Source organism: Nicotiana tabacum, chromosome 2, assembly GCF_000715075.1.
Source record: "Nicotiana tabacum cultivar K326 chromosome 2, ASM71507v2, whole genome shotgun sequence".
NCBI lineage: Eukaryota > Viridiplantae > Streptophyta > Magnoliopsida > Solanales > Solanaceae > Nicotiana > Nicotiana tabacum.
The window spans coordinates 13,779,041-13,851,129 of record NC_134081.1 but is presented as its reverse complement, the minus strand read 5'-3'; the positions used below and the strand labels follow the sequence as shown (position 1 = coordinate 13,851,129).

The following is a 72,089-nucleotide window of genomic DNA, read 5'->3' as shown; positions in this document are numbered from 1 at the left end:
TATGTTAAGGTTATTCCTTCTTTATTTTGGCATGATCTAAACGACACGAACGAAACGAGCAAATGCACAATTTCCATAAATGACTCTATTCATAGAAATATTAGGGGTGTCTATATTCTTGATTCCCAATATGAATTATTATTATATTTTCTGTTCATTTGTCTCAGAAAAATATGTATTTGATAAAATGTATCCGGCTGGCATATTATTTTTATGACATTTTGAGAAAATCTTATTAACGTATTTCTTATGCATTTATACATGTGCATTGACTCATGACCAGATGCCGTTATATACACGTATATTATATGTATATTGGATATGGAAAAGGTTATGGTGTTATATATGCACCACCACCTGATCAGTTGGTATATGTTGATGATTTTGTCCATAGTGGCCGAGATGATATGATGGGATACCCTCAGAGGCTTGATGATATTATGTACACCTATACCTATGCATGTCACGACATTTATACGCCTGTGCATGACATTATAAATATTTCAGGATTTACAAAGTTATTTAGACTTACAGGTGGAATTCTTTATTCCCTGTTTCATCTATGTCTTTTATGTATTGATTTGTATGCCTTACATACTCAGTACATTATTCGTACTGACGCCCCCTTTCTCGGGGCCTACGTTTCATGCCCGCAGGTGCAGGTAGACAAGCCGACGGTCCTCCTTCTTAGGATCCTTGATCAGCGAGAGTTGGCATGCTCAATTTAATTCGGGGCTGCTTTTGATTTTGGAATGATATGCTCGTATACATGTATGGGTATGACGTGGCCCAATCCTGTCCTTATACAGTTATATATTCTATTAGAGGTCTGTAGACAGTATGTATAGTTGGATAGTATGTGGCCTCACCGGCTTCCAGTTTTGGATATATAGTTGTCTATAGCAGCCTTGCCGGCTCGCCCCACTGTATTCCGCATGTTTATGTATATATGTATTAGGTTTATGTATATATGTCGTTTGGACAGGTTTCCCTCACGTACACTAATCATGTTTATATCTTAGACGCATGCTTAAAGGTGTTCGACAGGTAGGACTCGGACATCTGTCGCGGCCCATCGGTTTGGGTCGTGACAAAAGTGGTATCAGAGCAGTTCTGTCCTAGGGTTGTCTACAGACCGTGTCTAGTAGAGTCTTGTTTATGAGTGTGTTGTGCACCACACTTATAAACAGGAGGCTACATGACATATAAGTTGTTATCCTCTCTTCGTATCTTAGATCGTGCGATATAAGAATTCATGTTCTTAACGATATGTTATATTTTCAGCGATGCCTCCAAAGACTACAGCCGCCCAGAAGGGAAAGTCCGTGTCTGGTGAGATTACTAGTCGAGCGCCACGAGTTACCAGGGCTCGGAGAGAGTCTCATAGTAAGATTCCATCTCTAACTTCACATACCCTGCCCTCTCCAGGAGAGCTCCAAGGGGCACCAGCTCCAGTGCCTGCCCCTGTACGTTTAGCCCCTCAGCCAGATGCACCGGGTCAGGAGATGAGAGATGCTATTCAGCTATTAACTCGATTAGTAGCCGCACAGGCTCGGCGTCAGGAAGTAGGTATTGGTGATGCAGATAGGTCCGTCAGTGCGAGGGTTCATGATTTCATTAATTTAGACCCTCCGGTATTTACGGGGACAGATCCAAATGAGGACCCTCAGGTATTTATTGATAGAATGTAGAGGACGCTGAGGGTAATGAAGGCCACTGCGACTGAGTCAGTTGAGCTAGCTTCCTATAGACTCCAAGATGTTGCAGTTAATTGGTATGAGTCTTGGGAATTGTCCAGAGGTGAGGATGCCCCTCCAGCAGTATGGCAGGAGTTTACAGAGGCTTTTCTTCATCATTATCTGCCACCAGAACATAGACGGGCCAGAGTTGATAGGTTATTGACCCATCGACAGGGTAACATGAGTGTTCGGGAGTACAATCTTCAGTTTGATTCATTGGCTAGGTATGCTCCCACTATTGTATCTAAGATGGATGATCGAGTTCACCGGTTCGTGACGGGGTTAGATCCGCACTTGCTTAACGATTATATGTCGGTTTCACTTCAGGCAGACATGGATATTTCTCGTATTCAGGCATACGCTCAGCGTGTAGAGGAGCGTAAGCAGAAGCAGAGGGCCGATCGTGAGCATGATAGGGCCCAGAATAAGAGAGCGAGGTCTTCGGGTCCTTCTGGTGAGTTTCGAGGTGGTTAGAGACAACAATACTTGAGGTATCCAGCCCATCCATCGGCTAGCGCACCCCCTCAGATTGGCGGTAAGAGATTTGATCGTTCCATATATTCACGGCCTGGTCAGAATTTTAGGGCCTCAGGTTCTTAGTATAGGGTGAGTCAAGTCAGATCAGGCCGCCCTTGCCACGGTGTGCTTAGTGTGGTAAGCAACGTGCCGGGCAATGCCGTATGGGGTTGGGTGTTTGTTATACTTGTGGTTATCTGGGCCACGTTATGAGGGATTGTCCGATGAGAGGTGATGCAAGTATAGCTCAGCCAGCGGGATCTGTAGTTAGTTCGTCATTATCAGTACGCCCCCCTGGGCAAGGTTCACAAGCACCAATGAGTCGTGGTAGAGGTAGAGGCGGAGTATCTACCTCGAGCGGTCCTCAGAACCGCATTTATGCATTAGCAGGACGACAGGATCAAGAATCATCACCCGATGTTGTTACAGGTATATTATCAGTCTTCTCATATGATGTATATGCACTGATTGACCCAGGTTCCACCTTATCATATGTTACTCTGTTGGTTGCTAGTAAGTTTGGAATAAAACCTGAATTGGTTAAACCTTTTAAGGTGTCTACACCTATTGGGGACTCAGTGATAGCTAAGCGAGTATATAGAGGTTGCATAATAGTAGTTCATAGTCGATCTACCGTAGCGGACATAATCGAGTTAGATATGGTAGAATTTGATGTTATAATGGGTATGGATTGGTTGGCTTCTTGTCATGCCAACGTTGATTGTAGATCGAAGATAGTCCGATTTTAATTTTCAGGGGAGCCTATTTTGGAATGGAAAGGTAATACGACATCGCCGAGAGGTAAATTTATTTCCTATCTCAAGGCAAGGAAGATGATCAGAAATGGCTATATTTATCACTTAGTTCGGGTTCGGGATGTGGAAGTAGAGTCACCAACCATTCAGTCCATCCCCGTGGTTAATGAGTTTCCCGATGTTTTCCTGATGAGCTTCCAGGTCTTCCGCCAGAGCGAGAAATTGAGTTTGCTATTGACCTACTACCAGGTACTCATCCAATATCTATTCCTCCCTATAGAATGCCCCCCGCAGAGCTGAAAGAGTTGAAGCAACAACTAAAGGACTTGCTTTAAAAAGGCTTTATCAGACCTAGTACATCACCGTGGGGAGCACCGGTGAGGAAGAAAGATGGTTCCTTACGAATGTGTATTGATTATAGACAATTGAATAAGTTGACGATCAAGAATAAGTACCCGCTCCCGAGGATTGGTGATTTATTTGATCAGTTGCAGGTGGCAAATGTTTTTCAAAGATAGACTTGAGGTTCGGGTACCATCAGGTAAGGGTTAAGGAGAAAGATATTCTGAATACATCATTCAGGACCAGATACGGGCACTTTGAGTTTCGTGTTATGTCGTTCGGTTTAACCAATGCCCTAGCAGTATTCATGGATTTGATGAACCTTGTGTTCAGACCCTTTTTAGACATGTTCGTAATTGTATTTATTAACGATATATTGATGTATTCTCGTTCAGAGGCTGAGCATGCAGATCATTTATGTACTGTGCTCAGAGTTCTACAAAAAGGGAAGTTGTATGCAAAATTCTCTAAATGTGAATTCTGGTTGAACTCTGTAAGTTTCCTTGGGAATATCATTTAGGGTGAAGGTATCCGGGTTGATACACAAAAGATTGAAGCAGTAAAGACTTGGCCTAGACCCACGACACCGACGGAGGTTCGTAGCTTTCTCGGTTTGACAGGTTATTACAGGAGATTTGTAGAGGGATTTTCTTCCCTTTCGGCACCTTTGACAAAGTTGACTCAGAAGGGAGCAAAGTTTCAATGGACTGATGCTTGCGAACGGAGTTTTCAAGCATTGAAGGACAAATTAACTTCACCACTAGTTCTAATGCTCCCAGAAGGGACCAATGGTTATGTTATCTACTGTGACGCCTCGTGCATTAGATTGGGTTGTGTACTGATGCAGCATGGTAATGTTATAGCTTATGCTTCTAGACAACTAAGAAAACACGAGAAGAATTACCCAACCCATGATTTAGAGTTAGCCGCAGTGATTCATGCACTAAAGATGTGGAGGCACTACTTGTATGGCATTCATGTTGATATCTATACGGATCATAGGAGCCTCCAATATATCTTCAAGCAAAAAGAATTGAATTTACGACAAAGGAGGTGGTTGGAGCTACTTAAAAATTATGACGTTGATATTTTATACCTTCCGGGGAAGGCGAACGTGGTAGCCGATGCCCTCAGCCGTAGATCTATGGGTAGCATGTCATATTTACAGCCAGAGAAGAAGGGAATAGACCTTGAGCTTCATCATCTAGCTAGTCTTGGAGTTCGGTTACTGGACTTAGGTGATATTGGAATTACTATTCATGATATGATAACATCCTCTTTAGTAACTGAAGTAAAGGAACGCCAGTGCGAGGATCCCGTGTTAGTTCATTATAGGGATACAACCCCACAGAAGGAGAAGACACCATTTGAGGTTACAGAAGATGGGGTCCTCATATATCGAGGACGATTATGTATCCCTAATGTTGCAGGGCTGCGTCGGCAGGTCATGAAAGAAACTCACTATTCTCGTTATTCTATCCATCCAGGAGCAACAAAGATATATCATGATATCAGGAAAGTATATTGGTTGGAAAAAATAAAAAAGGATATAGCGGAGTTTGTTGCTCAGTGCCCTAACTGTCAGCAGGTTAAGATTGAGCATCAAAAACCCGGTGGATTATTGTAGGCTATGGAGATTCCAGCTTGGAAATGGGAAGTAGTTAATATGGATTTCATCGTAGGCTTACCTCGTACCTAGCGTAAGTTCGATTCGATATGGGTGATTGTTGATAGGCTTACAAAGTCAGCCCATTTTCTGCCCATTAGGACTACATATTCTGCAGAGGATTATGCAAGGCTTTATATTAAGGAGATAGTACGACTGCATGGTGTCCCTGTATCTATTATCTCGGATAGAGGAGCTCAGTTTGTAGCTAATTTACGGAGGTCCTTCCAAAAAATATTGGGGACTCAGGTAAGTCTTAGTACAACATTTCATCCCCAGACAGACGGACAGGCTGAGCGTACTATTCAGACACTTGAGGATATGTTACGAGCTTGTGTGATAGACTTCAAAGGTAGCTGGGATGATCATCTGCCGCTTATTGAGCTCGCATATAATAATAGCTACCATTCTAGTATTCAGATGTCTCCATATGAAGCTCTTTACGGACGAAAGTGTAGGTCGCCTATAAGGTGGTTCGATGTTGGGGAAACTACGTTAGTAGGACCAGAATTGGTACAACAGGCAATCGAGAAAATTAAGCTTATACAGGAAAGGCTATTAGCAGCACAAAGTCATCAGAAGTTTTATGCGGATAATCGACGGCGAGACTTGGAGTTTCAGGTTGACGACTGGGTATTCCTAAAGGTATCACTGATGAAAGGTGTTATGAGGTTCGGTAAGAAAGGAAAACTTAGCCCTCGGTACATTGGACCATATAGGATCATACACAAGGTAGGCCATGTAGCATATGAGTTAGACTTACCTCCGGACTTGGAGTCTGTACATCCAATCTTTCATGTGTCTATGCTCCGTAAATGTATCAGAGATCCTTCCAGAATCGTGTCAGTTGACGACGTTCAGGTCACAGAGAAGCTATCATATGAAGAAACTCCCATTGCTATATTAGACGTACAGGTTCGGAGATTGAGAACTAAAGATGTAGCTTTGGTGAAAGTACTTTGGAGAAACAACAATGTGGAAGAAATGACTTGGGAGGCCGAGGAAGACATGAAGTCTAGATATCCCTATTTATTTCCTCCTCCAGAGAAGGGTCCGACTGAGACATCACAACCTTAAGGTACGTGTATGGATCCTTGTGTTAGTTATTGATGATTGTGGTTCTATGTGGCGTTGAATCATTGAGTTTCAAGAGGAAGAGTTGGTAGTAGTATTGTTACAAAGGCGACTCTGCCAAAGTTATATAGATCCCGGGGAGTTAAACATTTGAGGACGAATGTTTCTAGGGGGGAAGGATGTTGTATCATTTTCGTACGTTAAAGTTTCGTTTTCAGTTAATCGACGTAGACTCGGGATGAGATTATCTTGAGGTTAACGTATTTATGCTATTTATAACAAGCGATAAATTAGTGCCATGAAGGGTAAAGGGTACACAAATTAAAGAAAATGAGTTTCGATATGACCGTGATAGTATGATGTATAAAGTATATTAAAAATGAGTAATATTTTAAGTAATTTGAGATAATTCTTAATTATATGGGTAATTGGTTAATTATCGGGTAGAGAGATATTACCTAATTAATTAATTGATTATAGGATAAGATTAACACCCCTCCCCCACCCCACGTGGCGGCAAGACACTAACCAAACAAATGACTCTTGGTCATTTGTGATTAGGTGGCAACCTAATATATTAATTTCAAGACACTTCATTTCTAGGATTTTGAATACAAACAACATTTCATTCTCAACCACTATAATCAAATTCCTACAATTCCTTACACAACACTACAATCAAGAACGTGAGCTTTAGCATATTAGCAACACAACACAATTTCTTACAAATTCCTACAAGTTCCTACAAAGACACTACAACGTGATTTCTTCAACCAACGAGATTTCTTAGCACAATAGCAACGTGAAATTTTGCGGTTCTAAAGGAGTACGGTGCAACCTTTTCCAAGAATATCATACGAATTTTTCCCTACTCCAGGTATGTTAAGGTTATTCCTTCTTTCTTTTGGCATGATCTATACGACACGAACGAAACGAGCAAATGCACAATTTCCATAAATGACTCTATTCATAGAAATATTAGGGGTGTCTATATTCTTGATTCCCCTTGTGAATTATTATTATATCTTCTGTTCATGGGTCTCAAAAAAATACGTATTTGATAAAATTTATCCGACAAGCATATTATTTTTATGACATTATGAGAAAATCTTATTAACGTATTTCTTATGCATTTCATGTATTTATACATGTGCATTGACACATGACCAGATGATATTATATACGCGTATATTATATGTATATGGGATATGGAAAAGATTATGGCGTTATATACGCACCACTACCTGATCAGTTGGTATATGTTGATGATTTTGTCCACAGTGGCCGAGATGATATGATGGGATGACCTTAGAGGCTTGATGATATTATGTACACCTATACCTATGCATGACACGACATTTTATACGCACATGGATGACATTATAAATGTTTCAGGATTTACAAAGTTATTTAGACTTACAGGTGGAATACTTTATTCCATGTTTCATCTATGTCTTTTATGTACTGATTTGTATGCCTTACATTATCAGTACATTATTCGTACTGAAGCACTATTTCCCGGGGCCTGCGTTTCATGCCCGCAGGTGCAGGTAGAAAAGCCGACAGTCCCCCTTCTTAGGATCCTTAATCAGCGAGAGTTGGCATGCTCCATTTGATCCATAGCTGCTTTTGATTTTGGTATGATATGTTTATATACATGTATGGGTATGACGTGGCCCAATCCCGTCCTTGTACAGTTGTATATTCTATTAGAGGTCTGTAGACAATATGTATAGTTGGATAGTATGTGGCCTCGCCGACTTCCAGTTTTGGATATATAGTTGTCTATAGCAGCCTTGCCGGCTCGCCCCACTGTATTCCGCATGTTTATGTATATATGTCTTTTGGAAAGGTTTCCCTCACGTACACTAATCATGTTTATATCTTAGACGCATGCTTAAAAGTGTTCGACGGGTAGGACTCGGGCATCCGTCGCGGCCCATCGGTTTGGCTCGTGACAAAACCTCTCAACCTTCCAAACCTTCAAATTTTTAACTTTCGCCAAAATGCATCAAATCAACCTACGAACCTCCAAATACAAATTCGGACATACTCATATGCCTAAAATCACCATACGAAGCTATTTGAATCATTAAAATACTATTCCGGAGTCGTGCACACAAAAGTCAAACTGCAATCAATTCTTTTCACTTTAGCTTCTAAAACAAGAATTATTTTTCCAAATCAATCTCGAAACATCCAAAAACCGAACTCGACCACACAAGCAAATCATAATGCATGATACGAATATGCTCGAGGCCTTAAACCACCAAATGGAATGCTAATTATCAAAAAGACCGGCCGGGTCATTATAGTAAGCTCACAACTTAACAAAAAAATGCACAAGGACATGATAATAACATCAGCGTAAGGAGGGGTGTTCAACAATAAAGCATGATTATGGATAAGTCGAATTTAACAATTATGATCGCGTAGTCACAAAGTGGTTTAAGCATATTTCATATAAGTACATTATTAAATTAAGGCATATTAATAGCCTATGTTCTAATCCAGTAATAAGTCACACATAGCACCTGTGTACACACTCGTCACCTTTATGTACATGTTGCTTTTCACATAACACGAATAAGCAATTAAGGCCTAATCCTAAGGGGTATTCTTCAACACGAGGTTATGCAAGAAACTTACCTCAAACAAGTCAAATCAATGCTCTAACGATTAATCGGGGTTCAAATCCCTATCTTTTTATTTTAGAAAAGTTTTGCCAAAATCCCTAATTTTCTTCACTTAGATTCATTATTCAAATGCTAAAATTAAGGATGGAATCGTGAATAATAACCAAATTCGAATCAAAAACTGTCATGACCCAAAATTCCAAATACGAGATCATGATGTCTAACATCCGTTTGCTAGGCAAGCTGTAACGACTCGGCCAGTCGTTTCGAGAGTTATAACCCTATTTTCCCCATTCCTACTTCTTTTTGTGTTATTCAGCTATATTATATTATATCGGGTTAGTTGGTTCGAGTCCGGAAGGGACTCGGGGTGAAATGAGACACTTAGTCTCATAATTGAAAATTTTAAGTTAGAAAAATGGACCGGATATGGACCTATATGTAAACGACCTCGGATTTGAATTTTGATGATTCCAATATCTCTGTATGGTGATTTTGGGCTTAGGAGCGTGTCCGGAATATTATTTGGAAGTCCGTAGAGGAATTAGTCTTGAAATGCCGAAAGTTTTATTTTGAGAAGTTTGACCGGGGGGTTGACTTTTTGATATCGGGGTCGGAATCTGATTCTAAAAATTGGAATACCCCTGTTATGTTATTTAGGACTTGTGTGCAAAATTTGAGGTCAATCAGACGTGATTTGATAGGTTTCGGAGTTGTTTGTCGAAATTAGAAATTTCAAAGTTCATTAGGCTTGAATTGGGGTGTAATTCATGGTTTTAACATTGTTTGAGGTGATTTGAGGATTCGACTAAGTTCGTATGATGTTTTAGGACTTGTTGGTATATTTGGTTGAGGTCCCGAGGGCCTCGGGTGAGTTTCGGATGGTTAACGGATCAAAAATTAAACTAGAACAGCTGCTGCAATTTCCTTCTGTTGGAAATTGCTTTTGCCCAGAATCGAGCCCAGATCGAGCTCAGGGTCGATGGCCACGATCGAAGCCCAGATCGAGCTCAAGGTCGAGGGCCACGATCGAGCCTAGGGTCGAGGGTCACGATCGAAGGCACGATCGAGCCCAGGGTCGAGGGTCACGATCAAAGGCATGATCGAGCCCAGGGTCGAGGGTCACGATCGAAGGCATGATCGAGCCCAGGGTCGAGGATCACGATCGAAGGCATGATCGAGCCCAGGGTCTAGAGTCACGATCGAAGGCATGATCGGGCCCAGGGTCGAGGGTCACGATCGAAGGCTGGGAAGAAGACATAACCGAGAACCAGGATCGAGGACCTCGATCGAAGGCCAAGATCGAGGCAGAACCGAGGATGTCTGGGTAGAATTATAAAAATGGGAGCTTCGTCCCATTTGCCGTTTTTGACAAATTGGAGCTTGGGGAGAGGCGATTTTTGTTATATTTTCAAGGAAAACTTTAGGTAAGTCCCTTGTGATCATTTCTACTCCATAATATTGAATTATCATCGAGTAATCCGACTAGATTTCATGATTTTGAGGTGTAAATAAGAGATTGAAACTTAGAAATTTGGAAATAAGATTTGTAGATTTGAGGGTTGAGTTGAGGTCGGATTTTGGTAAAATTGGTATGGGTAGACTTTTGGTTGGATGGGCTTTCGGATTTTATAACTTTTGTCGGGTTCCGAGACGTGGGCCCCACAGGCAATTTTTGAGCCAATTTCGGGTTTTGGTCTAATTTTGAAGCTTTTCTTATGGAATTCATTCCATTAGCATATATTGATGGTATTATACTGATTGTGAATAGATTTGGAGCATTTGGAGGCCGAGTCCAGAGGCAAGAGCCTTGCGGGGTAGAGATTTGACCGGTTTGAGGTAAGTAACGATTGTAAATCTAGTTCTGAGGGTATGAAACCCCGGATTTCGTATCATTCTATTATTTTGAGGTGACGCACATGCTAGGTGACGGGCGTGTGGGCGTGCACTGTTGGAGATTTATGACTTGGTCCGCCCCGTAGCAACTGTAAAGTTGCATACTTTGTTGAAACCATTGATACTTATATGATTTAGAAAGATTTTATGTAAATTAGGCTGAAAGCCATGTTTGGGCCTTGCGCCAATGCTGTTTGGACCCTTAGGGGCTGTTTCGTATCATCCTCTCACTGTTTTCGATTGAAAAATCTATACTCAGTCATGTTTATACTTGTTTACTACATAACTCAGTTTTATGACTCTATTTTGATGCATATAAATGTTTTGGGCCGAATGCCCTGTTTTACTGAAATGTCCGAGTGGCTTGATTTGTGAGGATGAGTGTGGATCGGGACTGCCCGCCTGCAGCATACTTGTGACTGAGTGAGGCCGAGGGCCTGATTGGTGAGGATGAGTGTGGATCGGGGCTGCCCGCCTGCAGCATATTTTATTATTATCGCACGTGAGTTGTCCGTGCAGATTATAGCGCTTGGGCTGAAGGAGCCCCTCCGGAGTCTGTACACACCCCCAGTGAGCGCAGGTACCTACTGAGTGCGAGTGCCGAGTGCTGAGTGACTGGGAGGCATGAGTGACTGTGAGGTATGCCCGAGTGGCAAGAGTGATTGTGAGGTATGCCCGAGTGGCAAGAGTGACTGTGAGGTTTGCCCGAGGGGTTGTTTATGATTTCATCATTTTGCTCACCTTTGCATTGAGCCTTTGTTTGAAAAACTGTTGGAAAAATGTCTTTAAATAATTTTTACTGGAACTGGGTTTAAACGAGATGTTTGATTCAAATCCTGATTTTTAAGAGCATGTGGTATTTTACTGAGATTTCCTGATATGAACGTTATATGCTTTATTGCTCGTCACTACTGCTCAGTCTTTATTTATTGTTGTTACTTACTGAGTTGGCGTACTCACGTTACTCCCTGCACCTTGTGTGCAGATTCAGGTGTAGCTGGACACGGTAGCGGTTATTGAGTGTTCTGGTTGCAGATTTTCTTGGAGATAGCAAGGTAGCTGTTTGGCGATCGCAGCCCCTGCTCTTCTCCCTCTTATCTTCCTCTAGTAGTATTTAGCTATTTTTCAGGCTGAGTTAGCCTTGATATTGTTAGACAGATTATAGTAGATGCTCATGACTAGTGATACCCCGATGTCGGGCTTTTCTTTTCCGCACTTCTATTTTTTTTTTGATTTGAACTCTTTAAATGGAGGTTTTATGTTAAATAACCTTGAAATTTTCTTTGAAATGAAAATATCGTTTTGTTTTGGAAATTAGTCGGCTTGCCTAGTTCCACGATAGGCGCCATCACGACAGGGGTTAGTTTTGGGTCGTGACACAAGCCAACATTAGCTATACAATTAATCAATTGAACAATTTAAAAGCAACATTTTAAGAAACTAAGACTGACATACTATGAAATATATATAATAAATCCATATACAATGTTGTCTAGACTTAATCCTAGAAACTGGTGTCACAAGTACATGAGCTACTGGATTACTACAAACACAGTCTGAAATGAAATACAATTGTCTGATACAAAATAAGCAGTAATATAAATAGGAAGGCGATTTCAGGGTCGCTGAGTAGCTCTACCTCAAGTCTCTTGAAAGGACGGGTTCAAGCAATCTCCGCTACGCGCCGCTGGACCAATATTAGGATCTGCACAAGAAGTGTAGAAGTATAGTATGAGTACAACCGACCCCATGTATTCTATAAGTGCCGAGCCTAATCTCGACGAAGTTGTGACGAGGCTTTGATAAGACGCTTACTATAAACCTGTGCGAATATAAGCAGAAAAGCGATAACGAAGTAGAGCGATAGCTAATTAACATGATAACCGAAATAAGAATAACGACAGAGGCCCCCAAAATATCACCACTTCTCAGTCTCACAATACAATAAGGTAACGGAAACCAACAACCAAAATATAACTATAATACAACATCTCAGTTGGGCGCGTAACCCAATCTACATATATAATACCAATACCATTGCAGTGTGCAACCCAATCCCCCCATATATATATATATATATATATATATATATATATATATATATATATATATATATATATATATATATATATATATATATAGATCGGAATGCACGCCGCAACACTATATTATATATATGGATTTGGTTACACGCCGCAATAGTATTATATATAGATCGGGATTGTGAGATCGGATTGCACGTTGCAACAATATATTATATATGTGGATTGGGTTGCACGCTGCAACAATATATTATATATGTGGATCGGGTTGCACGCCGTAACAATATATATATATATATATATAAAATATACTATTACGGCGTGTAACCCGATCCACATATATAATATAGTGTTGCGGCATGTAATCCGATTCATATATATAATAATAATAACTACCGACTACGACGTATCTCCCAACGTATAAAAAAAAGGGAGCTAACACACATAAACTCTCTAAGACAATCCAATAAAACATATTAAAGTAAGATAAGAAGTAAGTAAAGGCAATTAATCAAGTAAATGCATGAGACGAGTAATAACATCTATCTAATAACATGTAAAGTATAGAACAAGTAAAGATGGACAATAAAAAAAAGGCATGAATACATGAAAGCATGTAGCAAATAGAGGCATGTATTTAACAAGTAGAGACATGTAGTGATTAAGGCATGTAACAAATAATAACATGCAATAAATGAAGGCATGATATAATTGAAGACATGCAATTAAGTAGTCCACCCCACATGCTTAAACCCATGACAACGCATATACACTCGTCACCTTGCATATACACCGTCCCCACACATAAATCACGTAGCAAATAGACCTATCAAGTCTTAATTCTCTCAGGTCAAGGTTAACCATGACACTTACCTCTTTCCGAAAATAGGTCCATAATCCAACGCGTCTTTTCCTTTAGAACAAGCCTCTAAATCAATCGAATCTAGTCAAATATTATTCAAAAACAACAAAACAAGATTTAAAAACTACCCTTGTACGATAAAGGCTCAATCTTTAACATAATTGAAAAAGTCAAAAAAAGTCAAACCGGACCCACGCGGTCAAAATCCGAGATTAAGATCAAATTTCGATTACCCCATTCATCCTCCGAGCCCGGATATGTGATTTATTTCGAAATCCAACCTCAATTCGAGGTCTAAATCTCCATTTACAAAATTTCTAAATTCTATCCAAAACTCCCAATTTTTACTTTGAAATTCATAGATTTGATGATAAAATTCATGAAAAAGTAATTGAAATTGATTGAAAACAAGTTAAAGTTGCTTACCAATGAATTTGGAAAGAAATTACTCTTCAAAAATCGCCTATATGGAGTTTAGGATTCAACAATGGCGTAAAATAAGCTAAGTCTCGAAATCCCAACATTTTACCCAGCTGCAAATGTCGCAATTATGAACTCTTGTTCGCAATTACGACCATCGCAAAAGCAAACCACTGATCGCAAATGCAATCAGAGTCCCAACCACACAGTTGTCGCAAATGTCGCATTTGCGAAGGCCCTCCAGATCGCAAATGCGGACCCAGGCATCGCAAAAGCGAAGCAACGTCCAGCCTTCCAGTGTCGCAAATGTGAACCCCGTCCAGCTCGCAACTGCGACGCTTTCTTTGCAAAAGCGAAGTCCTAGCCCCCAACTCATTTTTGCATTTGCGAGCTTGATATCGCAAATGCGAGGCTCGCAATTGCGATCAGGTCTTCGCAGATGCGAGACCTGCAAGTTCAACACACCAGATTTTTAACAGTGGTCCAAAATATTCCAAAACACATCCGAAACCCACTCGAACCCTCGGGGCACCAATCCGAACATTTACACATGTGTAATAACATAATGCAAACTCGCTTACTATCTCAAATAATTAAAATAACATCAATTATCAAGAATCGACCATCAAAACTCGAAATATCATACGAACCTACCGGAATCCCAACCAAACATGCGTACAAGCCCAAAAATATCATACGAACCTACCAGAATCGTCAAAATACCGATCAGAAGTTGTTTAGCAAAAACATTGACCACTGTCAACTCTAACCTCATTTTAAGTCAAAAATCACATTTTCTTTTTTATTCTGTTTAGTTAGAGGAAACCTACGTTCCTCTCATATATTTTACTTGTCCAAATCACTAGGCCTAATCCCCAGCCACTTGATATCCAAACTAGTCAAAATAGTCGATCCATTAAAATACTTAAACCCAAGAGGATCACTATCCACCAACGCCAAAATAGGGAAAAATTTTAAAAATAGCCAGATTTACAAGTGGTAATTGAAAAATAACCACAGTTTCAAAAGTAATCAAAATTTAGCCACTTTTCATGTAAAGATAAATCTGAACGAAAACACTGTTTAAAATCCGAAAAATATTCCAGCATAATATACTGGAGTTCCGATATAATATACCGATCCAGCATAATATGCTGGAAGTTCATACACATGTACTCCAATCTCCCGTATATTATGTTGGAACTTTCCGCGTGTTGGAGTTCCAGCATAATATGCTGGAAGTTCATACATAGATGCACCAATCTCCAGTATATTATGCTGAATCAGTCCGTATTGCAGCAAAATAATAGCTACTTTTTAATGAATTTTCAAACGGTGGCTATTTTTGAATTACCAGTTCAAAAACTGACTAGCTCGCGCTACTTTTATCCAAAATAGGCAAATTCAGCTCATCTTCATCTTCCTAAAAAACAATTGGTTTCCACATCTAGTTTTCCCTTTACAATATAACAAGTATACAAGGAAATCTATTATAAAACCGATCTTCAGCCAACCTCACATAAGCGGCATTCTTTTCAACCGACAGAATTATAATGCATCACTCTCCATATTCTCAACCCTATCATTAATCCGAGGAACACATACTCCTAAAGTTCCATTTGCAAAATTAACCGTATTACCATCTGCGGTATAAGTTAAGCTGCCAACAATCAACCCATTCAATTGAGGGGAAGGGACGATGGAGAGGCCAACGTCGGCGAGGGTTAGGGTTTCGGAAGTGGAGGCGGCAACGGAGGCCTTGAGGGTTTCAAGGATGACGGAGTCAGGTTCGAGTTTGGATTCCATCAAGTCGAAAATGGAATCGCCGTTGTTTGCTCGCCGGACCGACGTTTGACGAGTGGATTTGAAGAAAATGATACAACTGGTTGCAGGTTAAGGAGTAAAAAGAGGGCAAAGGAGAGGAGACATTCATAACACCACTGTGAGTGGCGAAAATTTGATTTTTTTTTTTGTTCGAAAAAACAACCAACAGAAACAAAGTTTGAAACACTAAAAAGACGAAAATGCACAAAAAAAAAAAAGGTTTCAAACTATAAATATCGAGATACAACAACTCTATTTTCTTCAGGTCAAACAAATTTTTGTAGCATGGAGATCAAAAGTAAAATAATGAGATGAATGGGTAGTGTATTATATCAGCAATAGTAATATAGTCAATAATTCTTTTTTTTTTTCGTGATTGTTTATATACATTGACGGAGCCAGGATTTGTATTAAGTGAGTCAAAATATAAAAAAATAAACTCGTCAAGAAATTAAGGGTATCATTATATAGTATATATACATATTTTAAAAAAAATTACCAAGTTAAACAATACCTTTTGAATTATTAATTATTGTGACTACAATATTTTTTATGTAATTTTTAAATATGTAAATTTTATTTAAAAAATTTAAAGATTCGTCAAAATCATAATCAAAATTTAACTATCGAAATCCGAACAATGCCAAATAAATTGGGACCCAGGAAGTTATATTACAGTATGGTCAATGTTATCATGTGAAAAAAAAAACCTAAAATTTAAATCCGACTGTCAAAAGATCTAGCTCTTCAGCAATTTACTGTAATGGAGTTGGATTTAAAATTCAACCAGTGTTTAATTACATTAGGAGATAGTACGAGGTTTTTGATTTCATTCTATTCTAAGCACGCAAAGTATTTGCATTCATACACACATAGGAATTATCCGAGAAGATGAATATTTTGTTTTTTCTCCCCCTTTAATTTTTGCTTTAGTCGTGTTGGGCTTTAAAGTGCTTACTGCAATTGTAACGGTGGTTAAAGAAATAAAAAAAGAACTTCTCTTTGGCTGCAGTACTATAACTTCACTTCCAAGTTCATTCAAAGGCACCAGTGAATTTTCGGTAAGCAGTATCAATATTTGAAAAAACGATCGAATAAATAAATCACTATAATAACAAGTGACGTCATTTTTTATATTTATACCTAATATTTTTATTTTGTATTACTATCTATATATACATATTTAATAAAAATTTTGACGAAACGGTGTCACGTGACACCACTCGTCGTAAGGTATATTCGCCCACGAGTGACGAGCCATTACCGACTGTCTGATGCTTCTAGAGTTTGCTCATATCGAATTGTCCAAAAGCTCAAAGAAAATATCAAAGATTGTATGTATATGTTCATATTTCAGTACCATATATTGTTTCAGAATACACACATGTGCTAGTTCATAAAATAATGACTATTGAGGATAAAAAGCTTTGCTACTATCTTCATTGTCTCAACAAAATTTTGATGAAATGCTTGTGCTAGTTCAGCTTCTTCTATCCTAACTTGCAATCACTAATTACGCATTAATTACCTCATTTATTGTGGAGGGAGACCCTTGTCTTGTCTGAAGATCGTATAAAATTTACGTAAACACCAACTAAATCTCAGAAGAAGACTGGACGAGCATTAGGAGATGTTTAGGTTGAGTTTTGAACCATATTTTCCTGAAGCAATGTGAGTAAAAAATGTGATCACATCTGCTATGGCGGGACGTTTGGTAGGTTGCTCTTGAACACACATTCCTGCGACTGTAAGAGCTTGTTGTAAACCTTTTGCTGGATAATTGCCTTGAAGCGTTGGATCTGCCATTTCTGAGAATTTCTGATCTTTTATCAAGTGTCTTGCCTAACATGCAAAATATCAATGTGTACATCAGAAAACTAAAAGTAGCACAAATTTGTATAGCAGAAACCAAGTTGGTTAATTAAAAACAATTCGTTCTTATAGATATGTTGCTCAAACTCTCCAGAAATACAGTTGCACCTGTGTCAAATCTTCCAAATATGCACTACTTTTGAAGGACTCGACACATGCATTTTGGAGGATTCGATACGTACTCAACGACATTTTTAAAGGAAAAAGACAATCATCCCATTGAAGTTTTGAGGATTATTATAAGAGCAAAAATATCTTACCCATTCAACCAGATTGTACTCTTCTCCATCTGTTGAATTTTCTATTGCTTTTCTCCCAGTAAGGATCTCCAGAAGGACAACTCCAAAGCTGTAAATATCGGACTTTACACTCAACTCACTGGTCATGACATACTCAGGTGCACTATACCCAATCGTACCCTCGAATTTCACATGTACATGGCGTTTGCTTCCCATAGGTCCTAGTTTGGCCAAGCTAAAACCAGATAGCTTGGCTTGATATCCCTCATCAAGCAAGATGTTAGAGCAGTTGATATTACGGTGTATTACAGGTGGCTGTGCTATATCATGTAAGAATTCCAATCCCTTTGCTACTTCAATGGCAATTTTCATTCTAGTGTCCCAATCAAGTTGTTTCTTACCAGGTGAAGGATCTGCACATAAATCAATAAATTTTAAAACCATATCTTTATCTAAAATAGGACGGGGAGCCTTGGCGTAACCGGTAAAGTTGCTGTCATGTGACCAGGAGGTCAGGGATTCGAGCCGTGGAAACAGCTTCTTGCAGAAATGCAGGGTAAAGCTACGTCTATTGTGGTCCGGCTCATCCCGGACCCCGGGCATAGCGGGAGCTTAGTACACCGGGCTGCCCTATTATCTTTATCTGAAGTAGTGAAAATTTACCATGAAGATAGTCTTTCAATGATCCTAGCGGCATGTAATTGTAAACCAGAAGTCTATGATCTCCGTCAGCACAGTAGCCGATTAGATTTACAATATTAGGATGGTGTAACAGATTTAGCATCAGCACTTCAACAAGAAATTTCCTGCTGCCATTTTGATCAACCTGCTTGATTGCAACAACCTGCACTAAATGAAGGGTCAACATTCAAATCAATGAAGCCTATTCTACAAAGAAATAACTGAATTAACAAGTGATCCTGGTGAACTAAAGTATTAACTTACTCTGTTCCATCCAATTGTTAAGGGGAAAATCATGGTAAAGTGCATCATAGAAGCCAAATAGCCCCACACAGCTCAGCTATGTCAGAATCTACTACTTTTTGTTTGTATCCTGTGCACGGGTATAACTTTGTTCTTAAAAATATTTTTCGTTGGAAAATTACACTATGCAAATAGGGTAAGAACCATTTTTTTTGTTACACGTGAGCTATTGAATTCCCTTGACATGAAGAAAAAGTTTAAGTATTGTAGTGAAGGGGGTTCAAAAGTTGCTTTAGATCATAGGTTTAAACCCCAACTGTAATATCCTAAAAGTTTTTTGAATCCCCTTTTATAAATTTCTGATTCCACCACTGCTTTGAGCTCAGCGAGGTAAAGATTGTAAAGAAACGAAAAACATAAAAACATAAAAACTTGAGAGACAAGTCTGACAAAGGAGTTTACAAATTCATCAAGGCTGAGAATGTTATTAATTCTAAGGATTAAGATATTTACGAAAAAACACTACTTTACCTGTTCGTCAAGGTGCCCCTTGTATACTCTTCTACTGCTTCCTTCTCCTAGAAGACAATCATCTCGAAAGTTTCTGGTTACATTGGCTAATTCCTCGAATGTAAAAGTCTTTGCAACAATGTTACTGGATCCTGCAATATCAACAGACTCCATAAGGTATATTATTGAGTTCTTAGCCTAATGTGACAAAGGGTTTTAACATGTCAAGAGTAGAAATACTAACAAAATGTCAAAATGACAACTATTTTCAGCATTCAGCTTCTCATTGGTCCAATTGTTGGAAGAAAGGTTACCTCTGAATGTGACATTTATCTTCCCTTTACTTTTTTGAACAGGTCCAACCGGTCCACTATTCCAAATTAGTCAAATCACAAATAGTGGTAGAGCCAAGAATCCTAACAAGGAAATTCAAGAAAATGCAAAAGTGCTATACAAAGAAGCTTCCCTTATTTTAATTGGATTAAACAATGTATATTTAACGTACTTACACAGTATAATTTAATACTAAGGGGATTCAATTGAACCATCTTCTTACTATCAGCTAAGACAATGGCCCCAAATTCTCATAAGACATACGTAGGGGCTTTAACATACAATTGTCATTAAAAACATTTTTTTTAATCTCTGATGCTTCCGGTTCCGGAAAAAGGGATAGTTTTTTTAATCTCTGATGCTTCTGCTTCGTATTTATAGGTCGCTGCCCTAGGAATTGAGCCGCTATCCAATTAATTGCTATATACTTTTCTTTTATTTCCTCGAATTCGTACTCCTCCGACCATCCCTTGGAGAAGAATCTCTTGACTTAGGAACACTTGAATCTATTCTTTCTGTGTCCCACATCCATTTATGTTAAAATATCTGCCTATTACTCGGTGAAAGAAAATGCTACACATGGATCAAAAAAGGAAAGCTAGTGCCTCGTCAAAAAAAATTAATTCGTCGAGTAAAGGCTTTTGCCCAAGATATTGGTTTTATGCGGGAAAGAAAGAAGAAAAAACAAAAAGGAGAATAAATTTAAATATGTAGGATTATTATATACCAGAAATGGTTTTTCTCTTCTTTGTCGTGTTCTTAAACAGTCCAGTGCATGACAAGCAATTCGCTAGCTTTGGACATAAATTTAATTGAAACTTGAAAAAAAAAATTAAATTGTGTTGAACAATAATTTTTGAAAGTTGAAGTTGTGTTTGTATATGTATTTTATTTGAAGAAAAATTAAAATTTTGTGAGCGGAAGAAAAAAATTTCATCACAGTTTTTGGGAACTTGAAAAATTTTGAAGTTATTTTTCCCAAAACATGATCATATTTCATAAACAAATAATATTTTTAAAAAAAAATTAAAAAGATAAAGCCAAAATCTATGACCAAACGGGAGCGAATCATCTCAAGAAAAAAAAATGAGAAAAAGAGCGGCAAATAAAAAAGGAAAAAAGTACAGATTAATGCTTTTGCGTGGCAAATTAATAAATCATCGTCGTGTACTTTTTTTTTTCAATTTAGGTGTCAATCGTCAACGTCAACGTCAACTACGTAGTAAGAGCTCGGTCTCATGATTAAAATATCACAAGTGTGTTTTCCATTGCATAATTGATTATATTCAGCAGAATATTTCTTATTTCCATGCCATCAATCCTTAAATGATGTTTCGCATGTCAAATTTCATGTCCAAATGGTTTGCATCTTCACTCCACAGTCGCAACCAAACACAATTGAGCAAAGTTTCAACAGGGATATAATTTGATACTCAATATTAAGCAAACGCAGGATAAACAGACAGCAATTAAGAGAGAACTAATATATTAAGACATTCAATAATCGTCAAAGTACCCGCCGCTCTAGAATACATAGACACTATACATTTCTCTAAATCTAATTCTATCCTGCAAAACTGTTTTTTAATAACTGTGGTGCCCAGGCCAGTTAGAGCACACCTCGACTAATTCTACAGGATACCTGCTACCTCCCACCAGCAACTAGTACTAGATAACTCTATCCACCACCAAGGGTTGGATCGATGGGAAGAAATCATATCGTATTTTTTGTCTCCGCTGGAATTGAACCTGAGTTGTCATGGTTCTAACCCACTTCATTGACCATTAAGCCACACCCTTGCAAAAAAAAGAAGAAAAAAAAAAAGCACACGATCCTACTAAATTGTTACCGGTAGAATTCAAAAGAATTCGAGAGTGCCAGTTATAGTGACCGGTGGATTTATATCAATTCGAGTAGCCTTCCCTTGTGAAAGTAATTGTGGCAGTGTATTGGTTTCTCTGGCAGCAACTCCTTCGCGGGTCCATACTGTGACATGAGGCCATTGGTTTTCGGAATTGACCTTTTCACCTTCAACGGAGCCAGGCTCAGCTTCTAGTGCAGCTAGTTTTTCGGAGAACAACAAAGCAACCAACTCGACCGGCACCTTTTGGTCAAGAAAGGAAGCGTATAGGGCAACTGCAGTGACACCGTGATTTCTCTTGTGAGCCAAGGTCAAATGGGCCTTCTGAATGCAGCTCTCTAAGCTTTTGTCCTTCAAGAAAGCACCAACTTTCGAATCTTTCTGGGCTAGCTGTCCACAAAATAATGACAAGCATGAGATAACATAGTTGGGTCCTTTATGCGAATACTTTATTCATATGAAGGACTTTTATAACTTGTTTGGCCAAGCTTTTAAAATCTGCTTATTTTGAGAAGTGTTTTTTTCAAAAGTGCTTTTCAAAAAAGTACTTTTGGTGAGAATCGGTTTGTGTTTGGCTAATTATATTGAAAAGGACTTTTGAGCAGTAATTAGTGTTTGGCCAAGTTTTTGAAAACTGCTTCTAAGTGTATTTTTCTCAAAAGTGCTTCTCAGAAAAGTGCTTTTGGAGAAAAACTACATTTTTCTGCTTCTCAAAATCTGCTTCTGCTTCTCCTCAAAAATACTTTTTTTTCCTTCTAAAAGCTTGGCCAAACACCTCAATTTTTGGCCAAAAGCACTTTTGGCCAAAAAGAAGTACTTTTGGCCCCCAAAAAAATCTTGGCCAAACAGGCTATTAAACGAAATGCAGAAATTTCAGATGAGATAGGAAATCACTAAGATTGAGAGGACAATAGAGCGGAAGCAGAATATTTGCTTTTCTCGGATAAAGAGATTATTAATTGAACGAAACAGAAGGCAACAATCAGATAAACAAGAAAGACTATCATTCTCTTCAACCTGCCAAGAAAACAATTTAGCCACAAGGAATAATATATTGTTTTGTGCACAAACCCTTAAGTATGATAAGAGCATAGACCACTAACTACAACTAGCAAGATAAAAAATTTCCAGCCATCAAAGACTCCATAAGTGCAACTTATAAGTTTGCAAATTTACTTACATCATTCAGAAGACCTAGAACTTCTGGAACTGGCAGGCTGACAGCAGCAAACACAATAGATCCTAGCTTCCTCTTCTCAGAGGTAGGTGCTGCATACTCGCCCCTTGCAATAGCTCTAAGTTGTTCCAAGACTTCTTTAACAGCAAATTCAAATGGAACCTGAAATAGAAGTTTGCAGAATCACTAGCCAAATATTTTCCTACCAAAATGTGGCCAATTTCTTTCGAACTGTCACTACTCTTCTGTGCCTTGGGGTTCACGGGGGGGGGGGGAGGTGGGGGGGTTGCTGATCATGGAATATTAAATCATCCAACTAACCCCAATAACAGAAAGGCATTGCTCATGCAGCATGTATGATCATCTTTGGCATACCAGCTCACTTTAAGGCAAGTAATTCATTCTTTTTCTACAGACATGGCTTCCTACCTAAGCCACTCTTTCCTCCAAATTCCTACTCCCTCCCCATGTCAAAGAAGAGTTACATAGAGAAAAAACACATATGTGCAAACAGTGCAGGTAAAGAAGCTTCTGTGCTTTGTCATTGGCTATGTTATATGGACTCGTTTACGGGTATATATATCCTACATGGGTGAGTCTAAGTATCTGGTATGGGCGCCAAATTTGTTGCTGATTTTTGGCGTATTTGAAGAACCCACACAAAGTACCCCCAATCTTTACCACACAATTCCTACACATGTACGTCAATTCAAATAAAGTATGCATGTAGTACATCTACGTGTCATGGGTAACATCTGAAGTGAAGGGCTTGAATAAAATTATAGCAATCATAATTTTATTTCCAGTAGAAGGTAAGATCAGAGAATTACGTGCCTTGAGAGATCTAACAGCACTGAGCTAAGCTGCACAAACTTACCTGTATTGAATTGAGATAGTCCGCATTTCCAAGTAGAATATCCCTCAATTGCTTCTCCCATTTCACCCACTCTTTTGCATATGTCCCTTTTGTAGACTCCAATCTACAGGATTGAATGTAAAAAGTCACACATAACGAGAAAAACTCATTAGTAACAATCAATCAACTCGAAACACCATTACCTTAGAACATTTTTAATCAAGAAAAAATTTGTATATATAGGATGGTGGGTGAACTTAGCTTTTGGTCATGAACGTATCACTCAAATACCCAAAATGAACTTTATCAATGTGTAACCAAACATCAGACTTTCTTGTCCTCCAACTATTAATATCGAGGATTCTACATGGTTGAGAAAACACATCTTATAGCCCCAAAAGAAAAAGCATATAAGTGGTCTTAAACCTACTGAAACATGCAGACAAAATGCAGGCTCATATTCATGTTGCAATTAATTTAGTGCACTATATTTGTGTATACATGCGTATGTGGTGTGTGTATACATACATAAATGTGGAATTTAAAGTTATCATTAGGCAATAGCAATACAACATAGGGAAAAGGGTCAAATATACCCCTATACTTTCGAATATTGTCTACATTTAACCTCCGTTATACTATCCGGTCAAATTTACCCCTATCGTTATACTATCTGGCCGAATTTACCCCTATCATCAGCAAACATTTAAAAATTACCCTTTGATGTGTCAAGTAATCCAAAATCTCCCAAATTCCTTTTATTTAAATCACTTGTTGTTCTTCTTGCTCCACTATTTTCAGAAATTACTATTGATGTGAATGCTAAAGTTACTAGGCTATACAAATTATTCAAGAATATTTTTAATTACCAATGCACCCACTTCTCTATTGTAATAATGGGATTGGAATTTGTTTAATTTTTTTATTTTTATTTTTCAACCATATACACACTGTAGAATTCAGTGGGTCTATTTATTGTGAATTATATGCAGCTGATCATTATGTATATACATGTATATTCAAATATATTTTGTCATTATCTGGTTAGTATAAAGTTCGATCGACTAACTTAAGAGTGCACAATGTGTAGGCATTTGATTAAAGCAAAGTTGAATTCGATAATGTAAAGTCTCCGAGGAACTTCAACTTCAATCACTAATACTTGCAAAGTCCCCATACATTTGGTGCAACGAATTCATTAAAATTGGGATGTTGTAAATACTTTTAGAATTTAGACAAGCTACCTAATTTAGATTTTTCAAATAACTATACTTCGTTTATTAACTGTTGTATTATTTAATATTTTTTTCTCTTATTTTTTTCTCCAATTCAGAAAGCATGTAAATGCCAATTATTTCGAAAATAGTGGACCAAGAAGAAGAATCAGTAACTTAATTAAAATGATTTGGGAGATTCTAGGTCCCGGTCACCTGACGGACTGAGGGGTAATTTTTAAAAGTTTATTGATTGTAGGGGTAAATTTGGCCCGATAGTATAACGGTAGGGATAAATTTGGCCCGATAGTATAACGGAGGTTAAATGTAGACAATATCTGAAAGTAGAGGGGTATATTTGACCCTTTTCCCTACAACAAAAGCAGAATCGTAAAAATGAGTTTCACAGCTCCGGATCATGCTCAGATTACTCAGTAGAGTCAGGACACTGGAAATCAATGAGCATATCAGATTTTCACTAATGCTTTTCCAGCCTATATAGCCCCCTGATATCCATCTTTTTCCTGGCCATATGACGCTGGAAACTTCCCAATGCCATTAAGAATCATAGAACCCTTAAGCCCTAAATTTCTGTTACCCCTGATCAACCCCAAATCTGTGCTGCTTTGAATCATACAAACCATCCTAAAGTTGACAGCAAAGCAATAATCAACAGTCAAACAACAAATGGAAGGGCTCACCATATTCAATCGACTAAAGGAATAAGAAAAGTATTTGCAGCCAAAGAAAGAGGGAATTAAGGTCCAATATTTGGACTGGCAGAATAATTGTTGTAAGCTGTAATATTTTTTTAATCTTCTCCACTGACCAGAATTATCAAGCTAACCATTAACTATCAAGACCTCTATGCATCATAACAGAACGTAGTCATCACAAAGTTAAAAGAGTTGAAGCCTCCCGTATGAAGAAGTTGGAAGAAAGTTATCACACATAATATCCTTACTTTTAATAAAGCATTCTGGAGAAAGAAGTGGAATTTTCAAAAGCAATTCATAATTGCTTCAACATAAACTTTTACTTTGAAAATATCTAAGCTGAGGATGTAATAGAGAGAGCTCCATATGGTGCAACATATAGGAAGGCATAATACTATTTCTCATCATGAACACTATAACTCAAATGCAAAAACGGGGAGAGGGTGTGGAGGAACTCATTAACTACACATTTTGACAGTATCTGAATGTAACACTTACCTTCGATGTTTGTTCTTGTGAAGCTTGTACAGATTGATTCCATCCTCAATAATAGACCTCACAGAATCTGGTAAAGGATACCTTCATATGATCATAACAATATCAACAGCAAGTAAAGAAAATGAACAAGGGAAGACCAACATGTCCTAGAATGGAAACAGTTTCAAACTATACAGGTCAAATACCAAATACCGCCGACAGCAATGCCAACAGAGCACAGACTTTAACGATATTAAGGAAGTCATCTGACATGATAGTAGAATATTATCAGATTCCACTGTTACCTGTGGTATTTTGTTGGTTGAATTGCTATAGATAAGTGCTGAAGACATATTTAAGAAAATAAAAGTGTGCTCTCTCTAGTAGCTTAAGCTTTTTGATGAGATGGTTAAACAACTCCAACATGGTATTAGAGCCAGAGGTCTTGGGTCCAACACCATCTATTATCAACAAGAATTTCCACGTGCTTGGCCCGTTCAAAAAGAATCAAGCCCGCACGTGAAGAAGCATGTTGAAGACATAATTAATAAAATAAAAGTGTGCTCCCTCTAACAGCATAAGCTATTCAATGAGATGGTGACACAACTTCATCAATAAGCTATATCACTGAAACTTCTAGTTGTGTCTAATATCCTCTAGGGTCGAACATTGTGGAACACACAGCTCGCTGTAATTAGCATACATGTATTCAAAACCCCAGCTTTATATAAAACAATTGGATTTATAGATATCACCCACTTTCATCTTTTTCTTTTCCTTAATCTTTGCTCTTTTTTCTTTTTGGTCGTGAAGAAAATACGGCGACGATATTGGAGTTTGTGTTCAAAGTTAGCAATCTCCTTCAAATTTTGGAAGGCTGTTTGATATATTGTATGAGTTAGAATTTAAGCTTAACTAAATTAGAGCTATATTCACTCCAGTAAATGAAAGTTAGTGATTAGGTGAAAGCACAGACAACCAGTTTGGCTACATTGTGAAACCGTACTTGATCATTGAATGCCAGTCAGAACTCAGATGCATGTCAAACATCAATATATGATGATACTATGCAGGACCTTTGAGTCATCATGTCTTATACAAAAACAATGGTTGTCCTTACCATCCGGCTGGAAAAATAAGAACAAATTCCATTTTCTTCTAAAATGAGTCTTATGACCAAGCAAATACTTCAATCGAACAACCTAGCCCTAAATTGGAAAAGACCTCACCAATAAATGTAGACATTCAATGTTTGGGGTTATATTAATTTCTCTGTTAGAACCACTTTAGATACTTTACAAATGTTCGTCATTGTTCTGAATGACTTTAGTTTGTTGTTTGTCAAGGAATATGAGAATTAACCTTTCAAGTCTTTTATTTGATAGGTATCATAATACTAAGACAAACTATGGAGAGATAAATTCGTAGAAAATTACAAGTACTTCCACTCAAGTTCAGCAACATTATGCACCCTTCCCCTAGCATAACAAATTACACCAAAACCCTCTTGTTCTAAATTGCATTACAAATATCACACTCGATAGCACGCAATCAAAAACGATTATGAAGAGGATTCACTTATAATATCAAATCAAATGTTATAGCCTTAATCAATTATTGACACTTCCCTTTTTTCTCAAATCATGCTGAAGAGGTCAACATCATTAAGGGGGTTCAGAAGAAAGAAATCTTACCAACCTTTCAGGTTTCAGTAGAGGCATTCTGACAAGTGAGCCAAAACGTTCAATAAGCTCACTCTCGAACTCCTGACGACTCTGAGTGAAAAGCAAACCAACAGAATCAGATACAGATCCCTTGTTTGTTTATTTATTTACTTCGTCAACTAACAGTTCGTACAGAGAAAGATCTCAGATAATCTTGTCAGCTGTATAAGAATCTGTACCTTTCCCTCATAAAGGTGATAAAACATTAGCAGCACATATCCAGCATTTGGAGATGACCTGTCAAGATTTCCCTTCAGGATCAAGCATAACAGAGAGGTCTGAGGCATCAATATCCAAGTTGAATGGAGTAAATGGGCGAGAGCAGTATACAAGGACGGAGTAATGAAGAGTTAAGTACCGGTCCTACCGGATGATTAGCTCGGTGAAGTACTCGGAATATAAAAATCGCAAGTGCATCAACAGAGAATGGATTGATTTCAGTTCCTGCATGATTAGCCAGACAGTAACTAAGACTCCATGATACACATAGATTAGTATGACCCAAGAAAAAACAAATGAACTTGCCAACATGCAATTCTCTTACTACCACTACCAATATCACTAACTGTGAAGAAAGGTAATCTAGAACATCATTTTGTGCAAGCACCGTGAAGCATTTACCCAATAATTGTTCCCCAAGAAACAAAAACAATATAGCAAGATAATACCGAGTTTCACCAATCTAAGTTAAAGATAACACAACTGCAAAGCCAGGAGTGTAGGTGGGAAGTATCTGCCTCATCTCCAAGAAACAAAAGCATATAACAAGATGATAGAGAGTTCATAACTCTTAAGTTAAACAGACAAGAGAACTGCAAAGTCAGAGCTCAGAGGTCGGGAAGCATTTTCCATGCTTCCACCTGAGTCAGACATTAATTTTTCACTCACCAACAAACAAGAATTGTCAGTAACACAAATCTTAGGAAACATAGTAAGAAATGCAAAATGAAGCCACTAGACTGGGTGAATTACCAAATCAATTGACCCAGCTTTCCATAAACTAAAGCAAACTTGCACGAGAAGCAGCATAATAGGTTATTGAAAATGTATGCAACAGAAACTACAAAAGAACTATCTCTCAAGACCTTCTGAATCAGATACAACTGGAATAGCAGATGCTTTGGTGCTTAGACACATCTTCTCAATCTGCAAAGATGAGAATTAAAACCCTGTGAGGCAAATCAGGATATCATGATTTGAAGCACTACCACTACATCTAATGTTATTTCCGAACATAAATAGCCTTAAAAACTCAAGTTCTTTATATGCATTCTGAGGCATTATAAAAGCTGTACGCAAAGTACAGAGATCTGATACAACTAGACTTTCTAATCTCGTGGTGATATCATGATTTGAAGCACTACCACTACATTTTATGTTAATTTGGAACTGAAATAACCTTAAGAAGTGCCTTAAATTAATAAGAATCGTGTTAGAGGATTTGTACTACCCGGGAACAGTTTAGCAAATACAAAAAATTACCTGTCTCCATACTTCCTCATTTGGTGCATTCTTGTCCGCAAGCATGATTGAGTTAGGTTTTCGTCAGCATTCATCAGCAACTTTTTGCCAGTATCTACCTATTAATATGATGGACGTACAGAGATCAAACTTTGTTATCTGAGAAAAAGCTATCCTTCAAGCAAGGAAAGGAGAGAGAGATTATTAATGAAAGATTCAAGAAGCAGATGTTTGTGGCAAGAAAGAACCAGATCACAATGCATTTAGTTTCCACCTGTATTCAAAGTAAATGCTTGTCAGACAGCTAATAGATATTCCCTCTGTCTCAATTTATTCAAAACTCATAATGTTTAACGTCCTTCTACTTCTATACAACTTTTAAGAATTCAAATACCTTAAACTATTCAAACTTTTAAAATTTGATGTGGTTTTTTCTATCAACTAACTTTCAACCATTACTTTAAAGATATTCTTCCACCATTACTGCATCAATATATAAGGATAATTCACATCTCAAACCCCATGCTTGTCAAATACCATCATACAAGACGAGACGGAGGGAATATATGATATATTGATGACAACCTAACAGCACAAGATACATGGACATGCAAAATCAAATTCATTTATAAATAAGGAACATCCTCAAAAGATGTTGAAAATCACCTCATACCTTTAATAAGATCACCCATTAAACTATGAACTGGTCGATCATCTCCAAGCCCTGCTGAAGCATTCTGTATTTCCTCACAAAGAGCAGATTTAGCACAACCTGGTATTCCTGCAATTTAGCACTGCGTGTCAAAAAAATGCAATATTTAATAGTTGCAGCGTGTTTTATAAACAAAAGAGGTTCATTACGTACAAAACACATAAAGACTCCAGCGTTTATATCAGCAACTACAAGCCAACTAGTAGAGAACATGATAACACAAAACCACCATAAAGATTCAGATATTGTATATAGTCTGGAAATTCAAAACCAGTTCTATCTTACCTGGAAAGAAAACAATGAGACCCTCATTCTTCGCAACCAGGTCTTTGGTGGAAATATTAGGGCTTGGAGGTGCAATATTTTTCTCCGGTTCGAGATCACCCTCTTCATCTTGTCCTTCAACAATGGCCAAGAAATCTTCAACTTTGACATTTCCAGCAGATCCGATCAAAGTCTGATTTTGCGGACTACGTTTTGCATATTGTTCAAGGAAGGGCTCAGCTTCACTTAGGTATGATTTTTTTAATAAAGAAATGTTTACTAGACCAAGGCAAGTGTCAGCTTCACTTGGATATGTGGATGATGATAATGGTTTGTCCCCATATTTTCTGCCTATATATACTGCCCTGGAGAATGTAGTCCTCGTAAGATGCTATACTGGGAAAATAAAAGTGACTCACCATAGAAAATCATAACTTCATGTAATATTACCATTCATCAAGCATCTTGCTGAGTTCCCGTTGCTTGGCTTCTGAAGTATTCCAACTTTTCATTTGCCTAGATAGACCATATTGTTATAGAGATTAATATACATTACCATTTATCATTGAGGATTGATAAGACAGTACATCCAGAAAACATCATTCACATTTTTTTTTGTTAAGTAGAACAACTCTCTCTCTTTTTGAGAGGAAATGCACTTGAAAAATATCATTGTATCACTGAATCAAGTCGGCCATAAAAACACAAGCTTGAGATTGTAAAAATACAGGCTGGTAGTCCCAACACACGAACAAAGGGAAGAATTTGTTAGAGACACCCTAAAAAACTTGGGTTAAACACAACTATTACAAAAACAATGAAGTCTAGATTCACAGTAGTTACACTAGCCAGATTGGACATATAAGATCTTTTGAGAACGATTTTTTTTTTTTGAGAATGTGTTGGACATTTAAGATCTGAAAACTAGAAATTCAACAATAGTTTACCAGCCTGCTAGATTCAACAAAAATATGGCTGTAGAATACCATAAAGTGAAGGCTGATCATGACAAATCATATGAGCATCTTAGAAAATTTAGATAATTCATTAGAACTGTAGCACTTAATTATGTGACGATAAACACTCCTAAAAAGACCAATTAAGATGTGAATGGAACGACTTATAATTATTGAATTATGTCGACTACAATGTAGCAGCAGTTCTATATCCAACAAATTGAAATGCAGACAGAACACATATAAAGCCACTAAGGAATCCAAACCAGATGTTGACCATTGAAGAACAAAGGGCCAACAAGATGAACCTCACCTCAGGTAATAAGCCTTGTAAGCAGAGGGACCTTCTTTGACAAGAGTCGATAAGCCATTACGGATCAGAAAAGTTCTCAACTGCCCAGTAAAGAAGCAAAAATAAAACGAAATTTCTTTGCTCAACATATGATAACTTTCAATGCAACATAGCATGCTAACCAATTATGTTCAGAATTTTGATCTTATTAATGGACAGCAGAACCGAGTATCATATTACTTTACAAAAAATTAAATTTGAGTTTCCACTACTGTCACTTTCACTATTTCAATTCACTTCGCGGGCTCAACATATAAAGAACCCCATAGCGAAATGGTTAGGCACATCCTGCTTCCAGCTATATGATCTTAACCACGAACTCTGTATCCAACCCCTTCCTCGCCTTTACGTCATTTCGTTGGAAAAAAGTGGTGTTTAAAGCAACTTGTGTGTACCTCTATATTCCATTAGTACTAGCATTCTCCCACAAGTACAAATACCGCGAAACTCTACTCACAAACATTTAAGATGGAAATCACTTAACTTGTTTTTATTTTTGCCTCCACTGAAATTTGAGCCTTGGTCTATGTGGTCGGCCTCCAACTTCATCAACATCTGGCGCACCTTTAAGTGCTCGTATTCACATCATTTCTTTATCCTTCATTTACAACCCAAGAGTCTTTGTCAATACCAGCTAGGAAATATAGTATGATATACATTTAGGTCAGAAGGCCCAAAAAAGCATATGTGGTACCAGAAACCCAGTACACAAGCAGCTCCTCTTTTGGGAAGTCAACAAGCATGTGTGAGTATATGCCATTACTTCTCCATCGTTCTACTTCACCTCTTCTTTTTTTTTGGAAACTGTTATGTAGTAATTCTATAAATGATAACAGCCAAGCACTAAGATAATGCTTGTGAGTTACCAGTTCTGGGATTCCTTCCACAAGAACGAAAAGAAGGGATCACATCTGTACACAAAAAGAAACTCTAATCCCGTAGTGAGCTGATGAACTCTAACAGCTGTCTTCATCACTTACATCTCGAATGCTGCACTACAAAGACAAAAACTACAAATATCTGTACCTTCGCAACTTTACCAGGTTGTCTTTCCCTTCAAAACACCTGATATTCCTCTCTCCACGTGACCAAAAGACACAAGCTGGCACTCTGTTCCATTTTCTTTTCAGAGACTTTCTAATACCACCACAGCCCTGACCTAACAGCAAATGTTCAGATAACAAGGCATCACAAATGGCAGACTGAACAGGTTGAAGAAAAGGTTCCATAGTTGTTTCGCTACTGTGCAGCTGTTCAAAAGATGATTGTTGCTCTCTTCCTCCTTGTTACACAAATAGCATCTGCCACATCATCATTCCCTGTCGATTCAAGTCTCTTTGAGTAAGACAAGCATCGTGAGTGCGCCGCCACATCAAACATGCTACCTTGTGAGGGGCATATGGTTTTCCATAACTGTTTGTGGCAACTGAGATTACTGGGCAGCTCTTTGTTCCACCGTCTACAGCATGAGACACTGGAAAGGAAAAAAATTCTGTTGCCACCTCCATCTAAGATGATCTTCTTCTGCATTTACCAGTGTTGTAAATAGCGAGCACTACGTCGCTAATAGTGTGTGCCGAGGCGAGGCGAGGCAGCTGCGCTTTTTTGGTCTGTTGCGAATCAGAAAAGGCGAGCGCCTCTGCCTGTGTAGCGAGAGGCGCTGCGAGGCGACGCTATTTGAAAAAAACAGAAGAAAAGGCAGCGATTTAGATTAAAAAACAAAATTAGGGCTTGGGTTTCACTTCTTCTCCTTCAGCGACGAGCAGCGACCAATTCTCAACAGAAAAATTAGGGCTTCATCATCTTCTTCTTCTTCCATCATAAGCCATCAGCACACTAACTCAAGTATGTTATTTTCTTCAGCACACTAACTCAGGTATGTTACTTTCTTTTCTTTCCTTTCTTCTTGTACTTTCTTCTTCTTCTATTTCAGCTGTCTTTTTTTTTTTCTTCGCTCCGGTCGACTTCACCATTGATGTCTTCATCTTTTTTCTTTTTCTTCTTCTTTCTTCTTTCTTCAGTGATCAACTCTTTCTTCTTTCTTTGCTCTGTTTTTCTTCTTCTTTCTTTGCTCTGTTTTTCGACCAGAGCTCTGTTTTTTTTTTGGGTTCTGTTTTTCGACCAGAGGCAGAGCAGAGGCAGTAGCCCTTTTTTTGTTTGCTCTGTTTTTTCAACTATAGACTTATAGTCTTATAGAGTATAATTAATTGCATATTGACTTGATAATTTTTTTTCTATAAAACAACATTTAAATGGCGTCATCCGATAGTAATATAATGCTAACATTCATGAAGTTGTAGAATTTGAAAATCTTGAATAAAAATAGATGTTGCTTGTTATAGACTATTATTAGACTTTAGTTTATGAATCTACTATGACTATCTATTGAGTCTTTAATTTTTGAATTGATATATTTATTAATATATTATTGTTATTGAGTTTTTAGTTATATGTATATAAAACTTTATGTTTTTGTATAAATTGTCGCTTCACATCAAAAAGGAAGCGCTTCGCTGCGCGCCTCAGTGAAGCGGGCCCTGGTCGCTATTTGTCGCCGCACGCTATCCAAAACACTGGCATTTACTGACACCTGCTTCAGCACTATTAATAAAAGGGCCGTCCTTTGTACTTCCCAGTCAAAACAAAGTCTTCTAAAGTTTATGCGCCAACTGCTTCCATTCCAAGATTCAGAAACAAAGCTTTGAGAAGCTAAAAAGATCATTACATGCTATCATAAGAGAGTATTCCTGCCATATTCAACATTAATTTTTGTATAAGCTTCGAACACTGGCCATAAACTGCAAATGTGTTTCCATAGACACAAAGCATGTGAATCGATAGTGCGTGTAATCAAACTCTCTGTTTAGTGTTTACAATACTTAGGAGAGATCACTCTTCTCCACAACCCCCTAATCTCCTTGTCATATCTCCACAACCATTTCATTGGTTGATTATGTACATTCATGTTTTCAATTTCGAGTCCACCTTTTCTTTTATCTTGAAGCACCCTATCCCATTTCACCAGATGAAAGGCTCTCTTTTCTTTGTTTCCATTCCACAAAAAATTCCTTCTGACCTTGTCAAAATTCTTTCACACTTACTGTCATGGGATACAAGGAGATAAGATAAATGAAAAACTGAACAGGTTTGAAAAAAAAGCCCCATGGATGTCTTGCTATTGTGTCCATAAGAAAATATTCCTTCATGCTTTTAAGATCATGGAGCTTCGTTATTTGAATCCTACTTTCACACACCATCTTTCTGCAATTTCTTTATAATTGATACCATATTTGTCACGACCCAAACCCATGGCACGTATTGTCCGCTTTGGGCCTAGGCCCGCACGGGTTTGTCTTTCGGGTTACGCCACCTCAAGCCCCAAAAGCGCGCATACCATGTGAACTTAACTCATGCCTTATATAGCTCTTCACTTTCCTCTCCCATTCTGAGGTGAGATTCGCCTAAGGTGACATGTGCACCCCTTCTTCAGAAGCTTGCCAGCCTAGAAGCCTGTCAGTCCTGCTTGACCCGCCCTCATTAGTCCGCCCTCTGTCATGGGTATCACATTCACCCCTTGGGACTCAGCGTCCTCGCTGAAGTTTGCCTCACCAACATACTGAGGGAGATTCGACTCTGATACCATATTTGTCACGACCCAAGCACATGGCACGAATTGTCCGCTTTGGGCCTAGGCCTGCACAAATTTGTCTTTTTGGGCTACGCCACCTCGAGCCCCAAAAGCGCGCGTACCATGTGAATAAAGTTCTTCACTTTCCTCTCCCATTCTGATGTGGGATTTGCCTAAGGTGACATGTGCACCATTTCTTCAGAAGCTTGCTAGCCTAGAAGCCTGCCGATTCTGCTTGACCCGCCCTCATCAGTCCGCCCTCCGTCAAGGGCATCAAGTTACAAAATCAGAAGATTACCCTGCAGTGACATGATTAATGCAGTATCACCTAAGCTTTTTAAAAAATTAAGTAGCAGGTTCCACATCTGGAGGTGCCCCTTCGTCATTTCTTTTAAGTTTTAGCCTTGAGACATACTCCGCCCTGGAACCCACAAACTCTGATTTCTCATATTGTCAATCCCTGGTCAGCATCATTTGTGGTTGAGACTAGGAAGGTATCTAACCATCTCCGAGCGGCCAACTTTGGTTCCAGTATCATATATGTAATTGTTTTGGTTATAGTTGGTATCACAAAATATTGGAAACCTATTTCATCCACTGCTCTATTCTGCATGAGCCATGCATTCTGATATAACAATTGAATAAAAAGATAACTACAACTTGAAAAAATATGCCCCTAGTAGCAGCAGAACGACCAGTTTCAACTCGCAAACAGCAAGAGTGACATCAACTCATTGTTAATGAACTGCATTACCTTGTAAGTAAGAAAATTCAACTTGACCATCAGATTTGCATCTTCTTCTTCATCAGCTAAACTAATGACCTCTTCTTCATTTTTTACCATATGATTGCTACATCGTACCATTTCAGCAGCTTTCTCCTCATTGTCCTTGAATAAATCCAGGTCAACGAAAAAACCTGTGAAAAGCTACATCAGCAACTCACAGTGCAAAAGGTGATGCTATGAGTCAGAGGAGGGGACTCTCACTGAGTGGAGACTACCCTACCCTTCTAATGAACATAAAAGAAGATAGGTGGTGAAGAACTGGAAAAAATGAATGAAGATATCAACCATGAAGCAGGAAACAGAGGGAGCGGGAGGGATAAAATAGAGCTCTAAAGCAGATAATTTTCTGCAAACTGCTACTTACAAGGTTCATGACCTAGAAGACCAGAAAGGTATGAGCATTGGCAATTTAACTTTCTACTTCTTTATATCTCCACAGAAATAATCATGAATTTTCTGAGAGCAAATATTCAGCTAGCTTTTCTACTTTTTTTTTTTTGATAAGGTAAAGATTTTATTGATAAAAGTACCAAGATGGTACATAAGATTACACCAAGATCAGACAACACTTATAATAGCATACTTCCAGTTACAAGTTGCTTAGCACATCCAAAAACTCCATATATTGATCTAGACTTTCAACTAATTCTTACACCAAAAAAAAAAATTTTGAAGACAAGTATTGTGCATTCTAGCAATGTGATTCCTCTTGCCCTCAAAGCAAACATTGTTCCTTTCTTCCCAGATGGTCCAGAAAATGCATAGAGGGATGCCACCAATTCGCAGAATAGGTCATAAACTATATTTACTTTTGGAATGAAACACAAAAATCAAATGCAGATCACTGATGAATTGGTTGATGTCCTAATAGATCGTTCAGACATGATGACTATGTAGGTCTTTGTTCTTCTAGAGGAGAGTCTTAAAATTGTCCTTGCATTAGAATTTTATATGCATTTTCTAATACTACAACTTTGTTCTTAAATTGGACTAACAGAAAGTTTCACGTCATCTCAAGCACCAGCAATGAGACTGCTCATTTACTACCAGAAGAGAAAGAAGCATCCTCTTAACTCTATGGAGAATGAATAGTTTTGGCCAAATCCCTGACAAGTCCTCTTAGTAAACTAAGACAGAAAACAGTGTCTCATTTCAAATGAACGCTTTACACGTTAGCAACATCAAAAGGCTTTACAGGTTAGCAACTATAACAGCTAGCAGATCAGTTAAAGTTTTGGCTGAGAAGAATAAAAGAACAAACATTACCTCGATACAAAGGCCACAATCCTGGATTGTCCCTGACATGACAAGAATTTCTTTAATCAAGAAAATCACACGAGATATGCAGCAGTATCCAAAAGGTAAACATTATTTTGCTGGAATATGAGAAAAAGCGGGGTGGGGTGAGAAATTTATGTTGAAATAGTTCAAAATAGACCTCATCTCTTTCTGGTAAAGGCGGAAACCTGAATCGCTATGTACATGAATCAACATTTTGAAAGGCAGGTTGCCACTTGATAAATCATTAACTTTATGGAAGTTATAGTAACACTTGAAAGCAACAGGAAAGCGCTTTTCGCTCATCAAACAAACCATTTCCTGAAGGAAGTGAATATATACCAAATAATGGTTAACAACATTGAGACTAAATAGATAACTAGAATCTTATAACAATCAATCAGGTTTTTGGGATAAAAAAGGGTGACAAAGAAGTTAAGCCACACACCATGACACTAAGACCAATTCACGTAGTTCCATGAGCTTAACCAAAATGTCAGTAATTTATTTCTAACAATAAGAGAAAAGAAGAACAACCAGTGTATGCTGAATGAGAATATATTAAGTGATGATAAAAGAATGGACCAGTTTAAGAGAGAGAGAGAGGAAGAAACCAAAAAATATGTATGAAATAAGAGATGCATAAAATTAGTGAACAGCACTATTCCTGTCCCTGAACCATGTTCAACCTCATGAAGGATGAGAGGATGGTGTGAAGAGGGAGACGGATTCATTTATTTAAGATATAAGATAGAGAATCAGACATACACATAGATTTAAAAGTCACACTAAATTAGAGAGCAAAAGTAAAGCAAGATTAAAATATCAACGCCAAATTTAAAAGAAAATAGTACTCCTCCCTTAGTTAAATTGATTGCCGTGCTTTTCTTTTTGAATTGTAATCGAAGTTCTTAGATTTCTATTATTACTTGTTGTTTCTTTCGCTTCGGTTTTCTGATTGGTTTACCGGTGTTGTTGCTTGTTGTTACTCCTTCCTTTTTATGTGTCCTGAGCCGAGGGTCTACCGGAAACGGCCTCTCTATCTTCTTAAGTTAGGGGTAAGGTTTGCGTACACACTATCCTCCCCATCCCCCACTTGTAGGATTAAACTAGGTTTGTTGTTCAAAGTTCACTTCCGAATGGAACACCCACCAAAATACAATGAAAACCTGCATATTCCACTTTGCACCTTAGAGAAACCCAAAAACACTAATGACTCATCATCTCACTCTGGGAACCACAACCATAGAATGGTTTCCAAATTAAAATTCATGTCACACCAAACATAACATAATTAAAAAGGGAGAGAATATAGGAGTAATGCTACGAGATTGTAACAGGAAAATATGAAATATGTAGTTGAGTATTTGAAATCCATGGAGTGTGCCAAAAACGCCAAGCCAGCTCAATGTCCAAGTTACAAAACATTTTCTTTGAGAGAGCAGTTTTCTCACTTTCTGATGTCTCCAAAATTACTAGAATTGCAATGTTTTTCCACTACTGTTTTTGAGCACCGCAAAAAATGCATGGAACCAAGCAAAAGTTGCAGTATGATTTTATCCTCTCACACCGATACAAAAATGCAAGGGTATTCTATGAGTGTAATTAGATTCAGGTATTCACATGTTAATCCAGAATACCGGAACCTCCTTAAACTTGATACTTCCACTATTATACCTTCCACTATCATCTCCTTCACTATTTTTACAAGTGAAATCACCTTCATTGATAAACTTTGGTGAATTTTCCTCACATATATCTTCCCTTTTGGATGAGTTATCTCCTTTACTATATTTTAGTTCTCCTACATTACCGATTGTGTTCCATACAAGGACAGTACCCACCACGATTTCTATGTTCCATACTTCACCTGCTTTAGTGAAAAGACGCACAACCATCAACATGAAGCAATTAGCAATCATCGTGAAAGCAATTATGCTAAATTGTGGTTTTTTGAACATGCTATAAGAAGAAAGTGATCTGATAAGCCGATTTCTAGGGAAGACCAACTAGGGTCAATATACAAATACTAGCAAGCTATCTCTTGTTCTGAAAACCGGTATTGCTATAGTCTGATTGTGATAACATATGTAAGAAGAGACTATCAAGAATTACATAACCAACAAGCAAGAAATTGATTAGGAGATACATTCAATTGATTCATGTCAGAGATTTTTCCGGACCTTTAATATTCTGGTAGAAAGATCAGCAGAATGTGCTTGTAAGAACTTTGAGACAACAGATCCATCAGCATCTCTTGAATGCAAACCAGATTCTTCATCTCCAAACCAGTCCAAATAATTTGGGCAGAAAGCCGTGCCAGCACTCTGAAGAAGTGCCTTTATCTGCTGCATATGTAGAGTTTAGTACTATGGTTACGAAACTACTCTTTAGCTGCTGAACTGGTACATCATGTGACCAGTGTTGTCAAAGGCTCATTTGGCACGCTTAAGCCCTGAAGCTCAGAGAAGTCCAGGTACGCGCTACGGCTCGCTTAGGTTGTGCTTCAGTGTAGGCAAGGCACTAAGACGTTCACCTCACGGCCCGTAAGCCGTAAGTTTTATCTTAAATAGGGTGATACTAAACAATATGATTGGCAAAAAGATGTTCTACTGTTATGGAAATCGTTTTAGTAAAGTTTCTTGCATTACATGTATAATTTTATTGTTTTTCTTCGTCGTGCATTTTAACTAAACCCACACTTAGATTGTGCTTTGGGCTTAAAACCCTGATAGACCTGAAGCGCTTTTTAATGTTTTTCGCCTTTGACAGCACACTGCATGTGTCCTCATAGAATACATCCATTACCTGCTTTTCTGGTCCATTTGCAGCACATATTGCACGTAGCGTAGGCCCTAGGTCCAAGCCCTCTGGAAAAAAGAAAAACATTTATGCACATGAAAACAAGAAATAAAACCAAATGTCTAGCAACAACAACTACTATGCCTCAAACCCAAGCAACTTGAGGTTGGCTATCTGAATCTTCATTAACTAAGTCGCTCCATTTAGTCTCACCTCAGACCAATATTATACAAAATAAAAGAAAAAAAACACAAGGAATTCTCTATATTATTTAAATCTTTGGGAGGATTATCTACTGATTCCATCAGCTTTCCAGTCAAAGGACCTATGTTCCAAATACCTAGCAAAGTATTCAAAAAAGATTGATTCACATTAAGGACACATAAAAGTAGAGAAAGATAAGAAGCACACAAAACCAAAGAAAATTAAAAGTCTGGATTTGTGGTAACTGCCTCACGTGAATTGTTCGAGAGGGGATATTTCTATTTAGATTGGGCCATGACAAAGTTAGTTCCTCTTCTTTCTGTTTAGTTTATCTGATGTCTGAGTCCTACTTGAGCCACTTCAACATTGAATCCTCATGGCTTTGTTCGTATGATTGATTGAAATAAACTCCAGATGTACTTGAATTTTTAAAATGTTCAAAGTTGTTTCTATTTTCTAAAATTTTTGCACTAAAATACAAAATCAGTCTGAGACTTCTATTCACATTCATTCTGGAGATAATACCTTGGAATATGTAATGTTTTAACAATTTATAAACTCCAACGAAAGTATTCATCAAAGATCTAACTATCCAAGATGTACTTAGAATCTTTCTAGTGTACTACAAGCACAACTTTCTGTACTAAAATTATCAGTCTAATTTTGCCCTCTCAAACTCAACAAACCAAAGGCAACTTTGTTAACAACAACAACAACCCTCCCACAAGTGGGGTCTGGGGAGGATAGTGTGTACGCAGACCTTACCCCTACTCGGAGGAGTAGAGAGGCTGTTTCCGATAGACCCTCGGCACAAGAAGATGGAACGAGACTATGCAGCAGTAACAATAAAAGAAACCAGAAAAATAAAACCAGCAACACAATAACCAGGAAATAGAGAGGAAAGCAATAACACTAAGCAGTAATAATGGCACAGTACTACAGACGCAATGGAGTAATATGGATACAACAAGAGCCACTAACATCCTAAGGCAAATCACTACCAGACTAGCTTCCTACAATCTAACCTACAACCCTAATGAAGTACTAAGGACACAATTGGAGCCACTAGCAGCATAGATCAAAACACTATCAGACTAGCCTCCTATCTCCTAACTTACAGCCCTGATACTCGACCTCCACAACTTCCTATCAAGGGCCATGTCCTCGGAAATCTGCAGCCGCCCCATGTCCTGCCTGATCACCTCTCCCCAATATTTTTTAGGCCGCCCTCTAACTTTTCTCATACCCCTCAAGGCCAGCAGTTCACACCTCCTTACCGAGGCATCCAGGCTTCTCCTCCGCACGTGCCCGAACCATCTAAGCCTAGCTTCCCGCATCTTGTCTTCCAAGGGAGCCACGCCCACCTTCACCCGGATATCTTCATTCCTAATCTTATCCAGCATAGTGTGCTCGCACATCTATCTCAACATACTCATTTCTGCAACTTTCATCTTCTGGATATGAGAATTCTTGACTGGCTAACACTCTGCACCATACAACATGGCTGGTCTAACCACCACTCTATAGAACTTGCCTTTAAGTTACGGAGGCACCTTCCTGTCACACAAGACGCCAAACGCTAGTCTCCATTTCATCCACCCCACCCCAATACGGTGTGTGACATCCTCGTCAATCTCCCCATCCCCTGGATAACCGACCCCAGGTACTTGAAGCTCACGTCTATGTCCGCTTCTCCCGACCCGCCGCTCAACTTGCACTCCACGTATTCTGTCTTAGTCCTGCTCAACTTGAAACCTTTAGACTCAAGGGTCCATCTCCAAACCTCCAACCTCTCGTTAACACCGCTTCGCGTCTCATCAATCATAACAATATCATCAGCAGTAAAATATACTCTTTATCCTATTAAATTTTGGAATTAGGTTGGGTAATGGAATTGAAGATTGTGGTTGTACAAAGTCTTACTTCTTAATAGAAAAGTATCTAAATGTTCATCTTAAGATTAACTAGTATAGCACCAGCGTGATGCACGGAAAATATAAATCATGTGGTGTGATCTAATTTGTTTGACCACATTATATCATATTGCTTGAATTAAATTTTAATTTCCTTTTTTTTATCCAGTGAAATATGCCCAATAAGAAAATTTTATGAAATCAGAAAAAGATTCATGTGGTTATCAAATAACTTTTCAGTTCCTCACTTTTCTTTATTACATAATCTACTATATTTAATATTATTTCATTTGCTACTATGATATTATATTAGCCTGTTACTTGACTTAATATTTTTGTTAATTCTCTCTTTTTAATATAATGTAGATATAGAACTTTTCAATGAAACTTTTTTTCCATTGTACATCTTCATTTGAATTCGTCCAAAATATAAATTAATTTTTTCTTTATTAGTTATAAATCTATCAATTTTTTTAATAACTGTTATTTTGTATTATATGCCTAGAAGTGAAGTTTTCTCCTTTGACTTTTTATTAAAACTATGATTTTTAAGATTTAATTATTAAAGTCAACTATCTTTTAAATTATGCTTTATTGCTTGGTATTCTTTCATTGCCTATATTTTAATTTTTTGACTTTATCTATTAAGATTTAAGTTACGTGGTGTTTTACATATGTATGATTTTTGTCATTATAACTCAAAAACGCTTTCTGATTTGAAATTCTAATACATCTTATCATATTATATTTTATACCATTTTTCCTCCTTTTGTTCCTCGATTATCGTTATTACTTTATTCGTTGCTCAGTATGATTGCACTATCATGTGAACTTTTTTATTAGTTTGCCTTTGGATTTAATGTCCTTGCTTATTATCTTCTTTAATATAACATAGATAATATAGATTTCTTACTCCTGAGAAAGTTGATTATTAATTTATTACTCATTTACTTGAAATTCATTCATTGTTCTATATCTTTTTATTTTTGACTTTATCTATTATGGTTTTAGTTATGTTTTATTATTTGTATGAATTTTCTCAACATCATTCAAAAGATACTTTCTAATCTCAAATTCAAATAAGTTTTATCTCTATAATTTTATACTAAAAATAAGTTTTATTTTTCTTATCAGTAAGTTTATTTATTTGTTACTTGAAAATCTTTCAATATTCAATATTATTTAATTTTGATTTTATTAATATTTTAATTACATGGTATTATATGTCATCTCAAATTTAAATAAGTCTCATCATTCTATTTTGTTTTTTACTTTTTCTCAATACGCCACTTGGCTTCATATCAAGCTCGGTTACCATTCTTTTAATATAATTTAGATAACTTTTAATATATTATCTTCATATCAAGCTTGACTACCACTTGGCTTCAATTTCAAGCTTGCTTAATTCTTCAATTGTCTAAATTTATCAATAATATATTGAGTATTATTTACTTACTTTCTTTTATTTCTTAAACTTAGTATTTTATGTATAATCTATAACCGAAATAATTTCATAGTTAATACTAATTTTGATTTTTTACTTCGTCCAAAATATATGTTCTTTTATTATTTTGTATAAAATGTATCAATATTATTAATGTTTTTTCTACATTATATGGAATAAGCAATTAGACTTTTCTTCTATTTTATTTTTAATATAAAGTTTGGATTTTTACACTTTTTACTATGTTGCTTGTAATTGTTTCATTATTATATATCTTTTATTTTGTGTGAATTGATAATGACATGCAGGCTGCGAGGCCAATATAAATAGGGGAAGAGAGAGGAATGTATTTTATTTTTTAAATTAGCTCAATTTATTTTGTCTCCCGATTAAAATTTATAAGCTTTATCTCAATTCAAATATTTTTGTATGTCAATTCAAATACATACAAAATGTCGAAATGATATAATCTAATAAGAATATTAAAAATTGTGTATTTTAGCTTTCAATTTCAAGTACATTCTTAGCATTACAAATTGTCTATACAAATCTATAATATAGATATGAATTATTTATCGACATAAAATCTAGTTATATTTTGCTTTTAAAGTGTGAAGTAGCATTTTCTCTATATGATACTTGGCTCGACATCATGCTTCACTATCGTTCTTTTAATATAATAAATGAAGTAATACTATGTGTTGGCAACTTCCCAATTCAAAATAGAATAGGTTTCAGAATAAATAATTTTCAAATAATAATAATTATTGTTTCCGTAAAAAAAATAGTTAAGTATGTTTAATTTCAAATTCAAAAAAGAGTAACTAATTAGTAACAACACATAATGCATAATTTAATTTTTTAAAAATTTAAATTCAAAAAGAAACTAATTATTACCTAACCTAACTAACTTGGTCCTCAATTGCCAAGTGGCCTATTGTGAGGCTGCCACTTGACTTAATGTGGAGGCTTTTTCCTCTCCTTTTAATAATATATAGATTGTGCTCCTCTTAAATAATTAAAAACACGTGGAGTGAAACAAGTGTCACAAACACGTTTAGATATATTAAGCAGTAAGCTTAATTCGAGGTTCAACTTGGGTGTATTACAGGAGTCTCATACGACTAGGAGATGAATAGAAGATACACGTTAAAAATGGCCACAAGGTGATGTGGGTCACTCTACCTATCATTTAGGCTTCTCTATCCCTTCAAATGAGAATTGCACCACATAACAAAACAATCTTCACACTGCTTCATTTAAGCATGCAAATAAACATCTTAACCCACAGTAAATATCGGTATAGAGTATTTAGTAAGACCATATAGGAAATGATCAGCTTACCACCCTCTAATGGCGGAGGAGGCCACTCTCTCAGTACTCGTTCCATGTGCTCTGAGCTCTCACGCTTTACAATGCGAGCCACAAGGCCCTCCAAAATTTCACCTTGCACTTTTATGTGGTCCTTTGATCCTGCACATTAAACCGAAGTATGAAGGAGGACAACACAACGTAAAAACAAGCGCAAACAACATAAACAAATAACACAGACGTAAGTGAACAGATTAGAAAGAAAACTAATACAAGATTTCCAAAAGTCAATTGCAAAGGTACAGACAATCGCATGAAGATTTACATTTCACTTGCAAAAAGGATGTAAATCTTTTGCAGCAATGAAAATTTAAAAGCATATGAAGCATTGTATGTTAAGCGACTCCATCAAGCTCTAATTAAAATGCTTTTAGAGATCCATAAAAGAACCAGACAAATCAAAATGCATACTGCAAGAAGTAAACAGCAAGATGCCATGAGACGTGGCAATTTTCTGTAGCAGGAGAATGAATCGGACGACGCATGCAAAGGGCAAGAATTGAAGATAGATAAGGCCTTTGATGAGCATAAGAGAGTGAAGAGAAGCTAAGAAGGCAATAGGAAAATCCAAGGGTAAGACCTTAGACGAGTTGTGCCAAAAGCAAAGGCCTGAAGGATTGGAAAAAAGAAATGTATGAGCTAGCATGATAAAGAGATAAGCTCACATTAAATCTTCTTTTTCCTTTCGCTTTTTCTCTTTTGATAAGGTGACAGTTGTAATAAAACATTCATCTGTACAAGTTATATACAACAGTAGAAAATCTAGACAGAAATATGATTCTCTAGAAACAGTATCCAATCATCTAGACTATACCTTTCTCAGCCTTTTGGCTAAGATCAAGTATCCAATTATATAGACTAATTGGAAACCCACAGGTGCTATCAAAATTCACAAAAACAAGAAATATCTTGTAGTTTCTACAGAAATAAGTTCCGTACTTCTCCTTCTCTCCCTTCTGAAAGTCCAGTAAAGAATCAAACATTAGAAGGTGTTTGGCATGCTCCATTGCACACCTAAAGACAAGTTATATTCCACAATCTCCACATTACTTGGTAATTGATAAACAAATGACCTAAATCTTCCTCCCACCTCTTACACATATACCATCTGTATATGCTATCTTCTCTTTACTCATATACTCATACGTAAGAAGAGACCCAACGTTATATAAAATCCTCCATTTTCCTTGGCGTACTTGTTTCTAGTAGGTGTGACAAGATTATAGGTCTTGAAAAAACACGAAAGCTTAACAAATATTTTAAGTACCCGCCACATAACTACACACCCAACACAACAGAGGACTTCATAAGGTGAATGCAACATACAAGATTCTGAATCACATTGGTTTACAGATAACTAATTGGCCATGGAAGCATATATGGAAAATCAAGATTCCCTATAAGGTAGCTTGTTTCACTTGGCTACTAGCAAAGGAGGCTATTTTGACCCAGGATAATCTCATAAAGAGAGGGATTCCACTGTGCTCAAGATGCTTTCTATGTGGGAAACTGCTGACAGTTGGCCATCTATTTTTATATTGCAGGATAACAGACCAGCTATGGAAGATCTTTATTAGTCTGATTACTGAAGTTCTTCTCAGTTGGGATGAAGCTGCAGCAGAAGCAATAGGCAGAGATAGATGGAGGACTGTCCCAGCATGTATTTGGTGGACAATCTGGAAAGAGAGGAATTCCATATGTTTTGAGGACAGAACCAACTCATTGCATAAGATCAAGCTTAATTGTGTCCTGCTTTTTATTTTTGGTGTAATCAGATTTACACAGAAGATACTGCATCAATCCTAGATATTCTTGGGTCTTGCTGGATTCTAGTACAACCTATGTACTGGTTTTATTAATACATACAAAATGTTATCTCAAAAAAAAAAAAAGACATCTATAGACGAATCCATAAACATTAAAGAACATCTCAGTATGCAGCTAGCCAAGTTCAGAAAATATGACGAGATAAACGTGATACAAGGAGATAAGGTAGGCCCAAAATCAAATACAAGACAAGTTATATCAGTAGAACTAAAATCTCTCAGAGATCGATGCAACAAGACTACATCACAACGGAAGCAAAGAACGCCTATAGGCGATAAAACTAGATGGAGTTGAACTAGATATTTGAGTAAGATAAAGTGTGAGATTTTAGAACCTCTAATCTGTACTAGAAAGAACAAGATTTGAATAGAGAAACTTAGGAAACTCATTTGTCGAACCCCAAGTATTTTGAGATTAAGTTTTAGTTGATTGATAGACTTTGAAGGAAACTCTGAAAATGTTCAAATGTAATATTATGTTCTAATTTCACCTTATAAACTGCTTCCAGATATAGGTCATTAGTCTACTTTTTAGAAGTCAAGGGAATTTTCGAAATTGAAAATTTAGGCCATTTTGCTTAATTTTCGTAGTCAAGGAAAATTTGGTAATTTCGCTTTGCAGTAAATTTGCACAGTATTTCTTAAATCTTTATTAGGTCATGTGACCCAGCTACTCACAACAGTGATTTGCTTTGTAGATTATATGACACCATCACAGCGTTATGATATATTGAGGGGTTTAGAATATGCATGCCACTGCATCTAACCAAACTCTTCCTCCATCATACTACTTAAACCTTAAAGTCACTTCTTAAAATACTTTTCCTTCTCCCAAGGTGCAGTGACATACAATAAGTATAATTACAACTTTATATCCTGATGATCATCCCTACTCCACTTTTTTCAAGTCCATACTAACGTTCCAAGCAGTTCTGCACCCAACTCTTAGTCAAACTACATCATCTCAGCAAAGGGAGGCTAGAACTAGAACAGAATACACTCATACAGTGACCTCCTACCAGAAAAAGTTAAAGAGTCGCACCGAACTAGAATGAGACTGCATTAAATAAGGCATAGAAATGCCACAAAAGATGACCAATCAAATGAAATCAGCTAAACAATTTAAAGAAAATGTTGAACTTACCAGGTACAGAAATATCAGCAACTTCGTCAAGAGCCTGGCAAACGGGTGTTGCTGTGCCTTCCTCGCAGAGTGCATCAAACGCAGCAAAGAAGGAAGTTACTGATTTCCTTCATGTGGAAACCAAAGGATCTTTCAGAAATAGACCGTTACTCATACATTTAACAAGACAGAAACAGGCCCATAGTTTTTTTTTCTTTTAATGAGAAAATGTGAAACAACAAGGCTGTGAAATTGACACTCAGAGCAAATAAAAAACATGAAGAGCCGTCCATATACGAGAGACATTATCTTCCAATAATGGGATAAGAAACCATTTTAAGTTAGTAAGAAAGCGATTTACAATTGGGAATACAGTCGCACATGACCTAGCTTTTCATGGTACCCAACCAGAAACAGTCTTTGTTTTTTGCAGCTATTAGATAGCTTTCAATGTCCTATTACCTTTTCTACAATATTTCAGCCACAAGTCAGTTCTAAATCGCTATACTTTCACTGCCAAACTAAAGGTCATAAACCCAATGGTGGTGTTAGATAATTTTTTTTTTTTTTCTGTTAAGCCATCATCAAGGCAGAATGCCGTTGATGTGGGGGGTCCGTTGATGTGGGGGGTTTGGCCTGACCCCTACCTTGTCCATACAAAAGCTGCAAAGTACAAAGAGAGGAGGGGGGCATAGACCTGACCTCCAAAGCATTACTTACAAGACTGTGACATACAGTCTTCAAAAGAAAATATGAAAGAGACTTCACTATACAAGAACACTTCCATAATAATTCAACTAACAAAAAAGTAGCTTTGTCTATCTTCTTCTTATGTTACCTAACTGCCATTTGTCAAGTTGAAAAATTCCTTTCACCTCTTTCAGAAGCTGTTGAAAAGAGTGATAAAAGGTACTAGTTCCACTTGATAAAGCTTAGCAAGAAAGTCTGCCACTTGATTTGCTTCTATGCAACAGTGAGAAATTATCACCTCTGCTTTTTGAATGATCTTAGAAGTATCTCTGATCAGTTTCCTGAGCTTAAGGTTACTAGTATCCATATTAAGGAGCATATTAGTGATGATCAAAGAGTCCATCTCCAAGTTGAATCTATTGAACCCATTTTGTATGCACCATTCTCCTCCATATTTGGCTGCAGCAGCCTCTGCTAGATTGTTGCTTTTGGATTGAACAGAGACTTAGAAGGTCATGATTAGATCTCCATTCTCATTTCTGACCACACCTCCTATACCAGCTCTGCTAGATAGTTTATATATATAGTAGGTTGAGTGTCCTACATTGGAATATGTATGTTATGTATGGTGTAGAGTATAAATATTTTTTTTTGATAAGGTAAATTGTATAAATCAAAAGGGAGAAAAAACTCCCGCATACAAGAAGTATACAAAAAGTAGAGAATTTACATCAGAACATGACTCCCTACAAATGACGCCCAATCTTCTACACAAGTAGGGGCTATATGTGTGCACCAAAAAGCGATCAGAGATAAAAGACTATTCTTAAGATGTGAAAACGAAGACTCAATCCCCTCAAAAACTCTCCTATTTCTCTCTCCCCAGACTAACCACATGAGAGCTAACGGGGCGAACTTCCACGCCTTTTGCTTGCTTCTTCTACGGAAACCGGCCCAGCTATATAGCATTTCCTTTACAGTGTTTGGCATCACCCATTGAACACCAAAAAAGATTCAGGATTTTCCTCCATAGACCCCAGGACACAGGGCAATGCAGCATAAGATGATCAACTTCTTCCCCTGAGCTTTTACACATGTAGCACCAACTAACATGTGTAATTCCTCTCTTTCGCAGATTTTCAGATGTCAAGATCACTCCCCCCGCTGCTAGCCACGCGAAGAAACACACCTTCGTGGGCGCCTTAGGAATCCAGATCGATGAGTATGGGAAAGTAGCCTCCTGTCTCACCAACATACTCTGGTAGAAGGACTTTGCGGTGAACAAGCCATCATCACGCAACCCCCATCTCCAAGAATCATAAGATGGATGGGGCATATCTTGCCCGTATAGCAGTGCCAATAAATTTTGGAGCTCCGCAATCTCCCAATCTTGCATATCCCTTCTAAAAGAGAGGTCCCAAACTATCCCCCTTCATGCTCCTTGCGTATTTGTTGGACCATCAATTCCTTCTGGTTTGAAGCTCTGTAGACGTGTGGGAAAGAGACCCTCAGAGTAGCCTCTCCACACCACCTGTGATTCCAAAAGCTGATTCTCCTTCCATCTCCCACCTTGTAAGTGATGTTGCCATAGAAAGTTTCCCAGTTCTTCATGATGTTCCTCCACATGCCACATTCGAACGGTGTTGTGATTGCCTTGGTCCTCCAACCCCCTCCCGTGGAATCATACTTTTCTGCTATGACCTCCCTCCATAGAGCATGCTCTTCTACCCCGAATCTCCACAGCCACTTCCCCAGCAAAGCTCTGTTGAATACCCTGAGATCTTTTACTCCAAGTCCACCCCACTTCTTTGGGGAAGTGACTGTCTGCCAATTCACTAGATGAAACTTTCTAGTTCCATCTGCCGCATCCCAGAGAAAATTCCTTTGAAGTCGCTCCAGTTTTTCTGTGATGCTCACAGGTGCTTGCAACAGGGATAAGTAATAGGTAGGGATACTTGACAAAGTGCTTTTAATAAGCACTTCCTTACCGCCTTTTGACAAATACCGTTTCTGCCAGCCTGCTAATCGTTTTTCAACCCTTTCAATGACTGGATTCCAAACAGTAGTATCCTTTTTCAAAGCACCCAACGGTAGACCCAGGTAAGTAGTGGGGAGAGAGCCCATCTTGCATCCGAGAACATGCGACAAAGCATCAATGTTAGCAACCTCACCCACCGGGAAAATCTCACACTTGCCGAGGTTGATTTTGAGTCCTGATATTATCTGAAACCACTGCAGTACCTGCTTCAGGCAGGTCAACTGATCCATATCGGCATCACAGAAAACTAGGGTGTCATCCGCAAAAAGCAAATGAGAGACCCTTCGGGCACTGAGCACCCCGATCGGAGCTGAGAAACCTCTCAAGAAGCCTCCACTCGCCGCACGATCCATCATTTTACTCAGAGCATCCATCACTAAAATGAATAGCATGGGGGATAGGGGGTCACCTTGCCTGAGCCCCCTGGAGCTGCCAAAGAAACCACATGGGCTACCATTAACCAGGACAGAGAATCAGACTGTTGAAATGCAAAACTTGATCCATCCCCTCCATTTTTCCCCAAACCCCATCCGTTTCATAATGAAGTCCAGGAACTCCCAATTGACATGATCGAAAGCCTTCTCAAGGTCCAACTTACATAGTAATCCGGATTCTCTATTTTTCCTTCTGGAGTCTACAAGTTCATTTGCCACAAGAGCAGCATCCAGGATCTGCCTACCTTCCACAAACGCATTCTGGGAGGACGAAACGGACACGTCAAGAATCTTCTTTAGTCTGTTGGAAAGCACTTTAGAAATAATCTTGTAAATGCTCCCCACTAGACTGATAGGCCTATAGTCTCTGATACAAGATGCGCCTTCTTTCTTAGGCACAATGGTAATAAAAGAAGCATTGATGCTTCTCTCGAAAGCACCATTCACGTGGAAGTATTCGATGGCTTCCATCAACTCCCCCTTAACAGTGTCCCAACAGAGCTGGAAGAAAGCCAAGGAGAAACCATCAGGCCCAGGGGCCTTATCACCAGCACAACTCGATACAGCATCGTGCACCTCCTCCTCCTCGAAAGCTCTTTCTAGCCACTCATTGTCTCCCTCCCCTATGTGGTTGAACTCTATTCCCCCCAAAGTAGGCCTCCAGCTAACTTCCTCTTTGTATAAGTTCTCATAAAACCCCACTATCGCCCATTTTACCTCTTCCTCTCCCTCGATCCTTACCCCATCTACAACTAAGGACTCTATGAAGTTTCTCCTTTGATTTGCAATCGCAACCCTATGGAAAAACTTAGTATTCGAATCCCCCTCCTTTAACCAGAGCGCCCTTGATTTTTGTCGCCAACTAGTCTCCTAAGCTATTGCTAGCTCGACTATTTCACTTTTAACCTCCCCCAATCTCACTTTCTCAGTTTCATCTAGCTCTCTCGCCCCTTCCCCTCTCTCTAATTCCCCCAATTCATGCATAAGCTCCCTCATTTTGACCTCAACCCTCCCGAAGACCTCCTTGTTCCACCTAATAATATCTCCCTTGAGCAATTTGAGTTTCTTCGACAGACGGAATGAAGGTGACCCTGATACCCCGTAGTTAGTCCACCATTCTTTCACTTTGTCACAAAATCCTGGCACTTTCAACCACATGTTCTCGAACCGGAAGGGAGCACGGACCCCCCTCCCTCTGCATCCATCTAGCAAGATAGGCAAGTGATCCGAAGTCGGCCTAGGTAAAGGGATCTGCAACACATTCGGCACCAGCTCATCCCAAGAGGACGATATCAGAAATCTATCGAGTCTGGACCTTGAGTTTGAATCCTCCGCCCTGGCCCAAGTAAACCTTTCCCCTGACAGAGGAAGATCAATGAGAAAGTGATCATTGATGAAGTCAGAAAACTCCTCCATGGCCCTCGAAATCACATTGCACCCTAATCTCTCCTCCGGGAATCTAATTGTGTTAAAGTCTCCACCTATAACCCATGGAATGTCCCATTCCCCCATAATATTAGCAAGTTCCTCCCAGAGCATACTTAGACAGTACCTTGGCTCTGATACCAATTATTGCGGAAGCCAAATGTATATAGTGTGAATGAGTCACAACTACTATACCAAAAATTATGACAACCACTAAATAATAAACAAGACAATAAGACAACAATAAAAGAACACCAGAATTTACGAGGTTCGGCCAATTTTGCCTACTTCCTCGGACACAATCAATATTTTATTCCACTCCAAAATTACAAGTGAAATAATACTAAAGAGAGAAGATACAAATGCCTTAAGAAGATAAAAAAGACAAATGAGAGGTGTACATAAATCCTAAACATTAGGCCTCCTTTTATAGGGTGAAATTCCCATTCAAAATTGTCATCCACCGATGTGGGACTTTTGACAATTTCAACAAATCTCCACCTTGGCAAAATTCCACATCTTCAATTTTCTCTCAATAACAAATTTTGGTTGTGTCTTCATCTTCAATCTTTAGTGTTCAACAATGTTGATCAAATCCAAACAATGTTGAAACTTGACCGCAGTCACCACTTTTGTCAGCATATCAGCAGGGTTCTCCGTAGTATGAATTTTCTTCACCGTGACTCCACCTTCTTCTATGATTTCTCGTACGAAATGATACCGAACATCAATGTGTTTCGTCCTTGCATGATAAACTTGGTTCTTCGCTAATTGAATAGCACTTTGACTATCACAAAAAATTATAATATTTTTTTGTTCAATACCAAGCTCCTTTAGCAACCCCTGAAGCCAAATTGCCTCCTTCACAGCCTCTGTAATAGCCATGTACTCTGCCTCTGTTGTAGACAAAGCAACTGTTGACTGCAAAGTAGACTTCCAACTAACTGGTGCCTTTGCAAAAGTAAATACATAACCAGTAGTTGACCTTCGTTTGTCCAGATCACCCGCAAAATCTGAGTCACAATATCCAACTACAGACCGATTGCCTTCCTGCTCAAAAACTAACCCAACATCTACAGTACTATGAATATACCGTAGAATCCATTTCACAGCTTGCCAATGCTCCTTTCCTGGATTATGCATATATCTGCTAATAACTCCAACAGCTTGTAAAATGTCAGGTCTCGTACAAACCATTGCATACATCAAGCTACCAACAGCATTTGCGTATGGTACCCTTGACATATACTCCTGTTCAGTTTCATCCTTTGGCGACATAGTAGTACTTAGCTTAAAATGGGGAGCAAGTGGCGTACTAATTGGCTTAGTCTTCTTATCTATGCCAAAACGCTGTAGTACTCTCTTCAAATATTCTTTCTGAGATAAACAGAGTTTCTTTGAACGTCTATCTCTTATTATCTCCATGCCAAGAATTTTCTTTGCCTCACCCAGATCCTTCATCTCGAACTCCTCCTTCAGTTGAATCTTCAACTTATCAATTTCTTCTGAATTCTTGAAAGTTATCAACATATCATCAACATATAAGAGAAGATATACAAAGGAACCATCATTAAGTTTGCGCAAATACACACAATGATCGTATTTGCTTCTCTTGTACCCTTGCCGCAACATAAACTTGTCAAATCGCTTGTACCATTGTCTAGAAGATTGTTTCAATCCGTACAACGATTTTTCAAGTTTGCATACCATATTTTCTTTTCCAGCAACTTTGAATCCTTCTGGCTGATTCATGTAGATTTCCTCCTCCAAGTTTCCATGTAAAAACGCAGTTTTTACATCCATCTGAACTAGTTCCAAATCCAACTGTGCTACCAAAACCAACATAATTCTAATGGAGGAATGTTTTACAACTGGAGAAAATACTTCATTGTAATCAATTCCCTCCTTCTGAGCATATCCTTTGGCCACCAATCTTGCTTTGTAGCGAACATCTTCTTGGTTAGGAAATCCTTCTTTCTTTGCAAATACCCATTTGCACCCAATTGTTTTCTTTCCCTTCGGGAGATTGGTCAATTTCCATGTATGATTCTGATGAAGAGGGACTGCATTTCTTCATTCATGGCAATCCTCCACTTATCTTCTTCTGAACATTGGATTGCGTCTTTATAAGTGGTAGGAACACCATCGGCTACAATTGAGGTTGCACAAGCAACCGTCTCTATGAGACGAACAGGTTTCGTTATTGTCCTTTTTGGCCTGCTGGTTGCTATTGATTCAAGTTGTTGTCGAGGTTCCTGAGTTGGAATCTCCCTCTCTACTGGCTCTTCTTCCAGAGGGTAATCTTCATGAGTTTCCTCCTCTGCTTCTTGTGTAGGAAAAATAAATTTTTCCTCAAACTCCACCTGCTTTGATGCACCACCAGTTTGTTTGACATCTTCAACTATCACCTTATCTGTTATGGCAGATTCATCAAAGGTAACATCTCTGCTGAATATAATATTCCTTGTCTCTGGACACCATAAGCGGTATCCTTTGACTCCAGAAGTAATCCCCATAAATATAGCCTTCTTTGCTCTCGGATCCAATTTTGACTCTTTCACATGATAGTATGCAATTGAGCCAAACACGTGCAAAGAGTCATAATCTACAGCAGGTTTTCCATACCATTTTTCAAATGGTGTCTTGCCATCAATAGCAGCAGATGGTAGACGATTAATGAGGTGGCATGCATATGTAATTGCCTCAGCCCAAAATTCTTTGCCCAAGCCAGCATTGGACAACATACACCGTACCTTCTCCAGTAAAGTCCGGTTCATACGTTCTGCCACTCCATTCTGTTGTGGTGTATGTCTGACAGTGAAGTGTCGGACGATGCCATCATTTTCACAGACCTTATTGAAATGATCATTTTTGTATTCACCTCTATTGTCTGTGCGAATACACTTGATCCTCCTGCCTGTTTGATTCTCCACCATCATCTTCCATTTGAGAAAAATTCCCAACACTTCATCTTTCCTCTTCATTGTATGCACCCACACTCTTCGGGAAAAATCATCAACAAAGGTTACAAAATAGTGCTTCCCACCCAATGAAGGTGTTTTGGAAGAACCCCAAACATCAGAGTGTACATAATCCAAAATGCCTTTAGTATTATGGATCGTTGTACCAAATTTAACCCTTGTCTGTTTCCCTTTGATACAATGCTCGCAAAACTCCAAGTTGCAAGTCTTTACGCCTTTTAACAATCCTTGATTAGATAGAGCTTTCAAGGATTTCCCTCCAGCATGTCCCAAGCGCATGTGCCATAGCCTGGTTGCTTCTGCCTCTTTGTCATCACTGGATGTCACTGTTGTTGTCCCAATAACTGTACTACCACGATAGAGGTACATGTTATTGTTCTTCCGATTGGCCTTCATTACCACTAGTGCACCGGAGCATAGTCTCATCACTCCATTTTCTGCAATGATTTTGAACCTTTTTGATTCTAGGGCTCCCACAGAGATGAGATTCTTCTTCAAACCCGGTACATATCGAACATCTGTTAATGTTCTGATCATTCCATCTTGGCTCTTTAATCTTATTGAACCAATGCCATATGAGGAAGATCAGACTAAGCTGCAACCACAGAGCATACTCAGACAGAACCTTGACTCAGTTACCAAGATAGATCTTTTCTGATGTGGAAGATCAGACTATGCTGCAACCACAGAGCATACTTAGACAGTACCTTGGCTCTGATACCAATTGTTGCGGAAGCCAAATGTATATAGTGTGAATGAGTCACAACTACTATACCAAAAATTATGACAACCACTAAATAATAAACAAGACAATAAGACAACAATAAAAGAACACCAGAATTTACGAGGTTCGGCCAATTTTGCCTACTTCCTCGGACACAATCAATATTTTATTCCACTCCAAAATTACAAGTGAAATAATACTAAAGAGAGAAGATACAAATGCATTAAGAAGATAAAAAAGGCAAATGAGAGGTGTACATAAATCCTAAACATTAGGCCTCCTTTTATAGGGTAAAATTCCCATTCAAAATTGTCATCCACCGATGTGGGACTTTTGACAATTTCAACAAATGAAGCGAGTGAGAACCATGAGGTCTCAAGTTAAAATCCCAACGGAAGCAAAAGCACTGGGTAATTTCTTTCCATCTGTCCAAGCCTTGGTGGACAGCTATGTGCGTGCAAGCTGGCTCAGACACCACGGTTATTAAAAAAAAAACTGCTTGAGGTCACAAATTTAAATTTTTTGAATCCCCTTGTTGAAATTCATGGCTCCACCACGGGAAACAACAACAATTACCCCCCCCCCCCCCAATCCCAGACTAGTTGGGTCAGCTATACCAATCCTCAATATCTGTCCCCTCCTTTTTTAAATTTAACCAAACACTGATCATAATGACAACATCCAAGTTTATCAAAAAATTACCTCTTAAAACGCAATGTCATAATAAGAAATTGAAAAGCATACAAAAACCAATAAATGTTGAAATAATTAACAATGTAAATACAGCATACGAATACCTGATTGTTCGGCATGGCTGAAGAGAAGGGTAGTCGACTAGTTGGTTATGAAGAAAAACTATGAGCTATAAAGGGGCAACCAGATATGCGTATTAAAACTGGTAAATATGTCTTGAGAATTTGATGAATGTAACAGTAGAAAAGAGCCTACTGAGGACAGGACGTGAGAAAGAACACAATGGCACTTCTGCACCCTTTTTCCCAAGTTTTAGGCAAAGATGGTGCGGGGAATTTAATGATGACGGTAGGTTATGCTCACAAAAGTAAATTGTATAGTAGTGTTTGTTGTTCGGTAAATACTAAATAGTAACTCCGTATTTAATTACTTTTAATGAGTATATTTATGTATTTATTGTTATTGTTTATTGTTTATTTGATTAGTAATATGATAGGTTACAAAATTATTTCTTATTTTTTTCGGATAAGAAGATAAGTCAGTTTATTATTTTTGTTTAGTATATTAACAATCCGTTTATTCACTTTTCTTTTGTTTGTGGTGCTTTAAATTACTAAATTATTGTTTTTATATACTGACTAAGAAAGAAAAACACAAAATTTAGAATTGAAGATTCTAGGTAGACATTAGAGTTAAATAAATTGTTAAACTTGTTATATATTACTAGTTAATTAAGTAATTAGAGTTTTTGCATATTGACCCGGTGTGAGCTTAGTGCAATGGGTTGTTACTTTTTTTAATCAAATTTTTAGTGGAGAAGTGTAAAATTTATAATTCTGGTTTCCTTAGTTCTGAGACTTTGGTCCCTTTATTATGTGTTATGTCCGTCACCCGGCCATTTATGATTTTATTGAGCACATTTTACCTTTACTTTCTTTTGCTTCTGACACTTCTAGTCCATTTTTAGTCTTTGAGATGCAAATTATCATTTTCTCTAGATATGTATATGTATGTTTTTTTCATCAATTCCTTGCACTTCAGGTCTTGCCCATGCGATTAGGTGCACCCTGCTTTTAATATTATCAATCCAAAATTTGTGTAAAAATTTACTAAAATTGTAAAAGGTTTAATGCTAAGAGCATTTAAAATTGAACCCATAAAGTTTACATCATGTATCCATCTTCAGAGGTCGAGAGAACAACTTTATCTATCCGATGGCTCAATGCAAGGTTGAAATTCTATTCATTCCCTCCTGGGATGCGGCCCTTCCCCAGAACCTGCATGAATGCGGAGTGTTTTGTGCACCAGGTTGTCCTTTTCTCATATGTGATATAGTTATTCGTCAAAGTTTCATTTATTCAACGACTAGAATTCAATTGATCAAGTACGCCTCAAGCCAAAGTAGTTTGAGTCAACGGTATGAATCCTGTATATTTCATTCAGCTCTATTCAACCCATTTCATTTCAATACTCAATAATGTCTTTGATCGCAAAGATATGGCTAAAAAGAATACAACTACAATCCCCATTCTGTAATTATACATCATAATTTGCTGTTTCACAATAGAATACTTGCACACCATATAGCATGCCTGTACAAAAGGACACTTCGCCAAGAAATGACCAAAACCATAAAGTGCAGTAACACGCATCAACTATGTACTCAAACGATTAAAAGGGGAAAACAAACATGCTCGATAACAAGGGAAGATAAGCGTAGCTGGTCTGATTTCTGAGCTACAAAATTGTTCCTTTTGATTGAGCTTGTATTTGAGGCACCTTTGATTGTCGTTTGTACTGAACTAGCTTCAACTAGCTGCTATCCAATAGGTCACTCGTCTTGAACTCTTGATATTTTGTACTTGTTCCTAGAGCAAAACTTGTTTAGTCTATTATTCACCATCTAGCTTCAGAACTTCCACCCTTTTGTCGCTTATCACCATCTCGTTTCGTTCTAGGTGGAGTAGCAGGTGTCCAGCGCGAGTTTTGAACTCCCTGAGTACTATCACTGTCAAATCTTTGTGCAGCAAGGTAAGACAAGGCTGTGACAACATCTGCTATGACTGGACGCATGTTAGGTTGCTCGTGAACACACATTGCTGCAACTGCTAGAGCTTGATACAAACCTCTAACGGGATATTGGCCTTGAAGTACAGGATCAGCCATCTGTGAGAATTTCCTCCGCTCTTTGAACAAGGGTCTTGCCTGGTAAGGAGCGCACGATTAACTTCTTCGAACTTGGTTCACTACATTGGGTGTGCTAATAGCAAAAAGAATATACACCCCCTTCCACCCCAGTACAAACACAATAAAAAAAAGGGCTTATAATTAAAGGCGGTAGCCCAAATATACAAACACATGCATGGTTTTACAATTTCATACGTAATAGTGTATTTTTTTAAGGAATAAAAGAAGGAATTTTTTTAATCTGCCAGAAAATTCTTACGGTTTTCAACAATCAAGTCAAAATCATATTACATCAGCTATGGATTGTCAGGGAGAGCTAATGCTTGTTGGGTATTTTGGTTTGACACTGCTTTACACCCCCAAAAAACTCCCCCCCAAAAAAAAAAAGGGAGCTACGTCTGAGTTAAACTTGGAGATGGAAGTCTTCTTTCCCTTCTCGACGGTGAAGTAAGACCAAGCTCATGAGGTTATTACATCTCCATGTTCCCCTGTGTGGCGACATGGGGGCGAAAAAAGAAAATAGAGGATGGGGTTTCTCTCGCTTTTGGCATAGCCGGCCCCCACCTTTAACTCAATTTGTTTAAGAAAATTTTAACATTGCATACTGATTTGATTATTTCATTTACAGAAATTAACAGGCAACAACGGAAACAACAAGATGAAGGTAATATAATAAGCAAATATCTTACCCATGCAACCAGATTGTGCTCTCCTCCAGTTTTTGAATTTTCAATTGCTTTCCTGCCAGTTATGATCTCCAAGAGGACAACCCCAAAGCTGTAAACATCCGACTTTAAAGTCAACTGACCAGTCATAGCATACTCCGGAGCGCAGTACCCATAAGTACCCATAACTCTTGTCGAGACATGGGTGTTATCTCCAACGGGCCCCAACTTGGCCAATCCGAAGTCGGATAGCTTTGGATGATACCCCTCACCAAGCAAAATATTAGAGCATTTTAAATCGCGGTATATTACGGGCGGGCTTGCCTTGTCATGTAAATATTCCAAGCCCTTTGCTGCTCCAGCTGCAATTTTCATTCTCGTGTTCCAATCGAGCACTTTCTTAGCGGGCGTAAGATCTGCATAGCACTTAAATTTAAATCAAAATTTTATACGAAAAAATATAGACAGGAGGAAAGAGGTTATTGACTAAAAGAGATATTACCATGAAGATGGTCATCCAATGATCCTAGTGGCATATATTCGTAAACCAGAAGTCTCTGATCTCCGTCAGCACAATAGCCAATTAAATTTACCAGGTTAGGATGGTGTAACAAACTTAGCATTAGCACTTCAACAAGAAATTCCCTGTTCCCTTGCAATCCATTACGATCGAGTTGCTTGATGGCAACAATCTACAGCAAATAAATGAGAGAAGATGTCACAACGATAAAATTTAATAACAGCAATAGTGATAACAATAAAAATATTACTCCCTCCGTTCCATTTTATGTGAACCTTTTCAGAGTATGAAGGTCAAAGTGACTAATTCTCATTGCGAATTCGGACACAGAATTTTTAAATTTTTAAAATAAAATTTATATATTTAGAAACTACACAAAAAGTATTATAAATCACAATAGCTAACAATTCAAAATAATTAAAAAACTATTTGCAAAAAAACATGGTCAAAAGAAAACTTTGTTCGACTCCCCAAACAGTAATAGGTTCACTTAAAGTGGCACAGAGGGAGTAATATAATAAACAAAAAGGAAGTGATAAACGGCCAAGTTCAATTCCATTTTTTCATAAAGAAGAATTTTTTTGAACCTAATCCACAATCTAATCAACGTAAAAGGCATAATCGAAACAATGCATCAGATGACGTATAGCTCATATTCTGCGGTCTAATACGGAAACCGAAGCATTTTCATAAAAGAATAATGCAAGTTTCCTAGACTTTATTATTGCTAACAGAACAGGAATGACCTTTTTTTTCATTTCCGCCCTGTTTGTGACAAAGGTTCAAGTGATAAACACAGTGTCTGACTTGTCACAACTGATATTCAAGAACGAAGCTAGTCCCTGCCCATAAATAAGCCGACTACTTATAACATTATGAAATAACATGAGCCCATCAAATATGATGCAAGTGTCCAAACTTGGGGCAGTTAAAGCAAGAACAAAGGAAATAAAATAGTGAAAACAATTCTAATTTCCCTCAGGAACACTATGCGAGAAAATAGTGAGCTCAACCAAAATCTGGTGGATTGAGACACAACCAGACTGTGGAGACAGAAAACGGAACTCCGTTTCATTGTTGAAAAGAGTTCCATCATTGAAAAAAAAAAGTAACAGAAGAAAACCTGATTGGAATCGAGCCGCCCTTTGTATACTCTTCCAAAACCTCCCTCTCCAAGAAGACAATCACCTCGAAAGTTTCTTGCTGCAGCTGCTAATTCACGAAATGTGAAAGTCTTGGCTGCAATTTGACTAGACTCTCCATCCTTAACATCGTCCTTTGAGCCTAACAGATTCTTTGCCTTCAACTTTTCTGAACACGAAACCACAACAGAAATAAAAAAAGGAAAGAAAACACAGAACTGACACCAAACAATTATGATTCAAAAACATCATATACAGCCAGCTGCCTGATCAAGAAACTGGTCAAAGGATTTAGTCCACTCATGGGAAATGCATGATACCCAGACCCCACTTGTGGATTACACTGGGTTTTTTGTTGTTGTTGTTGTTGTGGGATATGCATGATACCAAACTTGATACAATCACTTGATGTACTGGGAAATTGTGCACCGAGTCCTACAAATTTTCTAATATGATAGTCATGCAAGATACAATAAAAACAGAATGGTTGGACTAGCTAACTCAGTGAACATCGCCAAGAATTCATTTCTACAAGATCTTTATGCGACACTCATTATTATTTCCTATCATTGGGTACCTACATGTCTGGTCTGGGTCCATTTAGAAATGAAAATTGTCCAGACAGACACCTGATGGTACATTGAAAAAAAAAAGTTAAAATTTGTACAACAAACTAATTTCCTGAAACTTGGATGGTAAAATAAAAAGTTGAAACTCTTGGATGTCCAATAGAAAGCCCCTCATTTTTCTTGAAGAAATTTTGCACAATTGACTAAAGTTTGAGAGCTCTTGTTTTCATTTTTAGTATATCTCATCTTTTTTTACAGCTATAAACGTCAACACTCGCATAAAAGTCTAACACAAAATGTTTCTCTTGAAGTGAATCAAGTGAAAATGACAACAGTGAGAATCCCACAAGTGGGGTCTGGGGAGGGTAGGATGTAAGCAGACCTTACCCCTACACCAAAGGGATATTAAATGAATGGAATTGAGATATGGATGGAATATAATGAAATAGAGCCACTTTGAGGTTCCCTCTGAAATGAGGCATGTGAGGGAGCCACTACGAAGAAGTTCCAGGAGTTATGAAGGAAGCTTCGAGCTCATATTGGTCAGTTCATTTACCCCATTCAGAAAGTCTTTTCCGCCGAACGACTCGTAAGAGGTGAGAAGGGCCCTTACTCCGTCCCACACAGTGTATTACTATCGGCCCTACCAGGCAACATCTACCTACACAAGCTCGATCAGGAGATAGGGAGGATTTGACAGAAGTACGGAATTCCGATAGTTCAGAGAATAAAATCGGTGACCTTTGGCATAAAGAATATGAGGAAGAAGCAATAGCAGCAAGCTTAACCAACAACATAATATTAAATAAACCGAAGGAAAGAGACAATAATGTGTATAGAAGTAAGAAACTGAACAGCCTATAGTCAAAAACTAAGCCTAAAGGAACGCAAAAGCAATCCCTTACCTAAACAATGGTAAACAGGTGATATCCAAGAATCAGAAGCAATAATATAAAACTGAAGCTCCAGATCATCTTTTTTTTTTAAAGCTCCAGATCATCTAAAGACCAGAAATTTAACAAAAATTACAAGAAACAAATTTCACATAATCATTAAAAGATGAAGCTCCAAACCATTTAAAAACAAGAAATTTGTCAGAAAATTACAACTAACCCATTTCACAGAATCATTAAAAGTTGAAAACTTGAAGCTTCAAATCATTTAAAGACTAGCAATTTGGCAAAAATAAAACAAACCCGTCTCAAAAAATCATTAAAATTTGAAAACTTGAATCTCCAAATGACCTAAAGACTAGAAATTTGACCAAAATAAAACAAACCCATTTCACAGATTCATTAAAAGTTGAAAACTTGAAGCTTTAAATTGCATAAAAACCTAGAACTTTGACAATAATACAACAAACCCGTCTCAGAGAATCATCAAATTAGTCTGCTTATATGATAAATATGCAGATTTATTAATTACCAGAACCAAGTTGGACCGAATTGGTCGAGTCTTTCTTCTTTTTCCTCTTCTTTGAGGTCTGCTTCGATGATCCAGAACATGGAAACCAACCCATTTCTCCCTCTTCTTCTACTTCTCTATGTATATATATTCTGTGTATACATATATATACCTTGTGAATAATGAAAATTGAAAGAGTGGCTACATACAGAGAGAAATAGAATTTCACAGCTTACTGAGAAAAAGGTGACAAGTTTTTGGGTGACTGTAATAATTCAGTAAATTGTTGAAATTTGCATATTTTGTTGTTAACTGTACCTTTAGGGCTCCTTTTGTACGGGCATAATCTCGATATTAAATTTCTGATTAGTTTATATAATATTTGGTTGGCATAAAATCATTGTATAATTAATTTTGGAATTATAGTGTATTTTTATCCCAAAATATGAGGGTGTGATAACTAATCACAACAATCCCTTAGTTTTTTAGAAAATAATAAATAAACGATGTAATTTATGAAGTTACCATATTAAAGTATGTTTTGAGGAGCAGCTTTAAAAATAATTACTACTAACAAATTTAATCTTATTTTGAGATAATTTTTTTAAGCTAAAGCGATTAGGGGTGGGCATAATTTGGGCAACTAGGAAGTCAAACCGAAATTCGAAATTTTTGGATTTTTAGTTCGGATTTTCGGATTACGAATTGGATTTCAAATTTAATTTTTTATATTTTTTTGAATTTTGGATTGATGTTGGATTTGGTACTTCAGATTTTTGGATATCCTAAATTTAAAAAAATTATATTTTATATTTCGTTCATTATCCATATGCAAATAGTAATAAGTCTAATACCCTACCCATTAGACATAGCTCAAATATTCAATATTAATTACTAAGTTACTGTCATAATACTTTTTATATGGACATGGTTTTACTATTGCTAATACTTATCGGCCTTATTTATGTCTCTGTTGCATTTTTGTGATGATGAATTTATTACTTAAATATTTTATTTGGATGGTTGTTGTGAAAATGAGAAATATTTTAGGCAATTTAACATGAATACTTCATTTGGAAATTACACTATTAAAGAGAACTATTACTAACAAATTTAATCTTAAATTTTTAAAGTAATAATTATTTTGAGATTATTTTATCGAGCTAAATAGCTTATTAATTTGGGATAGAGAGAAATAGATTATTAATTTGAGCTAAATAGATTGTAGTTATTTGTTACTGCTAAAAAATTAATTATTTCTTGGTTGACTAAGAGTAAACAAACTATTTAATTCACCTCTTTTTCTCTTTTCTGGTTCTTTTTTCTTCTTTTGGGCGGAGAATTCAGAAATAGTAAGCATCCAAATTCACAGTAGTCTTTCTTTCTTCCCTTTAATTTGTTTTATTTTTAAAATTCAGACTTTTACAATATCGAATTATGGAATTGGACGTTTTGTTATGGCAGCACTTTGTGATTCGATTCAAAAAATTCAATTTTGAAAATCCAAAGAATTCTGATAATAGTTTAGAAAACTTTTGATTTTAAACTCTTACCTTTGAATTAGTTCATGTCACGACCCAAAATCCCACCACGGGCATCGTGATGGCACCTAATCTCTAAGACTAGTTAAGCCGATTTCCATTACATTTTTGAAGCCTTTTTTTTTTTGAAAACTAACAACGGAAATAATTACAATATACAACCTTCCAAGACTGGTAGTACTGAGTCACGAACTTTAACTGAATACATAGAATGATCACGAGGACCGAATATACAATATTGTTTGATTACAAATTAACAGTAAAATGAAATGAAAAGACTCCAAGGGACTGCGACGACTAAGCAGCTCTACCTTGAATCCTTACGATCCCGCTTTAACTCTGCTCAAGTCCGATATTTCTAATACCTGGCTCTGCACAAAAATGTGCAGAAGTGTAGTATGAGTACGCCACGGTCGGTACCTAGTAAGTATCAAGACTAACCTCAATGGAGTAGAGACGAGGTACAGTCAAGACCTCACTAGTTTATAACCTGTGCAATATAATATACAAAATAATGGAAAACAAATAATATCAAGGTAACATAAAACAACCAATGATATGCACAATAAGACAATAAGATCACCTTTTAGTATCGCTCAACAATTAATAAATACAATTACACTCAGTTAAATCAAGTTCTTCAATTAAATATCCTTCACATATAATTCTACCAATTAACTCTCTTTCAAATATAATTTTCCTCAAATAAATATCTTTCAAATACAATTCTTTCATATAATACTTTCTAAATAAAAAAATCCTTCCAAATAAATATTTTGAATATAATGCTTCAATTAAAAGGTCACCATGTGACACCTCATTTTATAATCATAAAAATACGGGTCTCAACCCTTTTTCATATTTTTCATAAACATGGGTCTCAGCACATTTTTTCATATCTCCACGGCATTTCGTTCCCATAATTAAATCATCATATTATTTCGGCACCTCGTGCCCTTATTTCATATCTCAACTGCACGGACAACTCACGTGCTAATATCCTCAATGTATATAAGATCCACATGATCAATTTATTTTTCAATAAAGTAAGGTTAAAATCTTTAAATCAAGTAAGAAATCAATAAATGAATGAATTTTTTTTAGAATCATTTGAGTGGAGAAATAACATTTTAATTAAAATGAAACATCAGATAAACTACTGATTTGGATATAAAATTTATTAAATTAAAATATAATAGATTTTTTTTAAAAAAAATAACTCAATCATCAAAAACAAGTACAACCCAAAAATACAAATCCTCAAAGTCCCGTACGAAAAAGTCGAGGTCAACACAATACATCAAGAAATACAAAACACTTAATATTAAATCAAATAATACATCACAAAAAGCACAAATATTTACAAATTACGGAAAAAAAATAACCAAGGGCAAGTGCAAACATAGTCCCGAAGTAAGTGCTCAACAGTGGATCTCCCGAGGTACCGCTTCGTAGTCCCAAAATAAATATGCAACAACAATAATGCCCCCAGGCCATCACAAATCAATCTCTGACATAGCCCTCTTGTCTCGCCACATTTGCAATAGTAAAGTAAATGCCCGCCTTGTCTCGCCACACGTGCATAATAATGTTCTCACCTACACACACACACACACACACACACACACACACACACACACACACACACACACATATATATATATATATATATATATATATATATATATATATATATATATATATATATATATATGCCTTGTCACGCCGCATGTGCATAAATCAATAGTAATAATTGCACGGCAGAAACCTCGTGCAAACACCCGAACATAACTCCCAAAATATAATGTGCCAATATCACATCTCATAAACTGCACCTCAAGTGTTCAAATATTACAACATAGCATAGATTGCACATCAAATGCTCAATTATTATAACTTATCACATATTGCACATCAAGTACTCAAATATTACAACTTATTACAAATTGCACATCAAGTGCTCAAATATTATAAATTATCACAGATTGCACATCAAGTGCTCAAATATTATAACTTATCACAGATTGCACATCAAGTGCTCAAATATCACAACTTGCCACAAAAATCAACAATACCTTATTTTTCATAATAAGGAGCCCATGGCTCGACCATAATGTGTCCAAAGAATCTTAACAAAATATTCGAAAGTGAACAACTCAACAAAATAATATTCACATAAAAATCAAGGTGGCAATCACATCAAATCATCATGTAAAAATAATTTCAACAAATAAGGATCTAGGCATGACAAATAGAGGATTTAATGAGTGCCAATAATTTTCAATTTAATACATAAGGACGTCTAAGGATTGTTAATCAATGAAATTTGCACATATAAACCAAGTACGTACTCGTCACCTCGCGTACATGGTTTTTAATTACACAAATTGCACATAAGACTCAATGCCTAAGGGGTAATTCCCCCACTCGAGGTTAAGCAAGATACTTACCTTTTTTAAGTTAGGCCGATATTCCAAAATAGCCTTCTTACTTGAATTGACCTCCGGACAGCTCAAATCTATCTAAATTAATTGTATAACTTCGTTAAAATTCATCGAAAATAATTCCGGATAATAATACGTCGACTTAAAATTTTATTCCAAAAAGTCAACAAAAGTCAACGCGGGACGCGCCTCTCAGAACCCGACATAATTTTCATAAAACTCAACCTCCAAATCTTAAATTTTCGTTTTTGGAAAATTTTACAAAAATCTTGATTTCTTCCACTTAAATCCAAATTAAATGATGAATATAATCATAGATTCATGAAATATAAACACTTTAGGATATAGAATACTTACCCCAACCAAGCTTGTGAAAAATCCCTCCAAAATCGCCCAAATCCGAGCTCCAAAAATCCAAAACGAAAAATAGCAAAATGACCATTTTTGGTCCTAAATGTTCTGCCCAGATTCCGCACCTGCGGACAATTTAGTCGCACCAGCGAGCTCGCTTTTGCGAGAAAATTCTCGCTTCTGCGATGTCCAGACCACTTCCCTCGCACCTGCGACCTTTGCCCTTCTCGCTCCAGGCCGCATCTGCGACCAGTTTTTCGCTTTTGCGGTCGCGCAACAGCGACCATTTCTATCGCAGGTGCGATGGTACCAGAACTGAAAAAATTTCAGAATTCCTTCAAGCACAATTTTGGTCCGTTTAACTATCCGAAACTCGTCCGAGGCCCCCGGGACCCCGTCCAATCATACCAACTTACCTCATAACATAACACGAACCTGTTTAAAGCCTCAAATCACATTATACAACATCAAAACGACGAATCGCACCCCAAATCAAAATCTATGAACTTTAAACTTTCAAATTATATAACTTGTGCCGAAACACATCAAATCAATCCGGAATGACTTCAAATTTTGCACACAAGTCATAAATGACATAACATGCCTATTCAAATTTCCATAATCGGATTCCGACATCGATATCAAAAAGTCAACCCCCCGATCAAACTTCCCAAAAATTCAACTTTCGGCATTTCAAGCTTACTTCCATTACGGACCTCCAAATAATTTTTCGGACACGCTCCTAAGTCCAAAATCAGCATATGGAGCTATTTACATCATCAAAATTCTATTCCGAAGTCGTTTGCTCATAAGTCAACTCTACGGTTAACTCTTTTCATTTAAGCTTCAAATTAAAGATTGTTCTTTTAATTTAATTCTGAATCTTTAGTAAATCAAACTCGACCACACCCGCGGGTCATAATACATATTGCGAAACTGCTCGAGACCTTAAGTCACTAAACTGGGCGTAAATTCTTAAAACGACAAGTCGGGTCGTTACAGTTCAGTTCCCAAATACTAGATTAATTCATTTTATTTATTGAGCTAATTCAGTATATACATATATTTATTTTGGTATCTCATTACAAATGAAGAATTTAGAAAAAATAAGATATAAATAATTCGTATGTATATATGAATGATTTATTTGAAAAAATGGATAAAATGGTTTTATTTTTCAGATCAAATTTTGATTTCTTGATATTGATGTTAAAGTTATAATAATCAAAAGTTCTAATTCATTAAATAGTGTTGCAATTTAATTTAAGAATTCCCCACAACCCTTCCCCAAATTCAGACAAACATCTTCATAACAACTTCATTAGTTCTAATATTTTCTTACTTTTGTAGTGAATAATTGTTATATATCTATAATAATATTTGACATTTAAATATTATTTGACTATTATATATAAAATTATCCAAAAATTAATTTTTTTTCACATATAAAAATTAAAATTTGTCTTTATTTGGCACAATGTTACCTTTATTTCTAAAGTAATAGCTCGACGTTTAGACCATATGGCATGAATTATATTAATTAAGTAACCAATAGCCTTACATAAATACTTTAACACGCTACAAGAAATATTGAGTCCAATGAAAAACTTAAACTTTAGTAGATATTATTCAAATCTAAAACTTATACATGACAGAGATTTTGTCCAATGAAAAAGATATGTGCAGATTTTCAAATCATAAACATTATGCATGATTGAAACTTTGTCCATTGGAAAAGGTATGTGCAGGTCTTCGTATATTAGAAATTATGCACGATGAAAATTCTTGTTTAATGGAATAAAAATATACTAGCAGATCTTTTTAATGTAATTAAATAATATTTTGTTTATGAAAATATGTATTAACATAATATTTTTTATAAAATGGTGCATTAGAGTTTCAAAATATTTGGTCAAAATCGTTTGACTTATTATTGACAATATTATAGAGACGCAAAATATAACATAAAAAATCGATTCCGAAAAAATCTATCTTTATAATAAAGTATTATTATATAGTTATGTTATTATAAAGAGTTTGTGACTATATTAACTTCTATAAATCTATCATCTAGTGGCTTTCTAGATTCAACTTTAAATACCTATGCAAAGAATTTTGAATGCATGCTTCATACAAAAATCAAAAGAACTTAAAGTTTTCATTTTCATATTATCCGGTGGGCTAAGCATAAATTATTTTAGTCACATACTCACATTACAAGACTACACAGATTCTCATTCATGCCAAAATCAAAAGAACTTAGGGTGTGTTTGGTACGAAGAAAAATATTTTTCAATATGTTTGGTTGACTTAAATGTTTTGAAAAATACTTTCCTTATGAACTCATTAAAATGTTTTCCCTATCAAAATAAGGAAAAATATTTTCTAAAATTCTTTTTTAATATTCTCCACCTTATTCCCTATCCACCCACCCCTACCCCGCATCACATTCCACTCACCCCACCCACCCCAACCTCACCTACCACGCACCTTAAATAAAACTATAATTAAGAGTACTTTCTTTTTATATTTTAGATAGAGTACTTTTTTTCTTCTTCAACAAACTGAGTATATTCTTTTCATGATGTAGTAAAAGTATTTTCTTTCATTTCAACAAAATGAGTACTTTCTTTTCATAACGTATAAAAAGTATTTTCTTTTATTTCAACAAACTAAGTATAATCTTTTCCTGAAATAGAAAAAAGTATTTTTTTCCCAACAAAATGAGTACTTTCTTTTCATGATGTAGAAAAAGTATTTTCTTTCATTTCAACAAACTAAGTATTTTTTTCATCAAGTAGAAAAATTATTTTTTTCCATTCAACAAAATGAGTAATTTCTTTTCATGTTGTTCCTTTCTTTTTCAACAAAATAAAGTATTTTATTTTTAGTTATCGAGCTCAAATTTCAACATTGTCCTTGTGTAAAAAAGTAAAGTAGCATATTAGTTTCTTTGGTTTTGTGTAATTTTTAAAAGAATAAAAATTTTGAAGAAAATAGAGTATTGGGGTGGGGGTGGGGTGGGGGGAGTATAGGAAATCTGGGGATTTTGGAGAAGGTGGGTTGAGGACATACAAAATTATTTTCCTAAAAATATTTTATACTCTCTAACCAAATACTAGAAAATATTTTATTTTTCACTAATTGCAGCTAGAGCCACCTAATGACAAAATAAAATAATTATTTATTCTTATTTAAAATGTAAGGCATACACAAATAAAAATAGGGTTGCCATTGTATGGCATGCTTCTTCTGAATAATAGGCGGTTCTCCTTCCTCAAAAGACTTTTAACTATTCAATTATCTGAAAAAGTACATAAAAACTGTTTAAAGCAGAGTATTTCATATGCAATACATTAAAAGGGCAAAAAAATAGATATTAAAAATTATCTGTATGCATGCATGAATAGTTTATGAATAAAAAAAAGAAATGAATGAAATGGTTTTATTTTTCATATTAAATTTTTATTTATTGAGAATTGATGCTAATGTTGTAGGGTGTATTTGGTATCACGGAAAATGTTTTCCGTGAAAAATATTTTCCAAGAAAATATTTTCTTGAAAAACAAATAGTAATCTTATTCATTTTCCGGTGTTTGGTACGCAAATTAACGAAAATAACTTCTCAAGATTATTCATAAATAATTTAGATACAATAAACATAAAGGGTGTGTTTGGTATGAAGGAAAATATTTTTCGGAAAATGTTTTCTAATTTTTCCATATTTGGTTGGCTTAAATGTTTAGGAAAACATTTTTCTTATGAACTCATTTTCCTCCAAAAATATTTTCCTTATCAAGAGAAGGGAAAACATTTTCCAAAACTCCTTCTCAACATCACCCACCCACCCCACACCCTCACACTCACCCACCTAATCCCCACCCCCTCTCTCCAAAAAAGTTTTTTTTTTCAAATTTCAGTTTCTTTTTCCGTCACCACCCACCCTGCCCCCTACCCCTCCCCCCTCCCCCCAAAAAACTAGTGACTAATTAGATAACTGAAAAGGTGTCATGAACCTTCCTCAGAAAATGGGACACAAACACACAAAATAGAATATAGGGGACTGTACTCAACATCACACTGTTGCGGCGTGCAACCCGATCCACACATGATACCGTTGCGGCGTGCAACCCGATCCAAACAACATATTCGTGGCGGCATGCCACCCGATCCGCACAAAAAGAATCTATAAGAAAATACTTACCGAGCTAGAATGCTCATTACTACAAAATATCCGAATATCAGACACAAGCACGCTCAATGCATAATATCATTCTTGGAAGGACCGACAGCGCCATACGCTACAAAACTCAAGCACAACTAAGGTGCGATATATGATCTGAAACTCGAGAGCCATCCTGCTCACATAACACCATCGCTACGCGGAACCTCATCACATAAGAAACTTATCAAGCCGTTTCATAACTCACACAACACAATATAGTATTACATGAAATAACTGACGACGAAACGACATCCAACGT

The 72,089-nt window shown here is 37.1% G+C and overlaps 2 protein-coding genes and 1 pseudogene across 4 annotated transcripts; all 3 read right to left on the bottom strand.

Moving 5' to 3' along the window:
* Positions 1-17,095: 17,095 nt before the first annotated feature.
* On the bottom strand, positions 17,096-19,546 carry LOC107809066 (putative serine/threonine-protein kinase PBL7). Of its 3 annotated transcripts, none has more exons than XM_016633659.2 (5): positions 19,339-19,473; positions 18,829-18,937; positions 18,547-18,732; positions 17,905-18,296; positions 17,096-17,614 (listed from the first exon to the last, which is right to left on the bottom strand). In XM_016633659.2, the coding sequence occupies exons 2-5, from the start codon at positions 18,836-18,838 to the stop codon at positions 17,396-17,398; spliced, it is 807 nt and encodes a 268-aa protein (XP_016489145.1). In that variant the 5' UTR covers positions 18,839-18,937; positions 19,339-19,473; the 3' UTR covers positions 17,096-17,395. The 3 variants fall into 3 exon arrangements, with proteins under 3 accessions (XP_016489145.1, XP_016489144.1, XP_016489143.1); XM_016633658.2 differs by having other exon boundaries at positions 18,547-18,727; XM_016633657.2 differs by lacking the exon at positions 18,829-18,937 and having other exon boundaries at positions 18,547-18,727; positions 19,339-19,546.
* Positions 19,547-21,092: 1,546 nt separating this feature from the next.
* LOC107824232 (tRNA ligase 1-like) lies at positions 21,093-48,757 on the bottom strand (annotated as a pseudogene).
* A 9,466-nt stretch (positions 48,758-58,223) lies between these two features.
* On the bottom strand, positions 58,224-63,519 carry LOC107798714 (putative serine/threonine-protein kinase PBL7). The gene is made up of 5 exons (XM_075230998.1): positions 63,291-63,519; positions 61,278-61,465; positions 60,137-60,326; positions 59,659-60,050; positions 58,224-58,987 (listed from the first exon to the last, which is right to left on the bottom strand). Exons 1-5 carry the CDS (start codon positions 63,382-63,384, stop codon positions 58,679-58,681), a joined length of 1,173 nt encoding a protein of 390 aa, XP_075087099.1. The 5' UTR covers positions 63,385-63,519; the 3' UTR covers positions 58,224-58,678.
* Positions 63,520-72,089: the final 8,570 nt, after the last annotated feature.

Coding starts and splice junctions, on each gene's coding strand:
- LOC107809066 (XM_016633657.2), bottom strand. CDS start 19,491: ATGGAGTCTGTTGATATTGCAGGATCCAGTAACATTGTTGCAAAGACT. Junction 18,728..19,338: donor AGGGGCACCTTGACGAACAG/GTAAAGTAGTGT, acceptor CATTTAGTGCAG/GTTGTTGCAATCAAGCAGGT. Junction 17,615..17,904: donor AGTACAATCTGGTTGAATGG/GTAAGATATTTT, acceptor TTTGCATGTTAG/GCAAGACACTTGATAAAAGA.
- LOC107798714 (XM_075230998.1), bottom strand. CDS start 63,384: ATGGGTTGGTTTCCATGTTCTGGATCATCGAAGCAGACCTCAAAGAAG. Junction 60,327..61,277: donor GGCGGCTCGATTCCAATCAG/GTTTTCTTCTGT, acceptor TATTTGCTGTAG/ATTGTTGCCATCAAGCAACT. Junction 58,988..59,658: donor AGCACAATCTGGTTGCATGG/GTAAGATATTTG, acceptor GCTCCTTACCAG/GCAAGACCCTTGTTCAAAGA.